The sequence below is a fragment of the Vipera ursinii genome (assembly GCF_947247035.1).
Source record: "Vipera ursinii genome assembly, chromosome: 17".
Lineage (NCBI taxonomy): Eukaryota > Metazoa > Chordata > Lepidosauria > Squamata > Viperidae > Vipera > Vipera ursinii.
This window is the reverse complement of record NC_139530.1, coordinates 6,964,399-7,036,487: the sequence shown is the minus strand read 5'-3', so window position 1 is coordinate 7,036,487 and position 72,089 is coordinate 6,964,399. Positions and strand designations below refer to the sequence as shown.

Below are 72,089 nucleotides of genomic sequence, written 5' to 3'. Positions count from 1 at the left end.
ACGGGGAGGTCCCACCCACGTCTGGAACAAGCTCGTCCGGCCGGGCTAGTGCTCCTTCCCCGCCCTGAACGCGAAGCTCCAATCGTTTAGTACAGGGGTGTCCCTTGCAACAGTTCCTTAGGTAAGGGTTGTAACAGGCAAAAGACCGACTTGCTGAGCCGGTTGGTGTCTGTGTAGAATATGATATAATGGGGGTGGGGTGGGGTGGGGTGGGGGAAGCCACCGAGTAAAAATAACAAAGCACGTGCCGGCACCGTAAAGGGTAACACATCCATTACTGTACTGCAGACGTTGGCACAGAAAGGAACTGTGATTCATGTGTGTGTATGCAGGGGGAAAAAAGGTGTTAAGTTTTAAGATATGACAGCATCCTTTGTTGCTTTTGTAGGAAAACAATAACGATAGCACAGCTACTCTTTTGGAAGCTGGGGAAGTAATTACAGCATGTCTGATGACTGATCAACAACTAGCAGTGAAATCTTGTCCTACTTAAAAGTTTCTTGATGTGCAATAGAAAAAAAGGCTGTATCTATACACCAATTAAAAATGAATCAGTATGAACACTGCTCCAGTGTTGTTATAATTGATAATGGAACAAAATAGATTCTCAAAAGAATTTGCCATTAAAGGCATATGTGGTAAAATATATTAAGCAGAGACAATCATAGTGGATGAACTTTTCTACGGTGGTTTAAAACTACGTTACCTTGATTTATTGTATTTATACCCTTCGACCTTGTGAAAGAGACTGGGTTGAGAATGATTAGCTGGGTAGAGAGTGCCCAGTAAGCTCCACTTGCTGAATGGAATTTGAACTTGGCTTTAACATGGTGGTTTAAGAATTGTTCTGCATGACAACACTAAGGTGTTGTTCTCTAGTGTAAGACAGCAGGAAATAATGCCAGTTTAAGGAAGTTCTCACACCATTTCCATTTTCAACTCCTACTTTGTCTTGGCAATGGAACAGACTAGGTGTTTTGTCCACACCAGAAGCAGGGAGGAGTAGGGAAAACTGGTTGTAGGCGAGTCATTCCTTGAAACTGGAGAACTGGAAAAAAGAAGCTTTTCTCCATTTTTCTCTCCTTCTTCTCTTGCTGCCTGGTGGGGAAAAGCAAATATTTTTAGTTTCCTCCTGGAGGGAAGCAAGTAGGAGGAAAGTGCTATGATAAAGTTACCCAAGGGTGCTGGCAGAAGAGCTCCAGGGACCGCTTTAATTTGGAAAATTTCACTCTGGGGCTTCTAATAGGTGTTCTGTGGGCTCCCTGCTGAAGCTGCCTTTGATATTTTCTATGAAAAAGTTATGACCACAATTCTATGAATAAACTGTGGGTCATTTCAATGTGGTTCCATAATGAAGCAGCCCATGTTTTCCTTGAAGATCTGCTAGAGGATCTGCCAGTCACGTGAGAAGGACTATTAGAACTGGCAGATCTGTGAAGAAGTCAGCATGGAACTTCCTTAGCCCTGTGGGGAAGCAAACTCAATTTCATTGAGGGCTGCATCAGCATTGCTGTTACCCTCAGGGGGGTGGGTGGGCGTGGCCAGCTCTACATCGTTGGCATCAAGGGTGCCTATGGGGGCCTGGGCAGGAGTGGGACAGATCTGAGGGTCTCTGGCAGACAGGGGGGGTCTCTGGGCCAGGGCCAAGGCAGTGGGGGCCGTTCCCTCACTGTTTCCAGGATGGCTTCGTGGGCCACATGAAACCACTTTGCGGGCCGGATCCGGCCCCCGGGCCTTGTGTTTGACATGTCTGGTTTAGTAGGAGGTATGGAGGAGGCTAAGTTGGAGAAGTTTATGCCTGAGGTGATGAAATCAGAATGGACGTGGTTATACAGCTCAGAGTGAAGAGGTGGATAAGCGGTGAAATCTAGGACCCAACTCTTGACTCAGCCAGGGCGGAGAGGAGTATGACTCTTCACCACTACATTCCTTTCATGAATTGTGTGGAGGAAGTTGAGGCACCAGCCCGTACCTTGGATTGTGAAGGAGCACCTTGACCTGTACTAAGTTGGGGAACTTAGATTAGTGGTGATTTATTGCATCTGTTTCTGCAATAGTACAAAGGCCCACACAATAATTTATTAGCAAGTTGCCAAAAGAGGCCATTTAGGGACTATCTGGGGGAGGGACAGTGAGTGCAGCTTCCGAGTCACGCAGGAGTCAGGACTGACTGGAGTAGTACTGGGCTTCTTTTTTTTCCTTTTTAGAATTTTAGCAGAATACTACACCTGTATCATGCCATACAAAAAAGAATCTGGTGCACAAGGCAGGAAAAGGAGAAAGATAGAGACAGAGCAACAAGCTAAGTTAGCTGGAAGCCTTCACCGGTTTTTGGTGAGTACTGCTGAAATTACAGCAGGACCATCAGCAGCACCACAGGAGACTCATAATCCTGATCCTGTGTCGAACATTCCTGATCCTGCATTAGAAGCAGAGACAGTTTCATCTAAGGATGTTTATACTCAGCCAAATCTGCCAGAAAATATTGACCAAAAAGTTTATACTGACATTGGCTATTGGCCTGAAACCATGGATGAAACCTTGAAAACTGAACTTGTCAGGCGAGGGACAGAGGAACTGCAGAATAAGGATGCATGGTTTCCAAGAGACAGTAATGGCAGGTCATTTTCCAAGGATTGGTTCTACATACATTTGGAGAATGGTGAGACTATGTTAAGGACATGGTTGGTGTTTTCTCCTGTAAACAATGCTGCATATTGCTTTCCTTGCATGCTTTTTCAGAAGGCTAAAGGGAAAAGTTCATTTCGAAAGTCAACTGGATTTAATGCATGGAGAAAGTTAAGCCCTAGATTACTAGAGCATGAGCGCAGTTCATATCACTTGAGTGCATTTACAATGTGGAAAGAATTAGAAATGCGGCTGCATAAACAGGAGACTATTGATGATGCTGCCCAGCTTGCACAACAGAGGTCATTTGAAAAATGGAAGGCAATCTTAATCAGAATACTTGATTGTGTTCTGTATCTAGCCAGGCAAACCTTACCCTTACGTGGTCACTCTGAAGATTTAAATACAGATGGTAACTGTGGAAATTTCTTAGAAACTTTCAAGTTACTCGCCAAATATGACCCAATTGCCAAACAACATCTTCACAGAGTACAACGCACAGATGGTCACATTGTGTCCTATCTCTCTCCACAGAGCCAGAATGAGTTTATTAGCCTGCTCGGCGATCACATTCGAACAGTCATTTTTCAAAATATCATAAAGGCCAAGTATTTTGCTATAATGTTTGATAGCACTCCAGTGGTGTAGCGTGGGGGGGGCAGGGGGGGCCGGCCACACCGGGCGCAACATCTGGGGGGGCGCATTAGATGCATTTTACTTTAATTACATCAGTATTTTCATAACAAACAATACATGTGCTTAGGGGGTAAGGGTTTCTTTAACTAATCTAGTGGAAGAGACTCGAGTGCTAAAATCCACAGGTTAGGGGGCGCAAATTACTTGCCTTGCCCCGGGTGCTGACAACCCACGCTACGCCACTGCAAGTGATGGAGGCTCTCCTGCTTGAAACGGGGGTTGGACCAGAAGACCTCCCAGGTCTCCTCTTATTCTCTCAATCAGTGGAATGACTTCTGGAGGGAGGGAGGGAGGGAGGGAGGGAGGAAGGAAGGAAGGAAGGAAGGAAGGAAGGAAGGAAGGAAGGAAGGAAGGAAGGAAGGAAGGAAGGAAGATGAGAAAGATGGAGGAAAGTAGGAAGGAAGGAAGATGGGAGGGAGGAAAAGAGGGAGGGAGGAAGGAAGGAAGGAAGGAAGGAAGGAAGGAAGGAGGGAAGGAAGGAAGATGAGAAAGATGGAGGAAAGTAGGAAGGAAGGAAGATGGGAGGGAGGAAAAGAGGGAGGGAGGAAGGAAGGAAGGAAGGAAGGAAGGAAGGAAGGAAGGAAGGAAGGAAGATGAGAAAGATGGAGGAAAGTAGGAAGGAAGGAAGATGGGAGGGAGGAAAAGAGGGAGGGAGGAAGGAAGGAAGGAAGGAGGGAAGGAAGGAAGCCTTGATGACCCCAAATTCTTTTTCCACTTTGCATTGTAGGCACTTTTGTACACTTCCAACTATCATTTATACTAACTTTTGCCATACAGTAGCCTCCACATCTGACCATAATGGACCCTCCAGCGGTCACTAAGTGAATGCAGCAGTCCTTAAGCCAATGCCGTGGTCATATATTTAGGATGAACCAGATCTTTTCGTGGTTTCCTTCTACAGGGAGTCCTCGAATTACAACCACAACTTAGCCCCAAATTTCTGTTGCTAAGTAAGATGGTTCTTCAGTGAGTTTTGCCCCATTTTACGACCTTCCTTGCCACAGTTGTTAAGTGAATTTGGCTCCCCCTCTGACTTTGCTCGCCAGAAGGTTGCGAAAGACGATCACCTGAGCCTGGGACACTGCGACCACCGCAAATATGAACTGCCAAGCGCCCAGATTTGGACCACACGACCGTGGGGATGCTTTAACGGTCATAAGTCTGAAAAATGGGCATGCATTCTTGGCGACAGGATGTTCTCTGCCCTGCGTGCCTTGGCGGCCCTTTGCACCCCTCCGGTGACCCTGAGGACACGGAGAAACCTCCAGGTGTCCTCCAGGACTCTCTGAAGGAAGGCAAGGAGTATAAATCCTCCCCTTCCCCACCCTCCGCTCAGAGCAGAAGAAGCTTCCTGGAGGGGAAGAGAAACGTCTTCAAAGGAAGACAGGAAAGTCCAGTTGCCTGGACTTTGGGACAACCATGACCTGGATGGCGGAGAACCTCCATGGGCATTTCTCTTAGTAGCAGCTCCCAGGAACGTTCTTTTCCTTTCTCTGCTGATGCTCGGCATCTCTGCTCTTGTTCCTCAGCTCATGTATCACGCCCGAGAGTGGAGAACCTCTGGAGGTTCTCCATGAAGGTCTGGCTTCCTTCTCCAGCACCCCTTCCAGGTAAGAGACGGGAGGGAGGAAGAGAGGGACTCTGGAGGTAGTAGTTGGGGTGACCTCCCTCTCTGGGAAGTCTGCAGTGCTGGGAAGGATAGAGGAAGGAGAAGGAGAAGACCACCATCACCAGTAAGAGGATGGGATGGGGTGGGATGGGGTGGAATAGAATAGAATAGAATAGAATAGAATAGAATAGAATAGAATAGAATAGAATAGAATAGAATAGAATAGAATAAACAGAAAATATGGAATGGAATGGAAGAGAAGAGAAGATAGAATAAAATAAAGAGAATAAAATCATTTATCTGAAATGGTATCAAAGAGCTCTCCTGTCAATCAGGGGGCTGAACTAGAAGACCTCCAAGGCCCTTTCCGAGCGGGCCGAGGTTCGTGCCAGGGAGGAAACTGCCCAAGAAGCGAAGGGGGAAGAGAGAGACACGGCCTTGCTTTCTGCCTCTTTCATTGATCCAGACTTTTTGGGGATGCTGGAGCAGGAGCTTGACGTCCCATGCCCAAAAGAGGGGGTGGGACGCTGCTCCCCCGTCCCCTGGGCAGAGAAAACGGGGCTCCCTTTGGCAAAGGAGAAAAAAGGACAAAAAAATAAATAAAATAAAACAGGGCTGGCCTTTTGAATTCTCTGCTCTTACAACGCAGGTGGCTACATTCTGCTCAGTGGCCCTGGGGATTCCTCGGAAACATAATTCAGATGATAAACATATTTGGAAATATTATTTTTAGATTTTGCGCGTTGCGATTTTATAGTTGGGTCTAAAGGCATCGTTTCGAATTCTATCAAAATTTTCATTTGGATCTGTTTGATTCTTTTCTGCTTTTGGCAGAAATTTGACAAAATGCTACAAAAGTTCTTGATCCCGGTGATCCCGGTGGAGACCTTCGTAGAGACCCAAGAGCCTGTTGATCTGAAGGAGCAGATCAGGGTGGTGCATCATCAGGACTAATTTCCCAGGCCAGAGAAGCGGAGTTAGACTTGGTCCAAAGCCTATCGGGCCCTTGGTCATGCTGAAAGGACTTGATAAGTTTTTGGAGAAGGATTTGTGTGCTGGAGGGGCCCTCCCAAAGCCTGATCTTGCGCCAGTCTCACGACAACCCTGCGGTAGGGCATTTTGGCATGTTCAAAACTTTGTACCTGGTGGGCCTGCGGATTTGCCACTATGTGGAGACCTATGTCCTATCATGCCTGGAGTGTTGGCAAGCAAAGAAGGTGTCAGGACCCATGCCGGGTCTTCTTCAGCCATTGCCCACACCGGAGAGGCCTTGGGGAAGCATATCCATGGACTTTATCACTGATCTCCCAAAATCGCAGGGAGCCACAACGGTGTTGTTGTTGTTGGACATGCTCACCAAGATGGCCCATTTTGGGTGGTGTGCCTATGGCACGGCTGTGCATCACATTTTCCAGCTGCATGGCTTACCTGAGCGCAGAGTGTTGGACCAAGGTACCCAGTTCACGGCCCAGTTTTGGGGGATGCTCTTGGAACTCCTCCAGATACAGGTGTCTCTCTCATCATCCGGAGACAGACGGAGGCAAGAATGACTGAATGCCATGCTGGAACAGCATTTACCTTGCTACGTGAATTTCAGCTGGACAACTGGATGAATCTGCTGATGCTGGTGGAGTTACGGACAACATGCATGTCTCCGTTCTTGGTGATATATGGTGGGTTTTATCCATGTTTGTTCCCACTGACCAGGGCTTTTTTTCTTATAGAACGCTCAGAACAGTGTTCCAGCTCATTGCTGTCCTTCTTTAGCAATGGCAACTTGTTCAGCCTGTGACTCATCCTGCCGTGAACAGTGACGGCTAGAACTGGAAGCAGATCCTACCAATAAAGAAGAAGAATTTGTAACTCTGGGTTGAAATGAGGGATCCTTGGTGCTTCCATCTCTCTCTCATTCCAGCTGATCGGTGCTTCTTCTGGGCTCAAAAGCGCCAGGATCAGTGCCTAACTCCAGCTGGAGCCTGGCGGTGATCCTGGCACTTCCGCTCAGCCCTGACAGCCCTGCAGCTCCAGCCATCTCTCGCTCAGGCTTGTGCGGTGCTGCCACCGGTTCAGCTCATTCCCCTCCCCCGCTACCACATTCCTAGGATGGGCGCGTTCCACCTGCAGGTGCCGATGTACCACAGGTGGTACCCGAAGCACTGGTTGGAAAGCCCTGCCATAGATAGCCCAGCCCTGGATATACCTGGATATAAAGGTGGGAGGGCCTTGGAAGGTCCTCTGCCCTGGGAGAGGCTGCTCCTCTGAGGCCTTTCCCTCTCCTCCACCCTTGGCAAGGCGGCGGGTTCCTCCTTGCCTTCCTTGTCTTCCGCCTCAGCAGTCCCTGGAGTGGTCCTCAGGGTTGTTCTTTGGCCCAATTGGGAAGCACCAGCGCTGGCAGCTGAACCGTCTTCCTGGCCTTCATTGTACCTGCTGAAGACTGCACAAGCAGGAACTGGGTGGCTCTCTGAGTGGCTGGTGATGCTAGGTGGTCAGGTGGGAGCCAGAAAAGTGGGCTTCCTGGGGGTCCCCCTGCTGCTGGCCAAGACTGACACATTCATCGCTGTCCTTTTTTTTAGCAAAGGCAACTTCTTCAGCCTGTGGCTCATTCTGCCGTAAAGAGTGACAGTTAGAAATGGAAGCAGATCCTACCAATAAAGGGGAAGAATTTGTAACTCTGGGTTGAAATGAGGGGTCCTTGGTGCTCCCATCTCTCTCCTCTTTTTCTGGCTGCTTCATCCCTGGAGGTTTTTAAGAAGAGACTGGACAGCCACTTGTCTGAAATGGTGGAGGATCTCCTGCTGCTTGAGCAGGGGGCTGGACTAGAAGACCTCCAAGGTCCCTTCTAGCTCTATTCTGATTCTGATTCTGATCTCTCTTTCTGTCTCACACACACAAAGACAAAGAGACAAAGAGACAAACACAAAGAGAAAGGAAAAACATCTCTCTTATCTATCTATCTATCTATCTATCTATCTATCTATCTATCTATCTATCTATCATCTATCTATCATCTATCTATCTGTCATTTCTCTCTGCCTGCCTACCTATATCTTACAATGTTAGGCAACACAGGATCAACAGTGGAGGCCTTCACCTTCCTGGCTTCTATAATCTCCCAGGACTGGAAATGGACACCTTGCATTAGAAGCATCGATAAAAAGGCACCGCAAAGAATGTTCTTCCTGTGCCAACTCAGGAAGCTCAGGCTGCCCAAGGAGCTGCTGATACGCAACTACAGAGGAATTATTGAGTCTGCCATTTGCGCCTCTGTAACGGTCGGGTTTAGTACTGCAACCAAACAAGACAGACACAGACTTCAACGGATAGTTAGGACTGCAGAAAAAAATAATCACAACCAACACTTAATTCCCACAGCACTGTCTCATTTCTCATCTTTTCTCTTCTTCTCATCTTTCCTACTATCTTCTCCTACTGGTTTGTTATGATTTATCAATTGTTGTTTGTAATTTGCTATTAATGATTGTAACTATGATTATGACCTGTGACCTTTATACAGTATGTACACTGTGAGCTTCTGCACCGGTGGCAAATTCCTTGTGTGTCCAATTGAACTTGGACAAATAAAGAATTCTCCTCTTCTCTTCTCTTCTCTTCTCTTCTCTTCTCTTCTCTTCTCTTCTCTTCTCTTCTATTCTATTCTATTATATTATATTATATTATATTATATTATATTATATTATATTATATTATATTCCACCCCATCCCCTATTTACTTTAATAAGAGGACAGATAATCTGCAGAATCAAGGGGCAGTCTTACCTGATCTTCTAATCTTCCAAACTTTGCAAACTACTTCTCTTTGCCTGCTGGATTTCCACACTCATAAAAAAGCTTGTCAGCCTCCTCTCCTCTCCTCTTGTCTCCTCAAATCTCCTTACCTCCACTCCGCTCTCCTCCGCTCTTGTCCACGCTACACCACTCTCATCTCCTCCGCTCTCCTTTGATCTTCTCCGCTCTCCTCTCCTCTGCTCTCCTCCGATTTTGTCCACGCTACACCACTTTCCTCTCCTCCACTCTCCTCCGATCTTCTCCGCTCTCACCCACACAGCTCTCCTCTCTTCGACTCAACTGAATGCAATGCAACGCAACGCAACACAACTCCTCTCCTTCCCTCACCTCAACACGCCTCAAATCTCCTCTCTTCAACTTTGCCTTTATATATCTGCCCTCAGGGGCGACATCACAGCTTTATTTATGACCTCGTGGGGGGGCAGCTGATACATGACCCAAGGGGCCTCTTCCTTCCCAAAATATTGGGGGTGCAATATGGAGGGTCCCCTTGCTAGAGAGATACATAAGTAGATACATAGTTACATAGATACATACAGAGACACGGTCCATTCCAGCTCCAGGCTTCCTTTTCATTGTAGCTTTAATCGATACTATTGATACCATCAACCATGGTATCCTGCTGCGGCGCCTCAGGAGGTTGGGAGTAGGAGGCACAGTTCTTCAGTGGTTCTCCTACCTTCTGGGGCGTTCGCAGTCGGTGTTGGCAGGAGGGCAGAGGTCGACCTTGAGGGCCCTTGTTTGTGGAGTTCCTCAGGGGTCGGTCCTCTTGCCTCTCCTGTTCAACATCTATATGAAGCCGCTGGGTGAGAACATTCGTGGTTTTGGAGTTGGTTATCATCAGTACGCTGATGATACCCAGCTTTTTATTTCCACCCCAAACCACCCCAGTGATGCCCTTGACGTGATGTCCCGATGCCTGGAGGCGGTTCGGGTCTGGATGGGGAGGAACAAACAGGCTTCGACTCAACCCTGACAAGACTGAGTGGCTGTACGAGCCGGCATCTCAGAATACTCAGAATATTCCATCTTTTTCTATGGGGGGTGAGCTATTACCCCCCGTAGATAGGGCTCGCAACTTGGGGGTCCTTCTAGATTCACGGCTCTCCTTAGAAGATCATATAGGAGCTGTGACTAGGGGGGCCTTCGCCCAGGTTCGCCTGGTGCACCAGTTGCGGCCCTATCTAGACCGGGATGCCTTGCGTACAGTCACTCGTGCTCGTGACGTCTCGTTTGGACTACTGCAATGCTCTCTACATGGGGCTGCCCTTGAGGACCACCCGGAGGCTTCAACTGGTGCAGAATGCAGCCGCACGAGTTGTGTTGGGAGTTTCCCGATACTCCCATGTTACACCTCTGCTCCGCGAGCTGCATTGGCTGCCGGTTGCCCTCTGGGTGAGATTCAAGGTGCTGGTTATGACCTACAAAGCCCTACATGGCATGGGTCCGGATTACCTACGGCAGCACCTGCTGCCGGCATCAACTTCCCTCCGTCCAGTGCGCTCCCACAGAGAGGGCCTCCTCAGGGTGCCTCCGATCAAAGAATGTTGATTGGTGGCCCCCAGAGGGAGGGCCTTCTCTGTGGGCGCGCCAGACCTGTGGAACCGCTTGCCGGTTGAGCTCCAGATGGCTCCCGACCTGCGCTCCTTCCAGCGTGATTTAAAAACTTATTGATTTGAACAATCTGGCCTGGTCTGATGGGTTTGGGGTTGGATTTAGTTTTAACACACTTTTAGTATTGTATTATATTGGGCATAATTATTTAATTCTTTTTAATCTCTTTTTTAACTTTTGTATTTACATTTTGATATTTATTGCCCTGTAACCGCCCTGAGTCCTTCGGGAGAAGGGCGGTATAAAAATTTAATAAATAATAATAATAAATCATAAATCTCCAGAGAGGGAACAAATTAGGGTTAAAATTAATAAGTGACAATAGCCTCACACATTCATTAAATTGTAACAACTTTGTGTAAAAATCACAATGTCAAAGCAAGAATATTGGATGTTAGCAGCGTTGACAAATTCGGCCCCTTTAAGTCATCTGTGGCCTTCAACCCCTAGAATCCAGCCGGCTTACTAGGGAATTCTGGGAGATGAAGTCCACCCAGGCCTTTAAAATGGCCAGTTTTGAGAACTACCCCCATAATCCATCAATACTGATCTCTTTTCAAACTACTTTGACTCCCATTTGATTCTGACTCCAGTTTGAGGCAGATCTTCTCTCGAAACCCTCCAAAGGAGCCAGAATCCCCCATCGGTCACTCTGGCCATCTCTGGCCTGGCTTTGCTGTTTCTGATGATGGAGAAGGGGGTGACCGTTCGAATTAAGATGGACACCCCCCCATTGCTTACAATTTCCATCTTCATAAGGAAAGCCAGGTGTGTGACTTTGAGACGGTCTGTCTCTCTCTCAGCCCTAGCCCACCTCACAAGGTGGTTGTGGAGGGAAGGATGGAGCCTACATTATGTTCATTGCCTTGACCTATTTGGAGAAATAATAAAGGTGGGATAAAAGTCATCTTTATTAAAACTGGAAATACTTAAGTACTTCAGTCCCCCGGCAGAGAGTGTTTGGGAAATAATTATCTCTGGCCAACGGTGTCCCTTTTTGGCTCATTTCCCCAAATCCTGGAACCGGCTCAGGTTCTACCCTGGGGGCCCAAGGCCCCTCCAACTGGGACCTCCTGGAGCCACGTTTTGGGCCCCTGAATCTTGCAGAGTTTTCCCAGCGCAAAGCGTGGCTGCCGGCCGGCTTCCCCAGTCCCTCTCCGAAGACCTCACCTTCCACGGGGCGGGTGGGGAGTTTGGTCCCAGGCAGGGAGGCTCCTGACATGGCAGGTAGGAGCCCTTCCGGGGTGCTGGGGCTGAACCCCCTTTTCTCACCCCCTCCCCCAGATGGGCCTCCACGGGAACCGTCGCTCCCTTCGGACAAGCCCAAACCAGCCAGACCCTGGCGGGGCCCGCAGAGCCCTCCGCCCTCCTCAACCGCCTGCCTGGCCTATGGAGGGATTGGCGGCTCTGGAGGGGCTTCTCCAGCTGCACTGGAAATTAATAATAATAATAATAATAATAATAATAATAATAATAATAATAATAATAGTAATAATAGTAATAATAATAATAATAATAATAATAATAATAATAATAATAATAATAATAATAATAATAATAATAATAATATAATTTCTATACCGCCCTTCTCCCGAAGGACTCAGGGCGGTGAAAGGGCAAATACAGTAAAAATACAATGTACAAAAGTTAAAAAAGAATTAAATAATGCAGCCCAATTACAATAAAAATTAATACAATTAATATTAAAATACCCCAAACCCATCAGACCAGGCCGGCTTGTTCAAATAAGTATGTTTTTAGGTCACGGCAGAAGGAGCGAAGGTCGGGAGCCATCCGGAGCTCAACCGGTAGACGGTTCCAAATGTCTGGCGCGCCCACAGAGAACGCCTTCCCCCTGGGGGTTGCCAGTCGACACTCTTTGACCGACGGCACCCTAAGGAGGCCCTTTCTGTGGGAGCGCACTGGACGAAGGGAAGTTGATGCCGGCAGCAGGTGCTGCCGTAAGTAATCCGGACCCATGCCATTTAGGGCTTTATAGGTCATTACCAGCACCTTGAATCTTACCCGGAGGGCAACCGGAAGCCAGTGCAGCTCGCAGAGTAGAGGTGTTACATGGGAGTATCGGGAAACTCCCACCACCACTCGTGCGGCTGCATTCTGCACCAGCTGAAGCCTTCGAGTAGTCCTCAAGGGCAGCCCCATGTAGAGAGCATTGCAGTAGTCCAAACGGGAGGTCACGAGCGCATGAGTGACCTTACACAAGGCATCTCGGTCCAGATAGGGCCGCAACTGGCGCACCAGGCGAACCTGGGCGAAGCCCCCCCTAGTCACAGCTCCTATATCATCTTCCAAGGAGAGCTGTGAGTCTAGGAGGACACCCAGGTTGCGGGCCCTATCTACGGGGGGGGTGTTAATATCTTACCCCCCATGGCCAGAGATGGAATAATCGGAATTTCCCGAGATGCCGGCACGTACAGCCACTCAGTCTTGTCGGGGTTGAGCCGAAGCCTGTTCCTCCCCATCCAGACCCGAACCGCCTCCAGGCAACGGGACATCATATCGAGAGCATCACTGGGGTGGTTTGGGGTAGAGATGAAAAGCTGGGTATCATCAGCATATTGATGATACCCAACCCCAAAACCATGAACGATCTCACCCAGCGGCTTCATATAGATGTTGAACAGGAGAGGCAAGAGGACCGACCCCTGAGGAACTCCACAAACGAGAGGCCTCGAGGCCGACCTCTGCCCTCCTGCCAACACCGACTGCGAACGTCCCAGTAGGTAGGAGGAGAACCATTGTAAAACGGTGCCTCCCACTCCCAACCCCCTGAGGCGCCGCAGTAGGATACCATGGTCGATGGTATCAAAAGCCCCTGAGGGGTCTAATAGGACTAGGCCAGAGGAACAACCCCTGTCCCGAGCCCGCCAGAGATCATTCACCAGCACGACCAATGCCGTCTCCGTGCTGTACCCGGGCCTGAAGCCCGATTGGTATGTGTCCAGATAATCAGCTTCCTCCAGGAACAAAGGAAGGTGATGCGCAAGAAAGCTGATGCGCAAGAAAGCGAAGGTTGGAGACCGGACGATAGTTGTTTAAAACAGCTAGGTCCAGGGCAGGCTTCTTGAGGAGGGGTCTCACCACCGCCTCCTTCAAGGCAGCGGGAAAACTGCCCTCACTCAAAGAAGCAGTTATCACTGCCTGAAGCCAGCCTCGTGTCCCCTCCCGAGCCGCATAAACCAGCCAGGAGGGGCACGGGTCCAATAAACACGTGGTGGAGCTCAGCTTCCCCATAATCCTGTCCACCTCTTCCAGAGTCACAGGATCCAACTCCTCCCAGATGACATCACCAAGACCGCCCATGTCCTCACCGTCAGACTCTGCCCAGTCGGAGTCCAAACCGGTTCGGATCCGAGCGATTTTGTCCGACAGATGTTGGCTAAACTCCTCAGCACGACCCTGCAAGGACTCCTCCCTCACCTCCTGATTAAGGAGGGAGCAAGTTACCCTAAACGGAAGAACTGGCAGAGCCTTGTGCTGTGCTTTTTGGCGCCGACCAGCTGACTGTGCTCCGCGGTGCCGATCAGCTGTTTGTCGGAGCACGGAACAACTTGACGGAGCCGGTGACCTTGAGGAGAACCTTCCAGTTGCTCAGGAGCCGGATGCTGGTTGAGTTACAACTGCTATTATGAACTACGGTTTGGAGCAGCGTCAGCGTTTTAAGCTGGAGTGGTGGAGACGGCCCTGGTTGGCGTCTGAGACGGTTGGCGGTGAGGGAGTTGGAGTGCCGCGACCATCTTGGCACGGTGACTATGGCTGGGTGGAGTATGGACTTTTATGCCTGGACATCTGGAGGCATGGACTATTATAGTTCACTGGACCATATCCTTGAGCCCCACTCCGTGACTTTACGGGTTTTTACCCTAATCCATCTCGCTGACTGGTTTCCCCTATTGTCCTCCCTTTTTCCTTTCCCCCTGGGCTGTGGAAGGCGCCGGGTGTATAACCACTGTGAGAGAGTGGTTAAGAGTTAAGAGTTCCATCTGTTCCGTCTTAGAGGTGAGAGCTCTAGGCGGTATCTCTCTCCCCGGCTGTATATCTCAGGCTGCTCCCCGGTTCTGACCGTTGTGAGAGAACGGGGATTGTCCTGGGGTTACCCAGCTCTAGTGGCAGAAGAGCTGGGTTTGCAGTCTGGATACTCTCCTTCCATTTTTAAGATCCTCCCTTTTTATTTATTCGATCTGGGTCTGTTTTTGCTGTATTAGCCAATTTTACCATGGTTTTGAGGTACTCCAGCACGGTTTTACTCGCTCTCAGGGGTGCCCCCCCATCCTGGGAGTGACCCGCCTTACCTTTTAATTTGCCTCTTGATGACGGGTCCGACTGTTGGGACCCTGAGAGATGGCCGGGCAGAAACAGGGGCCTAAGATATAAATTTAATAAGAGGCCCCTGATTACTTTTTTAGCCAAATTTTTTGTAGGGTTAGGGAGGGGGGAGGGTTGTGGTTGGTTGGAGAGGGGGGGCAATCCGCCAACTGCTGTTCAGACCAGGCCTAGGATAGATCGCGTTGAGGGGGAGCCGGGGTCGGTCATCTCTGGAGCTCCGGAGCGGGTCGTGGGATTGCCAATTCCCACGACGATAGGGAATGGCAGCAGGTGTAAGATCAGAGGGCCGTATCGGTCTCCGGGAGGGCCTCTCCGCTACCTACAAGCGGTGAGGCGCTCCGACCCTCTGCCTTCGACCCAAGGTTCTGGGAGCGGGGATGTGCAGCCACCTGAGCTCCGACTGGTGTACTTGAATGCCAGGTCCGTTGCTAATAAGGCTCCCCTCGTCCGGGATCTAGTCGAGGGTGAGCAAGCGGACCTGGCTTGCATCACGGAAACCTGGTTGGGCCCAGAGGGTGGTATCCCCCTGGTTGATCTTTGCCCACCAGGCTTCCGGGTGCTACACCGGTCTCGGACTCAGGATAGGGGTGGGGGAGTGGCTGTGGTTATGAGGGAGACCTTATGTCCGCAGGAGGCCACCGTTCCTCAGATAGTCGGGTGTGAATCTCTCTTATTGAGGTTTGGTCCTAGGGCGCAGTTGGGCTTGCTGCTCGCGTACCTTTCGCCTAGTCGCGTAGCAGCAGCCCTGCCTGAGCTTCTCGATATCCTCTCAGGGCTGGTGATTGAGTTTCTGAGTTAGCTCGGGAGTTCATGGCTTCCATGACGGCCATGGACCTGACGCAGGTAATTCATGGACCGACCCATGAGGGAGGCCACACCCTTGACTTGGTTTTCTTATCTGGTCGGTGGTTAGATGATCTTGGTGGGGGCTCCCCAATTGTTATGCCCCTGTCATGGACCGATCATCATCTCCTGCGGCTGGTCTTCTGTTTTGCCACTCCCCACCGTGGGGTTGCTGAGCCAACTAGATGGTTCCGCCCCAGGCGCTTAATGGACCCTGAGAGGTTTCAGGCAGCGCTGGGGTCCCCACCTGCCTCCTCAGCTCACAGCTCGGCAGATGCCTTAGTGGAAGCCTGGGAAAGGACGGCCACGGAGGCACTTGACCGAGTTGTACCCTTGCGGCCCCTGACCCGGCGCAGATCCTAATGGGCTCCATGGTTCTCCGCGGAGCTCCGGGAGATGAAGCGTCGGAGACGGGGCCTAGAGAGTGTTTGGAGGTCCAGCCGATCTGAATCCGACCGATTGCGACTAAGAACCCATATTAGGTCTTATCTCGCAGCGATGAGGGTAGCGAGATCTAACTACTACGCTGCCCTCATCGCGTCCGCAGATAATCGCCCGGCCGCCCTGTTTAGGGTGACCCACTCCCTCCTTAACCAGGAGGTTAGTGGGGAACCCTTGCAGGGGCGTGCTGAGGAATTTAGTCAACATCTGTCGGACAAAATCGCTCGGATTCGGACTGGTTTGGACTCCGACTGGGCAGTATCGGACGATCAGGACACGAGCGATCTTGTCAATGTCACCTGGGAGGAGTTCGATCCTGTGACTCCGGAGGAAGTGGACAGGATCATGGGGAGGCTGAGCTCCACCACATGTTTATTGGACCCGTGCCCTTCCTGGCTGGTTTATGCAGCCCGGGAGGGGACACGAGGCTGGTTCCAGGCGGTTATATCTGCTTCTTTGAGTGAGGGTAGTTTTCCTGCCGCCTTGAAAGAGGCGGTGGTGAGACCTCTCCTCAAGAAGCCTGCCTTGGACCCGGCTGTTTTGAATAACTTTCATCCGGTCTCCAACCTTCGCTTTCTTGCGAAGGTTGTTGAGAGTGTGGTGGCGCATCAGCTCCCTCTGGTCCTGGATGAAGCGGATTATCTAGACCCGTACCAATCGGGCTTCAGACCCGGGTACAGCACGGAAACGGCATTGGTCGCACTGGTGAATGATCTCTGGAGGGCTCGGGACAGAGGATACTCCTCTGTTCTAGTCCTATTAGACCTCTCAGCGGCTTTCGATACCATCGACCATGGTATCTTGCTGCAGCGTCTCAGGGGATTGGGAGTGGGAGGCATGGTTTTTCAGTGGTTCTCCTCCTATCTCCTGGGACGCTCGCAGTCGGTGTTGGCAGGGGGGCAGAGGTCGACCGCGAGGCCTCTCGCTTGTGGAGTCCCTCAGGGGTCGGTCCTCTCGCCCCTTCTGTTCAACATCTACATGAAACCGCTGGGTGAGATCATTCGTGGTTTTGGAGTTGGGTATCATCAGTATGCTGATGATACCCAACTATTCATTTCGACCCCAAACCACCCCAGTGATGCCCTCGACGTGATGTCCCGGTGCCTGGAGGCGGTCCGGGTCTGGATGGGGAGGAACAGGCTTCGTCTCAACCCTGACAAGACGGAGTGGCTGTGCGTACCGGCATCTCGGGATATTCAGGATATCCCGCCCCTCATTATGGGGGGTGAGTCATTACCTCCTGTAGATAGGGCTCGCAACTTGGGAGTCCTCCTAGACTCACAACTCTCCTTAGAAGATCATATTGTAGCTGTGACTAGGGGGGCGTTCACCCAGGTTCACCTGGTGCGCCAGTTGCGGCCCTATCTAGACCGGGATGCCTTGCGCACGGTCACTCATGCGCTCGTGACTTCTCGATTACTGCAACGCTGTCTACATGGGGCTACCCTTGAAGACCACTCGGAGGCTCCAACTGGTACAGAATGCAGCCGTGAGAGTTGTATTGGGAGTTTCCCGATACTCCCGTGTCACACCTTTGCTCCGCGAGCTGCATTGGTTGCCAGTTGTCTTCCGGGTGAGGTTCAAGGTGTTGGTAATGACCTACAAAGCCCTTCATGGCATGGGTCCAGAATACCTTGGGGAGCACCTGCAGCCGGCGTCAACTTCCCTCCGCCCAGTATGCTCCCACAGAGAGGGCCTCCTCAGGGTGCCGCCGGTCAAAGAATGCCGACTGGTGGTCCCCAGGGGGAGAGCGTTCTCTGTGGGTGCACCGGATTTATGGAACCATCTTCCGGTTGAGCTCCGGATGGCGCCCGATCTCCGCTCCTTCCGGCGCGACCTTAAAACCCATCTCTTTAAACAAGCGGGCCTGGCCTGATGGGACGGGGTGGGATTTTTATTAATAACTTCAATTTTAAATTTGTATTATTTATGGGCATTGTTTAATCATGTTTTAATAATTTTAATTTTAATTTTTGTATCTAACTTTTATGTATTGCCCTGTTCACCGCCCTGAGTCTCTTGAGAGAAGGGCGGTATATAAATTAAATTAATAAATAAATAAATAATAATAAACAGGGCGGCCGGGCGATTATCTGCGGATGCGATGACGGTAGCAAAGTAGTTAGACCTTGCCGTCCTCATCGCCGCAAGATAAGACCTCATAGAGGACCTTAGTCGCAATCGGTCAGATTCAGACCAGCTGGACCTCCAACAGCTCTCTAGGCCCCGTCTCTGACGCTTCATCTCCCGGAGCTCCGCAGAAAACCACAGAGCCCACTGGGATCTGCACCGGGTCAGGGGCCGCATGGGTACAACTTGGTTGAGTGCCTCCGTGGCTGCCTTTTCCCAGGCTTCCACTAAGGCATCGGCTGAGCTGTGAGCAAAGGTGTCAGGTGGGGACCCAAGCGTCGCCTGGAACCGCTCAGGGTCCATTAAGCGCCTAGGGCGGAACCATCTAGTTGGTTCAACAACCCCACGACGGGGAGTGGCAAAACGGAAGACCAGCCGCAGGAGATGTTGATCGGTCCATGACAGGGGCGTAACAATTGGGGAACCCCCACCCAGATCATCTAACCACCGACCAGATAGAAAAATCAAATCGAGCGTGTGACCCCCCCCATGAGTCGGGCCCTGAATTACTTGCATCAGGTCCATGGCCATCATGGAAGCCATGAACTCCCAAGCTAACTCAGATGATCCCCCCAGGGATGGCAGATTGAAGTCACCCAAAATCATAAATCTGGGGAACTCAATCACCAACCCCGAGAGGATGTCGAGAAGCTCAGGCAGGGCTGCCGCTATGCGACTAGGTGAAAAGTACACCAGCAGCAAGCCCAACTGAGCTCTAGGGCCACATCTTAGGAGGAGGGACTCACACCCGGCTATTTGGACAACGGTGGCCTCCCGCGGACATAAGGTCTCCCTCACAACTACCGCCACACCTCCACCCCTACCCTGAGCCCGAGGCCGGTGAAGCACCCGGAAACCTGGTGGGCAGATATCAACCAGAGGGACACCTCCTTCTGGGCCCAACCAGGTCTCCGTAATGCAAGCCTAGTCCGCATGCTAAGGCACAAATAATGGCTGTTTTTCAGGCTGACAACCATTGCAGGCTCCCCGTGATCTCCTTGTGGGGCAAAGAGCTGCTTGCTTTTTCAGAACTGAGAGAGGACATGCTAGCCTGTGGAGCAAAGACATTGCATGCCTTTCCCTCTCCCGAGCCTGGCTTGAAGCGTGAGAATTGCCTCCGGGAAGGTCTCTGCTGGGCTGGAAACCCGTCCTCACCAGACTCTCCCGACACGAGAGCCACTCTGGAGACAACCCCCAGGAACCCAGAGCCGCCAAGGGAAACTCCTCCATGAGGGCCGGGGCCGATACAGTTAGAGGAGCGGGAGATGCAATTGTGCCCTTTAGGGGCTCTGGAGAGGCTGGGAGGACAGGAGGAGAGCAGGATCACTAAGCCAGGGACGAAGAGGTGGGAGGGAAGCGTGGAACGGCCACGGAGGACACAAAGAAGGAACATGGAAGGTTTCAGGTGTGTCCACTGTGTGCTTGCAAAGGAGCACAAACAAATTGCCCTGCTTTTCCCTTGGAGGTTTTGGCTTGTGATCTTTCTTTCAGCCAGACAACGAGTCTAGGGGTCCCGGAAGTCACCTAGTCTGACCCCGGCCCAAGCAAGGGCCCCACTGGAGAAGCAAGAGAAAAGGACCAAGTCCTCGACTTATGCCCTGACATCCAGCGTCGTGACGACTCTGGCCCTGAACGCCAGACGGAGGAGGAGGAGGAGGAGGAAGAGTTTGGAGAGAGTTTGGGGACTGGAAGGCTGCAGCCGGGGCAGGAATGGGCTCCCGAACTAGATCCCTTAATCCTCCTTCCTTTGGGGAAGGGATCCAGAGGAGAAGGAGGGGAACCATCTCCCCAGATTCGGTCAATCTAATTACTCGGGGAAGAATGGTTGCAAAGAGCGGATACTGCGGCATTTTGATATCAAACAAATTCCTGCATGTGGGGGTTTGTGATTGGCCTCCTGGATTTTTACCTTTATAAATTTGAGACCATCAAACCATCGTTTGCTTTCCAAGGCAGAGGTTTGCGCAGTTAGATTTGGCACAGGTTGATCAGCAGCTACCTGCGGATGAGGCCACAACCGCTGCACAAACTATTGTAACACACAGGGGAGCTTTTAAAGTAAAGCGTAGTCCCTGGCATTTTTCAAGGAGTTATAGAGTATGCTCAAGGGCATTCCGGGGGTCTGCCCCTACTTTGAGAGTATGCTCAAGGGCCTGCTAGGGCGGGTTGCCCACCCTGGGTAGCTGGACTTCAACTCCCAGAATTCCCTAGGCTCCACTCAGGGTCCTCAACCCTCTTTGCACGCTTTAGCTGTTCCTCGCACTGCCTGCAAGGCAGGTCTGCAGTCCGGCCTTTCAGTCCCAGCTGACCCGCCAGGCAGCGAGGAGGGCAGCTAAAGCCACAAAGGCCCCACAGCATCCTCCATTTTGCGGCCTCTTTCCTGAGGGAATCTCCCTCCCTCCATTTCGGAGTCAGGGAGTCAGGAAGGTCCCCCAGAGGGGGGAGGTTGGGAGGTGGAGGGGGGAGGCAGGCCAGCAGCCTTCCCGGTCCTTTTGGGGGAGTCCCGGAGGCTCCCCCGGAGGTCACCTAGTCTGACCCCTCTGCCCTCGCGAGGGTTTCCCTCTGGGCCCCCGAGCTGCTTGTGTGCGCTTGGAGGGTCCCGTCAGAGGGAGAAGCGGGGAATGCGCTCCCCGGGTCGGCCTCCTCTCCCCCTCCTGCCAGGGATGCTTTCCCCAATCCCCCCCCGAGTCTGAACTGCCCCAAAGCGCCTCCCCATCCGCCCTTCCAGAGGCGGAGACCACAGCTCCCATCCTCCCCAGCCACCGCTAGGCAGCCCGCAGAGGCCGGGTAATTCTGCCGAGGCCAAAGACGGCGCTTTGGAGGAGGTTCCTCTGTCCCCCAAGGGGTCGGTGGGCTCAGTGGTTGCAGCCGAGGGGGAGGAGGAGGCCCTTCTGGAACAGCCCCCGCCAGCCATTCCTGCCCCAGGCAGGGCCAGTCCCCGCTCAAGCAGGGGAACCTTTGAGAGACCCAGGGCCCAAACTGCGATAAAAAAGCCCATTTAAGATACGCCAGGTGTTGGGGGGGCAGGTCTGACATCAAGCGTGTCTCTTCTATAGATGCTGAAATCCTTTTGTGTGTAGTTCTCAGGAGTGTTTGGGGCAAAGAGCCTTTGTGAATGGGGAAAATGAGAATACAGGCCTTGGAATCCTTTGAGGAAAAAGTGTGATTGTCTGTCTCGTTCTCTCTGCTTAAGCAGGTCCATTCTCTGTGCTTGGTGCTGAATAAGGCAACCAACAAACGCACCGAAGCAAATATATCCAAACTTGTCACTCATGTGGAAACTCAGGTATTTGAGTTTGTATCATGATAATCTTTGAAGATAGTATCTACCCTACCTAGCCCACAAAAATTGCTCTCCTTCACCATATACGAAGAGGGTTCTCTGCACCCCATCCAAAATTGGGGGAATGATGTTAGATGTGTAGACATGCCAATGGAAGGAAATAAGAAACAGATTTCTGGATTTACTCTGCTTCTGACTTTGGAAAGGAATATTGGCCTGATAATGATATACTGGCCCCACAGGGACTCTAAGGCACAAATAGTGAACTATGATGTCCGTTTAGGCATTCAATTGGAGGAATTAAAATTTACCCTCTTGATGAACAGAACCTGTTTTTTTTTCCAAAAAGCACAGTTAAGCAAGCCATGGCTTAGTGTGATCTATTTAACAGTGGGTCAGGGTGACTCAGGCAGGGTCCAACCTTTTGTTCCTCTGGAAGGGAAGTTGATCTTTCAGGAAAGCCCCAGAAGTTTATCCTTAAGCAATCTCCTTGTCTCCGTTAGCTCTCCAGCAATGCACGTGGTGTGGTACCCAAAAGCCCAGTACATAACAGGCACCAACCTCCACAGCCCTGGGTGACCTTCCCCAGCAGTCTCTGGAGACAAGGAGACCACGCTGAAGGACAGAAGACATCAGTTCCCTTGTTATTGAGCTACCTTCCTCCAGCATCCCTTTCTGGACATGTCCTGACAGGAAGGACCACAACCACAACAGAGCAGAACCCCCAGGAGTGTGTCTGTGATTTTTTTCATAACATGCTTTTCTCCAGTGTCTCCTCTGCACATGGAGCCTAGAAGAAGTTCAGGATCCCAAGAGGAGAAGTTGCTTCTCACTGTAATTGTGACCACCTGGGTCTCTGAGATCTCTGTGCCTTTGATGGAGACATCAGACTGAAGCCATAAGCAAAGGATCTTGTATCCGAAAAGGATAAATTACTCAGGTCAATCTCTGAGGGAACACGTTTTGGGACAGGCCGGGGCTCTGCTCTCGATCGTACCTCTCTCTCCTGTCAGGTGAAGCTGAGTGTTCCTCTGTTTCTGTCAGGAAAGTCTCTGGCATCTCCTCCTCCTGAGAGGGCTTTGACTTCCTCCAGTTGTTCTCTGCTGTTGGTGTTAGAAACAGGAGGAGGATTAATAAAGCCCTGTGGATTATGGACCTGCTGCTTCTGCTTCTGATGCTGCTGGTGTCCCAGCCGGTCTCTGGGAAGCTTAGAAGGAAATGCCCGCTGAGTTTGGAGCACCAGGATGAAGATAAACCATGGAGCTTTTACAGGCCAGGAGACCATCTCATTGGTGTAGTCATCACTGTAAATGAACTATCGAATATAATATTGCCTTTCAACATGGCTCCTTTTGTTCCATCTCCATCGTAAGTCGTTCAAGGTGATGGATTTGCATTCCCCCATTTTCTAATTCTAAGACTCTCCTTCTTTTCTTCATCTTTTCACTTGCTTCTATATTACAGGACTTCTCTAATTTCCTGGATGATTTTGATTTCCTCTTTTTTCTTATTTTGTAGAAGAGACTCAAATCCAGAGATAGGGTTATAAAAACCCAAAGGCAATCCAGATTATTTTCCTCTCCCTGTTCACTCTTATTTGTATAACTGATCTTTGGTTTTGGATCAATGTTGGCTTAAGACTCAGTAGGCTTGTGGAGACAAAAGGAAATAAATTCTTTTGAAAAATGTTTTGGCTATTGATGATAATAACATGAATATTTTTTACAGTAAGGCTTATGGTTTTTTATACACCCTACAAGTAATTTTCGCCATTCAACTTGTCAACAAGAATTCCCAGCTCCTGCACAATCTCACACTTGGCTACAACATCCACGACAACTATCTGAGCACTTTCTACACTTCAGATGCCTTGCTGGACATTCTCTCTACTGGAGAAGCCAATGTCCCCAACTACGGCTGTGGAAGTAAGGACAACCTCCTGGCTCTTCTTGATGCAGCTAACAGGGAGATCTCCATCCAGGCGTCAACATTAGGATGCACCTACAAAGTCCCCCAGGTTTGTGTGTGTTATTCTGTCTGGTAATGTGTGCGGGACGGTGGTGGGTGAGCAACAGATCCAAGCATATCTTCTACATAGAATTCAAAAGTTGCTTTTCTCCATATTAGCAACATATCAATTATGTTTTTTCTATTATGTTTATGTTTAAATTCCTCATAAAAGGCCTGAAAAGCAGTAAGGTTCCTGTAGAGGACTTTCTCCCGGCTATTCAAAAAATATCCCCAGTTGTAGGTGAACTATTGGCATGTTCTTTTTCACATAGAGATAATACCTGACATACCCAGTTGTACTCACATTGGCAATAGTAGTGTTTCTTTATACAGACAAAATGGAACAAATAGGACTCTAGCAATTACAGTTTAGTTAGACTAATAGATATTGTGGCTAAAATATATACCATGTTCCTCTTAAGTAAACTTGAGGTTGGGTAGAACAAAAGTGCATTCCTTGAAGGAGGAAGGAGGTTTTAAGTAGAGGAAAAAGTTTCACACAGTTGTATAATAATTAGTCAATAAATTAATAATCTAATATCAACAACAGATTTCTTTTGAAATAGTTAATTACACAATATCTCAGCCAGGTAAACAATGGTTTTCTAGCTTTATAGATGCTACTTAAATGTTTGATACAGTAAATGGAGAAATATGATGGAGGAAATTTATTGTACTCAAAATGGAGCTCAGACTGTTGGCCCCGATCCAAGCCCTTTCCATAAGCCCTTGTGTGAGAAGGAGGTTTGGACTTCTCAGTGGAGCCACGAAAAGAAGGATTGATACTTACCAAGGGGTATCATAAAAGTACATATCTGAACTCTTCTTATTCAGTCTAGATATTAATGACTTACCAGGACTAAGGAAGGATTCTCATGTACATGCCTAAAGTACTAAATTGTTTATTTATTTAGCATATGGCAAAGGTATTGCAATGTCGCGTGGTTGAACGGAGAGACGGACACTTGAGCTGGGTATTGATTCTTTATTGAGGCAGAAAATGAAGCTGGGGCAAAGGGGTTACCTGGCGTCTCTTTATACCTGCCCAGGTGAATGGTGACCAATAGATTTAAACCTGGGCTTCCCGCCAGTGCAGGTGGCCAATGGATTTAAACCCTGGCTTCCCACCAGAGCTGACCATGCCCTGGGGCTGTCAACGGCGATGGGGGCCTGAGTTCCATCCTCCCTTAAATGGCTGAGAACTGCCCCGATCCCATAAGGCAGACATGTCAAACACAAGGCCCGGGGGCCGGATCCGGCCCGCAAAGTGGTTTCATGTGGCCCGTGAAGCGATCCTGGAAACAGTGTGGGAACGGCCCCCACTGCCTTGGCCCAGAGACCCTCCTTCTGCCAGAGACCCTCAGATCTGTCCCACTCCTGCCCAGGCCCCCATAGGCACCCTTGATGCAAATGATGTAGAGCTGGCCACGCCCACCCAGTAGGCCATATGCACTCTAGCCACGCCCACCCAGTAGGCCACGCCCACCCTGGCCACACCCACCCGGCCCCTTGAGGGCAACCGCAATGCTGATGCGGCCCTCAATGAAATTGAGTTTGACACCCCTGCCATAAGGGGATACATCGCAAGCAAGGCAGATTGGCTGGTCCTCCCTGAAGTGGGTGACTGTGGCATTGCCTGCTAACAGGTTCTTCAATGTTTTGAATGCATTAGCATGTGTATCAGTCCAGTTCCAGGATGCTTGCTTGTCAAGCAACCTGTGGAGGGGTTCTGCAATTGTGGCCTTGTGTGGCAGGAATGCATGGTAAAAGTTGAGGAGGCCCAGGAATGCCTGCAACTCAGACTTGTTTTGGGGAGTGGGGGCTTCCTTGATGGCCCTGACTTTAGATGCAGATGGGTGGATGCCTTGAGCATCAATCCTGAACCCCAGGAACTCTGTCTCAGTTACCCCAATTTTGCATTTCTCCCTTTTGAGTTTTAACCCTGCACCCCTGAACCTCTCAAGTACTGCCTTCAATTGGGCTGCCAGTACGTCCTCGGAGCTGGCTGCGATCAGGACATCATCGAAATAGGGGCAAACCCCTGGTATTCCCTTGAGGGTCCTCTCCATCACCTCCTGGAATATTCCAGGAGCCACGCTGACCCCGAACTGCAACTGGTCTACCCGGAACGCCCCTTTGTGAGTAATGATTGTTTGTGCTCTAGCAGCCCCTGGGTCTACTGGCAGCTGCTGATAAGCTTGGGTGAGATCCAGTTTAGCAAACACCGACCCGCCTTGCAGGGAAGCCATAATGCTGTTTACCGCAGGAACCGGGTAAGAGTGAGCGCTCAGAGCCTGGTTGATCGTCCCCTTATAGTCAGTGCAAATTCTAATTTCGCTGTTTGCCTTGAGCGGCGTTATGATGGGGGTTTCCCATTCCGCTCCATCGACTGGCGTTAGCACCCCCTGGCCTACCAGCTTATCCAATTCCTGCTCTATCTTGTGTTTTAGCGCGAACAGAACCCTCCTGGCTTTCATTCTAATGGGTTGCACCTGGGGGTCTAACTTAAATGAAATTGGGGACCCGTGTACCTTCCCAGCTGCCCGTTGAACACATCCGCAAAATCCTTGCAGACTGCTTCAAGGGAAAGGCAGCTCCGCGTCTGGTGAATCCCCGTGATTCCGATGCCCAGCGTGTTGAACCACCCTAACCCCACGAGGCTGGCCCGCTGGCCTTCGATGACCAGCACACTCAATTTGCCCTTGAGGAGGCATTAGCCCACTGCTCCACCAAGGCTCAATAGATTTAAACCCTGGCTTCCCGCCAGAGCTGACCATGCCCTGGGGCTGTCAACGACTCCCTCTATTCAGGCTTTCCCACCAAAAGCCGTTATAGCCTGGAGCTGTCCAGCCCCCTGCTGTGCTGACATTTCCGTGTGTGCTTTAAAGGCATACACTACAGGTATAAATAGCCAGGAGACTGCATAGTGTTTGTTTCGCAGCCCAGGAATGCTAGTCAGTTCAGTTTGTGCTTGTGAGATCATCCAGGGTGCCCCACAGGGGATGAACTGGCTCCACACCAGGAAGACGAGAGGTCTCCTGTGGCATCAGCCGGGCCTTCTCTCACCACTGATATCACCAGGCGGTTGGGTGTCACATCCCAGCAAGTCCAGCACTGGCAAGGGCCTAACCGTCTGCATGTCTACTAGCATATCTACTATCTACTACTACTATCTATCTATACTGTGTACTATCTATCTACTACTACAAATCTACTAGTGTTGTCATAGGCTTTCAGACTCTAGGTGGGCAGAAGCTGACGGGAGCTCACACCACCTTGCAGTGACAGAACTCGAACTGCCGGAACAGATTCAGTGTCTTTAAGCCACTGAGCCTCTTACTTGCTAAATACACCTTGGTTTAAACTGATAATGCAGTACTGTTATCCTATGGGTTAATTGTGTAGACTTTTGAGAAAACATGGCTCCTACTTACATAATAATTCTCTGATTATTGCTAAATGAAAGTCAAAAGTTGTAGCCAACACAGCAAGTAACACCTTTCCTTACCCAGCATTATTTTTCTCTGAGACTGAATCTTGGACCTGCCATCATCAAAGGAGCCAACTTAGAGCAGAGGTAGGGTTGAATTTACTGCTTAAATTTAAAAAACCCTCATAGCTGTCCAGCTTTCTTCCCAATTATCAGAGAATCAATGCCAAAGTTACCCCCCAAACCTTATATTAAACTGAAATTTGAGGCTTAAAATATACCTCTACTGGAATAAACCCAATCACTGGACCTGAGGCGTATTTTGGGGATGGATAAAAGGACTTCAGTTGCTGACTCAGAGCTGGATTGGGAATTCATGCAATTTCATCTTCGTCTAAATTCAGGAGAAATACAGCCACGTGAAAAGGAAAATCCAGAATTGTTCAGCTCTATGATTTTACATATCAGGATATCTGATAAAAATCACCTGGTCTTTAACAGTTGTTAAAAATAGGTAACTACAATCTCAGATGAAGAACAACACACAACATATTACACCATCTCCTCATTTATTTTACAACAAGAAAGCCAAATTGGAGAAGCCATGTTTGAAAAACTAGATGCACCTTATGATAAAATAGCTTAAAGAATCACCTTTAGCAGCAATAACTTGAAGTAATCGTTTTCTGTATGACTTCATTAGTCCCCCACATCCTTGTGAGAGGAATTTTGGGCCCCTCTTCTCTGCAAAGTGGCTTCAGTTCATGGAGGTTTGGGGGCGTTTGTTTCTGCACAGCTCTCTCGAGGTCCCACCACAGCATTTCAATTGGGTTGGGGTCTGGACTTTGGGCCATTCCAATGCCTGGATTTTTTTCATCTTCAGCCGTTTGCTGGTGTGCTTGGGATCGTCGTCCTCTCGCGTGACCCAAAGTCCACCAAGCTTCAGCTGTCAGTCAGAGGGCCTCACATTTGGCGCTGGAATACTTTGGTACCCAGAGGAGTTCATAGCGGAGTGAATGACTGCAAGGTGCCCAGGTCCTCTGGCTGCGAAACAAGCCCAAATCCTCACCCCTCCATCACCCTGCTTGGCGGTTGGTGTGGCATGTTGGTGCTGATAGGCTGTGTGTGGTTTTAGCCAGACGTGGCTCTGTATGTTATGGCCAAACTTCTCCACTTTGGTCTCTTCCGTCCAAAGGAGAATGTTCCAGAAGTCTTGTGATTTGTTCAGGTGCAACTTGGCAAACCTCAGCTGGGCTGCCATGTCCTTTTTCCAGAGAAGAGGCTTTCTCCTGGCAGCCCTTCCAAAGAAACCCTGCTTGTTCAGTCCTTTTCTAATTCTGCTCTCGTGAACATTTAAGATGCTCACTGAGGCCTGTAGCGTCTGAGGTGGAACTCTTGATTTTTTGCAATATCTTTGAGCATTGGGTGGAGTTCCTGGGATGTTCACTCCTGGGCAGATTGGGAACTGCCTTGAATGTTTTCCACTTGTGAATAATCTTCTTCACTACAGAGTGATGGACTTTAAATTGTTTTGAAATGGCCTTGTAACCCTGTCCAGATTGATAGGCAGCAACAATTGCTTCTCTAAGATAATTGCTGATGGCTTTACCTTTTGGCCATGGAAACCGCTCGCTAGGTTTGTATCCACATTGTGTTAACGCACAACTCAATGCTGGAGACCAACAAACTCCTGAAACTTTGGCTTTTATAGAGGCAGTCACACTTGCTGATGATCAATTAATCAAGGTCATTTGATCAGCAGCACCAGGCTACCTCTTAGCCTCTTCACACCTATGGAAACAGTCAGGGTTTGTTTAGTCTTTCACACATGGCTTCTACGTTTTGCCTTTCTTTTTGTAAAATAAATGATGAAATGGTGTAATATGTCATGTGTTGTTCATCTGAGGCTGTATTTACCTACTTTTAAGAACTGCTTAAGACCAGATGCTTCTTGCTATGTCCTGATACATAAAACCATAGAATTCAAATAGGGTGTCCTTTCTTTTCCACATGGCTGTAATTCTTAGTGTACAGTTAAACCTTTATCCCCTTTATTACTGCCTTGTCGTGGCGAAGGGGCTTGCATAATTCAATGAAGCTATGAGCTATGCCGTGCAGGGCCACCCAAGACAGACAGGTCATAGCAGAGAGTTCTGACAAAATGTGATCCTCTGGAGAAGAAAATGGCAACCTACTCCAGTATCTTTGCAATGAAAACCCCATGGACAGTACCAAAAGGCAAAATGATATGACGCTGGAAGATGAGCCCCTCAGGTCAGAAGGTGTCCAATATGCTACTGGGGAAGAGCAGAGGGCTAGTACTAGTAGCGCCAGAAAGAATGAAGCGACTGGGCCAAAGCCGAAAAGATTCTCAGCTGTGGATGTGTCTGGTGGTGAAAGAAAAGTCCGATGCTGTAAAGATTTATTCTCCATAGGAACCTGGAATGTAAGATCCATGAATCAAGGAAAGCTGGACATGGTCAAACAAGAGATGACAAGACTGAACATCGACATCTTAGGTATCAGCGAACTAAAATGGACAGGAATGGGTGAATTTAATTCAGATGACCATCAGGTATACTACTGCGGGCAAGAATCCCTCAGAAGAAATGGAGTAGCCTTCATAGTCAATAAAAGAGTAGGAAAAGCAATACTGGGATACAATCCCCAAAATGACAGAATGATTTCAGTGTGAATCCAAGACAAAGCATTCAATATCACAGTAGTCCAAGTCTATGCCCCAACCACTGGTGCTGAAGAGGATGAAATTGACTGCAGCACCTTATTTAATTAATACCAAAAAATGACGTCCTTATCATCATGGGGGACTGGAATGCTAAAGTAGGAAACCAAAAGATAATCAGAATAACAGGCAAGTTTGGCCTTGGAGTACAAAATGAAGCAGAGCACAGGCTGTTAGAATTTTGTCAAGTGAATACGATGGTCATAGCAAACACTCTTTTCCAACAACCCAAGAGATGGTTCTACACATGGACATCACCAGACAGCCAATACAGAAATCAGATTGACTATGTGCTTTGCAGCCAAAGATGGAGAAGGTCTATACAGTCAGTAAAAACAAGACCAGGAGTTGACTGTGGCTCAGACCATGAGCTTCTCATTGCAAAGTTTAGGCTTAAACTGAAGAAAGTAGGGAAAAACACTAGGCCACTCATATAATTTATGAACTGAATCATATCCCTGAAGAATATACAGTAGAGTTGACAAATTGATTTAAGGAATTAGATCTTATAGACAGAGTGCCTAAAGAATTATGGACGGAGGTTCGCAACTTTGTACAAGAGGTAGCAACTAAAACCATCCCAAAGAAAAAGAAATGCAAGAAACCAAAGTAGCTTTCTCAGGAAGCTTTGCAAATAGCTGAGGAAAGGAGGGAAGCGAAAGGCAAGGGAGAAAAAGAAAGATACACCCAATTGAATGCAGAATACCAGAGAACAGCTAGAAGAGATAAGAATGCCTTCTTAAATGAACAGTGCAAAGAAATAGAAGAAAACAATAGAATAGGGAGGACCAGAGATCTTTTCAAGAAAATTGGAGAGATGAAGGGAACGTTTAATGCAAAGATGGGCATGATAAAGGACCAAAATGGCCGGGACCTAACAGAGGCAGAAGAGATTAAGAGGAGGTGGCAAAACTACACAGAAGAACTATACAAGAACGAGTTTAACGTCGCAGATAGCCGTGATGGGGCTAGAATGTGAAGTGAAGTGGGCCTTAGGAAATCTGAGCAAAAACAAAGCTAGTGGAGGTGACAGTATTCCAGCTGAGCTATTCAAAATCTTAAAAGACAATGCAGTAAAAGTGCTACACTCAATTTGCCAGCAAATTTGGAAAACTCAACAGTGGCTATAGGACTGGAAAAGGTCAGTTTACATTCCAATTCCAAAGAAAGGCAATGCCAAAGAATGTTCAAACTATCACACCATTGCACTCATTTCTCATGCTAGTAAAGTTATGCTTAAAATCCTACAAGCTAGACTTCAGCAGTATGTGGATTGAGAACTACCAGAAGTACAGGCAGGATTTCGAAGAGGCAGAGGAAATAGAGATCAAATTGCCAACATAAGCTGGATCATGGAGAAAGCTAGGGAGTTCCAGAAAAACATCTACTTCTGCTAAAGCCTTTGATTGTGTGGATCACAACAAACTGTGGCAAATTCTTAAAGAGATGGGCGTACCAGACCATCTTATTTGTCTCTTGAGAAACCTATATGCGGGTCAAGAAGCAACAATGAGAATTTTTTATTTTTTACTTTATTTTAATCCCATTTATGTCCCGCCCTTCTCCGAAGACTCAGGGCGGCTTACAATTTAAGCACAAACCAATGTGCTTAGAACTGGACATGGAACCACTGATTGGTTCAAAATTGGGAAAGGAGTCTGGCAAGGCTGTATACTGTCACCCTACCTATTTAACTTATATGCAGAGCACATCATGAGAAAGGCAGGGCTATATGAATCAAAAGCTGGAATTAAGATTGCCGGGAGAAATATCAACAACCTAAGATATGCAGATGATACCACTCTAATGGCAGAAAGTGAAGAGGAACTAAAGAGCCTCTTGATGCAGGTGAAGAAGGAGAGTGCAAAACTTGGGTTGAAACTCAACATTAAGAAAACCAAGATCATGGCATCCGGCCCTCTCAATTCCTGGCAAATAGATGGGGAAGAAATGAAGGTAGTGATAGATTTTATTTTTGTGGGATCCAAGATCACCATAGATGGGGACTGCAGCCAAGAAATTAAAAGATGCTTGGTCTTGGGGAGGTAAGCTATGGCAAATCTAGACAGCATACTAAAAAGCAGACACATCATCCTGCCAAAAAAAGTGCATATGGTCTTCCCAGTTGCAATGTATGGCTGTGAAAGTTGGACCATAAGAAAGGCTGAGCGCCAAAGAATTGAGGCCTTTGAAGTATGGTGCTGGAGAAGACTCCTGCGAGTCCCTTGGACTACAAGGCAATCAAACTGGTCAGTCCTAGAGGAGGTCAACCCTGACTGCTCTTTAGAAGGCCAGATCCTGAAGTTGAAACTCAAATACTTTGGCCACCTAATGAGAAGGAAGGACTCACTGGAGAAGAGCCTCATGCTGGGAAAGATTGAGGGCAAGAGATGACAGAATGAGGTGGCTGGATGGAGTCACTGAAGCAGTAGGTGTGATCTTAAATGGACTCCAGAAGATGGTAGAGGACAGGAAGGCCTGGAGGAACGTTGTCCATGGGGTTGCGATGGGTCAGACACGACTTCACAACTAACAACAACAAACCTGTGGAACCTGACACAGTCTGAAAGTTCTCTGTGTTAGAATATGCAATATTGCAAATAAAGCCCTCTTGGATTCTGCAACTGACAAATTATATTAGGAGCTGTGACCTCCCCATCTCTTATATAACTAGAGAACGAATGAAAAAATAATAAGATTGGATAGAGATAAAGAAAAAGAAAAAAAGAAAAAAAATCAAAAGATTGCTTCATCAAGAATCTGGAATATTGAATGTCAACTGCATAAGAAAGAGAGAGATCAGAATCCTGCACTGCACATTAGACAAACTACCTGTTGCGTTACTTGTGTTAAAGCAATATATTGACTCTGCAGTTAGAATTAAACATTTACATATAATACAGCCCTTTATTGGAACAAAACAATTCGTTTCACATCGGCATATGTGGGTCTGATTGCAATAAATTGTAGGGGTGGTGCAGAAATATGTTTCATGTTTTTAATTCTTATTCTTTTTTATTTCATTTGTTTCATGTATTCAATTTTTATATACAATGTTGTTAATGCTTTGTATTTAATATTCTGTTTCTTGATATGGCATAATGGCTAATCAACAATTATCTATTTAATTGTTCATCAAAACCAAGTTGAATTTATTAAGAGCTAATATTTGGGACTTTATCTGACCCTCAATATAGCACAGCTTTCTTCATTGCTTTTTCAGATCAGTTATCGTAGTGCTTCGGAGGCTCTGAGTGATAAAAGGAAATTCCCCTTTTTCCACGGGATGTTCCCGAAAAAAGGATTCCACTACCCAGCAGTTGTCCAACTGCTCCTCCATTTCAGATGGACCTTGATTGGCCTCTTTGCTTCGGACACAGATAATGGACAGAATTTCATGAGGACTTTCCCTCCTATGCTTGTCAGAAATGGAATTTGTGTGGTTATATCACAACTGTTTTCAAAAACTGGATATACATCAGCCCTCAGGGAAGCCCTCACTAAGTGGAGAGAAGTCAATGTCTTTGTTCACTTCATGGAATATACTCCCATTACGGACAGAATTCTTCCTTTCCATTTGGCACTTATGCGTTTGACAGGACCCATTGAAGGGAAAGTCTGGATCAATACAGGTTTGGGAACATATTTATTGAAAAAGAACAGACTTTTCAAGTACATCCATAGTATTTGGATCTTTGATTTTCTGTCAAATGAAAGGCCAAAGGATGACGCCTTTGAACCCCATTTCTTTGTGGAAGATCCGTTTCAAGATCATTATTTCCGTTGTTCTCTTTCCAAGCACGTCTTTTCTGTCAAAGGCCGGAGAAGATGCACCCAGAAAGCCCCACTGGAGACCCAGGAGAAAAGGAACAGGAAAAGGATCCCAAATTTTTACCATTATTACAGTATCATGAAGACTCTGGCCCAGGCCTTGAATGCCGCTTATTCCTCCAGATCGAGCAGGAGAAGCAAGAAGGGCGAAGAGAGGCTGGGGGCTCCAAAGCTGCAGCCATGGCAGGTATGGGATCCCAATATAGATCCATTAATTTCAGATCCTTTGGAGAGAGAATCCAGAGGGGAAGGAGGGGAACCGTCTCAACCTACTTATTTTTTATTTATTTTTTATTTTTTAATTCCATTTATATCCCGCCCTTCTCCAAAGACTCAGGGTGGCTTACAAGCTTAGCAGTAGCCTTCATTCTATGTATATGCCTGCTTATTAGGGCTTTCACACACACACCCAAGCGGCATTATTACAAAGTCAGCTTAATTGCCACCAACAATCTGGGTCCTCATTTTACCTACCTCGGAAGGATGGAAGGCTGAGTCAACCTTGAGCCTGGTGGGATGCGAACCTGCACTAATTGCAGGCAGCTGGTGTTACTTAAGGAGGCATTAGCCCACTGCTCCACCAAGGCAAAAGATCAACAGGTTTGGCCAATCTAATTGCTAGAGATACAATATTGCCAACCGCGGTCACCATAACAGATACATTTTGGTTTTAAACACTGCTAATTTTAAAAGGATGTATGCATTTTTAAACACACTCATGTCTTTCTGGGTTTGTGATTAGCATAGTAGAATTTTACATCTGTAACTCTGAAGGACACCCTGAGGCCATCTAGCCCAACCCTCCTCTCTGCAGGAATCCCAGTTAAAGCTTCTCCGGCTGATGGCGGCTCAGTCTTTGCGTCTTCAGAGAAGGGGGGGGCTGAACTGCTCTGCTTTAAGGGCTCAGCTATGGAACGGCTCCTCCTTTCAGCAGGTTCTTCCCCTCCTTCAGCTGGAATCTCCTCCCTTGTGTCTGGGCTCCTCTCCCCCCTTCCCTCCCTCTGGAGCACCATTACAGAGACCTTGAGCTTCTCTGCAGCTTCCCACAGGCGTTGGAAGAGGCTGCGCAAGGCAGTGTTGGGGTTACGGCCGCAACGGAGAGCCCTGGCAGGAACTGCATTACCCATCTGTCTGCCAGCAAGCCACGCTGGAGGCAACCATATCCTAAGGACCCATCCCTAGGACCAACACGGAAGCCCTTAGCAGCACGAGGCGTTGAGAGGTTGGTGACTCACCATGGCCAAGGTTGGCAAGTTGGAGGAGTTCGACATGGCACATCCTGAGAAGAGGAGTTCATACATTTCCACGTCAAGAACTATCTGAGAGCTAACCAAGTTACTAAAGATGGCTTGAAGGCCGCAACAGTCCTGTGCATGTGTGGCCAGGCAACGTTCGACATAGCCAAATACCTAGTCACTCCAGCTACACTAGAGTCAGTTGCCTACTCCGACCTGAAGAAGAAGCTCAAGGAACACTTTGAGCCAAAGCTCTCTGACATTGTGTGGAAGCATGCATTGAACAACAGGAGAAGCAACCAGGGGACTCTGTCTGTTGCTGAGTTCATAGCCACATTCCGACAGGCATCCTGACTTTGCAACTCCACAGACCTCAAAGAGAGACTGAGAGACCATTTGGTATGTGGGTTGAGGAACAGAGACCTACAGCAGAAACTGTTTGCGAAGGAGACCTTGACATTCCAAGACGCCCTGAGGGAGGTAATGGCCAAAGAAGCCTCCCGGGGGGTGTCAAAGCCTTACGGCCCTCCAAGAACACTTCCAATCCGAAAGCTGTCCACCACGAGGACGCATAACAAGCTGAAGACTCCAACAAAGACCATGAGATCGATCAGCTGCAGAAGCAACGAGAAAGAGCCCAGCGGCCATTTGAGAAGGCAGTTCCCTTCACTCAATGTACAGGCTGTGGAGGCCTACATAGACGTTCGGAGTGCAGGTTCCACATGGCAACTTGCCCGGCATGTGGCAAACAAGGCCACATTGCCGCCATCTGTAAAGGTTGCTAGAGGGACGCTCCACTCAAAGAATTTCCCAGGAAAGGTACCAGGGCCCTGGGGTAACACAGAGTTGGCTATACAAGTAGTCATGAAATTTCCTGACACCGGCCACTATGGGCAATGCCTCCTTGTCTATTTGTGTGTAGTTGCGTTCTGCCGAAGACAGAGTCCTAGAATAATAAACGATGGGAGCCTGCCTTCCATCAGCCGTTACATGGCTCAACACGGCCCCTACCCCATACCGGGATGCATCACAAGCGATGCTGATAGGCAGCTTTTCATTAAAGTGTGTCAGTACCGAGTTAGAAGACAGCAGTGATTTGACTGCCAAGAAACTTTTCTCATGGACACTCGTCCACTGCCACTGTGCCTTATTGTCCAAGAGCCTGGGTAATGGCTCTACCACTTTGGCCTTGTGTGGAAGAAAGGCACGATAAAAATTGAGAAGCCCTAAGAACGCCTGAAGCTCTCCGGAATTGTTAGATTGTGTTTTAGGCAGGAACTACTGCTTTATCTCATTGGCTGCCGACTAGAGGTGGTCCGTATAAATAGAAGTTAAGCAGCAGTTAGCGCTCCTTCTGTGTTAACCTAATAAATGTGTTGCTGTTCGCCGTACTGCCTTGTCAACGTCTCACCGATCCCAAAACATAACAGCATGACCCTGGGATGCTGCAATGAGCATCTGAAAAACTGTCATGTCACTTTTTCCGGTGCCCTTGTAACTTTGCACGGTCACTAAACGAACAGTTTCTCATAATCAACCTGTTTTCTAGGTTTTATGAATAATCTTTTTTCTATGATTCATTTTTTTGTCACCTGCTCTAAAATGTTCCCTATAACTCACCAATTGCAACAATTATATTTTGTGTATATATATATATATATATATATATATATATATATATATATATATATATATATATATATATACACACAAAATATAATTGTTGCAATTGGTAAGTTATAGCCAATTTTTTTTACACACACACACACACACACACACTGACACACACACACACACTGACACACACACACACACACATATATATACATATACATATATATATATATATATACATATACATATACATATACATATACATATACATATACATATACATATACATATACATATACATATACATATACATATACATATATATATATATATATATATATATATATATATATATATAGGGACGCGGTGGCTCAGTGTGTTAGGATGCTGAACTTGTCGATCGGAAGGTCGGCAGTTCGGCGGGTCGAATCCCGAGTGCCGCGTAGCAGAGTTGAGCGCCTGTTACTCGTCCCAGCTTCTGCCAACCTAGCAGTTCAAAAGCACGTAAAAATGCAAGTAGAAAAATAGGGACCACTCCGGTGGGAAGGTAACAGCGTTCCGTGTGCCTTTGGCATCTAGTCATGCTGGCCACATGACCACGGAGACGTCCTCGGACAATGATGAGCACCGCCCCCTAGAGTCGGACCGACTAGCACGCATGTGCGTGCGGGGGAACATTTACCTTTACCATATATATATATATATATATATATATATATATATATATATATATATATATATATATATATATATATATATATATATATATATATATATATATATATAGAGAGAGAGAGAGAGAGAGAGAGAGAGAGAGAGAGAGAAATTTTGCTGAAACTTTTTTTTATTTATCAAGGTAGCAGTAACACCTACTTTTCCTAATAAGCATATTTTGATGTTAGAGAATTGTAGAAGAAAAATTCAAATGTGTAAAGGCTAAATGGGATTTTAGAAAAAAGTTTCAATTTTAAAATTCCTGGATGTTCCCCTTGTAGTTCCATCCTTTCCTGCAGAAGAATGAGTTTTGCAATATTTCTGATAAAGAACTGTACTTGGATCAAAATGGAGATGTAGCAGGAGATCTGAAAATCAGGAGCTGGTTGATTCTCTCCAAGGAGGATCCCATCACACAGCAAATGGGGACTTTGGACAGACAGAGACTTACTATCCACCAAGATGCTCTTTCACGGTTAAAATTGCTCAACAAGGTCGGAGAAATTTTGGTGTCTTTCCTCTTTTTCTTCAAAAGATTGAGGACCCATTTCATGTGTGCTGAGCCTAGTTACCAGGGTCAATGACCTTCCCTGAGAATTGAACATGGGGAGTAGAAACCTGACAGTTGTTCTTTCTATAGATCACTTGGGAGGCTTCAGTACTATTGACCAAGCTGTTCTTTAGATGCTGTAATACTGAAGACTTTTTCTAGCTGATTCAGCCATGTCCAACCTGGGATGAGAACTCCTCAAGTTCTTGGAGGTTGTATTGTTAATAGGCTCAGGATTGCTTGTTCCTCGTCCTCAAATAGTAAAGCAGGAGGGAATTCAGTTGAACAGTTCCAGAATTGAGGTTTGGACTGAATGTGATGAAATTGAATCATGACTGGATGGAGCTCCTGGTGGTCCCATTGGGAGAGAAGCTTCATCTTGTCCCGCTTAGGGAGAGGCCATTGGGAAATGGCTCCCTGAACGGGCAGGTCCATGGTCTGTGATATTTTTAAGGAATCCAGACCAAGTCAGCCATATCTGTCTTTCTCCCAACTGGGGGGAGCAATTGGATCATCATAACCATGGATATATGAAAAGTAGAGGAATGCCTTTTAATACAACCATCAGGAGGAACCGATTGTTTGTCACTTGATGCTTAATTCTTTTATCAATTCCCTCCCTCCAGACTTTAAGTAGAAAAGGACTTTATTGCAATGTGTTATGCCAGAAGCAAAAGGGAGGAACTAAGGAAAGAATAAGGGACGCGGTGGCTCAGTGGGTTAGGACGCTGAGCTTGTCGATCAGATGGTCGGCAGTTTGGCAGGTCAAATCCCGAGTGCCGCGTAGCAGAGTGAGCGCCTGTTACTCGTCCCAGCTTCTGCCAACCTAGCAGTTCGAAAGCATGTAAAAATGTAAGTAGAAAAATAGGGACCACCACGGTGGGAAGGTAACAGCGTTCCGTGCGCCTTTGGCGTCTAGTCATGCCGGCCACATGACCATGGAGACGTCCTCGGACAAGCGCTGGCTCTTTGGCTTTGAAACGGAGATGAGCACCGGCCCCTAGAGTCGGAAACGACTAGCACGCATGTGCGGGGGAACCTTTACCTTTACCTAAGGAAAGAATCTGACAGGGTCCCATCTCTTACATCTGTTTGGAAGGAGTCAGAGATTTCATAGTCACCTAAGTGAAGCCCAGAATCTACTTGTCTAATGTCCATTTCTTCTCTCATTTTCCTTGGATGGTGAGTCCTGATGTATTTTCTTTCGCATTCCTTGTTCTTCTGCTTAGTCTCTGCCTCAGTCCAAATGTGCGGAAAATTGTCATCCTGGATTTGTCAAAAGGGCTCGAGAAGGAGAGCCAGTTTGCTGCTATGACTGCGTTCCTTGTCTAGAGGGGACCATCTCCAATCGGGAAGGTGGGTGACACCAGAGGAAATGAAATTTTTAAAAGAGTTAGAGGGGGTAGTTTCTAGATTCGTATGGCAGGGGAAACGGCCCAGGATTAGGAAAAAATGATGCAAGAAATTAAGGAAAGAGGGGGCCTTGGCTTACCGAATTGAGAACTTTACTATCAGGCTGCCCTCTTAGTTTGGGGCAAGGAATGGATAAGTTTAAGGAATAATCGATTGTTGAGTTTGGAAGGATTTGATTTGCTGCAGGGATGGCATGCAGCTCTTTGGCGGGAACGTACTCCTCCAAGCAAACAGTTTACTTGCCACTACATAAGGGATATACTGATTCGGAATTGGGATAAGATAAGGCCAAGTACTATGCGCAAATTCCGTGTTGGTTATCAACCTTGGAAGCCTTGACCCATCCGACCCTACTCAAGAAGGGAAGAAGACCAACTTATAAAGAACTTTTAGATAGCGGGGGAGAACTCAAAACGCGACAAGATCTGGCTCAGCAAGGGTTTCAGCTGGAGTGGTGGGCCTACCTGCAGATCCAGTCAAGGTATAAGAAGAATGAGGAAGGAAGGGGTATTTATCTGAATCTGCAGGAATTAGATAATATTCTGCTGAGTCCGGAGAAAGGGATGACATCTAAGTGCTATAAATTGTTGCTAACTAGTGTAGTAGGGGAGGAGGTGGTAAAAGAGGCGATGATTGCCTGGGGGAAGAATTTTGGTTATGCACTTCCACTTGAGAAATGGGAAGAGATTTGTTGGACTAATATGAGTCTGGTGGTTTCCACGTCATATAAGGAGAACATATACAAAATGCTTTATAGATGGCATCTCCCTCTGGCTAGACTTTCTAAAATGTTCCCCGGATTGTCGGCTGATTGTTGGAAGTGTGGTAAAGGGATTGGCACATACTATCACTTATGGTGGACATGTCTGGAAGTGGTTAGATATTGGATGAGGATCAAAAAATGGATAGAGGAAATCACAGGGTGTTTAGTTGATCTTAAACCAGAGACGTATCTGCTTGGCTCCAGGCCTGGAAATATTAAGAAGGAAATATGGTATTTGGTTTTACATATCTTAATGGCGGCAAGGATGGGGTATGCTCAATTTTGGAAGGCAAATCATACCCCGCCGGATGAAGTTATAATTAGGAGAATACTTGATTGTGCAGAAGCAGACACATTGACCAAGAAGTTGAAGGGTAAAGAAGAGACACCAGCATTTCTATCATGGAATAAATGGTGTATTTGGGTGGATAAAAGATTAAAGAAATGAGGGTGGCTTGGAGGTTGGTCAAAAATGAAGTGATATAGTTTTTGTTAATGAATAAGCTTTGGAGTTGGATGGTTATAAGAGATTTAATGAGTGGAATATAATTGTTAGTTTAGAAGTAAATATAATTTGAAATTTTTGAAATGGTTTTCAATTTTTTTATTTCTTCATTTTCTGTATATTGTAAATGTTTTTTTTGTTTTTGTTGGTGTATGGTGTGTTTTTAACACGAAATGTAAATAAAGATTTTATTAAAAAAAAAAGGAAAGCTCAGGTTTTGTGGAACTGGATTTATCCACAGCATTTTGATGAAAGTGCAAATTAAATCATGCATTGAAGCTCAACTTTTTTTAAAATTCAAAATACACTAGAAATCCTACAATTTCAGATACCGTAGCTACATAGGTATTAGAAAATTATATTATCAGTTTTTTCTTGTGGAATGGTTAAGCAATACATCTTGGAAAATGTTCCTGGAACATTTTTCCAAAAAAGGTATTTCTTGAAATGTAACAAAACAGAATATTAAAGAAATACTGGTTTTTGACTTTCCCAGATACAGAAAAATGCACCAAGTGTCCAGATGATAAATATCCAAATATGGATAGAGTACTATGTATCTCCAAAGCTATAACCTTTCTCTCTTATGAAGAACATCTTAGCATCATCCTGGTCTCTTTTGCTTTACTCTTGTTCCTAACCACAGCCCTTGTCTTAATCATCTTCATTCAATACTTAGAAACTCCCCTTGTCAAAGCCAACAACCGGGACCTCTCCTACATCCTCCTGGTATCCCTCCTGCTTTGCTTCTTGTCTCCTTTTCTCTTCATTGGTCAACCAAGGAAAGCCACCTGCCTTCTACGACAAACAGTCTTCAGCCTCATCTTCTCAGTTGCCGTTTCTTCTCTCTTGGCCAAAACCATCATGGTGGTGCTGGCCTTCCTGGCCACAAAACCAGGAATCCGAGTGAAGAGATGGTTGGGGAAGAGCTTGGCCAACTCCATCATCCTTTCTTCTTCTGCTGTCCAAATTATCATCTGCTCCATCTGGCTGGGAGTTTCTCCGCCATTCCCTGACTCTGACCTCCACTCCCAGCCTGCAGAGATCATCCTGCAATGCAACGAAGGGGCTGTTGTCATGTTCTACATCACCCTCAGCTACATGGGCTTCCTGGCTGCAATCTGCTTGACAGTGGCTTTCCTGGCCAGGAATCTGCCTGGGGCCTTCAATGAAGCCAAGCTGATCACTTTCAGCATGCTGATCTTCAGCAGTGTCTGGGTGACTTTTGTGCCCACCTACCTGAGCACCAAAGGGAAATTCATGGTGGCTGTGCAGATCTTCTCCATCCTGGCCTCCAGTGCTGGTCTGCTGGGCTGCATCTTTATCCCCAAGTGCTACATTATCCTTCTGAGGCCAGACCTGAACACAAAGGAGCAGCTTACAAAAAGAAGAAATGTTGAAATGTGAGACAGAGGAATTTCAACTCTCAACATGTTCCAAGAGGCCAAACTTAGAAAATACTCCAAGTTGCTCTCTATTCATGAATGGGCCAATAATTTTTCTAGAAGTAGTTAAAGAGCTGGAGGATTGTGAGGAAAACTAATTTGTTGGAGGAATTGGAATGTGTTAATAAAATTAAAATATAGAAGGAATGCATGGGGAAACAATGGGACCCTTATTTCTCAATACATTTCATCAAAACTCTGTTGGAAATGAAAGTGATTTTTTTATTTACCCAGTAACACTTTCTTGGAAGGAATCTGAGGCTTGCTAATTATGAATATTCATGCTCACATTATCTATTAAATATTCATATGTATGTTTATCAGGTTGTTTCTTCTTGAAATATATAAATATGAGTGCATCCTTTTGTTTGTGGGATTTCCTCCCACTATTTTATAGAGGGAAATTCCTCCTGTGGACAAGGAATAAATAATAACTTCTGTGAACCTTGGTTATTTGTTTTTTGGTCCTGCATTTGACTCCACAAAAACTGATGTTAGGAGTGGGATTCCCAATCTTTGATCTGTAATTAGGGGCAATAGCTGGGTAACCACTTAGTACAAGTGTTGTGAGACTGATCCCATGTCCCTTTCTGATAAAGGCACTGTTGAGGAGTGTGAGGGAGGCCACAATCTGTGTCTAAGAGTCTAATTGTGGCTGGGGAAGTTTATGGAGTGTGTCAGAACCCACTCCAATCCACATCTTAGGAAAGAAAAACTCTTGGAGATAAGTTTGTCCAAGCAGGAACTTTTACTAAAACATAGATGACAGTGGATAGGATAGACAGGATCTGGAAACTGTCTCACAGATCAATACTATTAAAGTGTCCCCGAGTAAAAAAAACCCCCACCCCTCAGTCCATTTGGTCAGTCCCAGATCAGTCAGGTTCCAGTTGTCAAAACCCTCATGGGAAAAGAGAACCACCAGTACATTTGCAACATTATTACTTCCTCCCCTTCACATTCCATTTGTAGATACAGACCAGAATCCCCCCTTTCCTTTGTTCTTTGCAGTTCAGAGGGTCTTTTGGCATGGCCTCCAGGCAGGCTGAATAAACAAACATTGCATCTAAGGGATAAAAGGTAAAGGTAAAGTTTCCCTTGCACATGCGTTCTAGTCGTTTCCAACTCTAGGGGCCAGTGCTCATTTCCGTTTCAAAGCCGAAGAGCCAGAGCTTGTCCGAGCACGTCTCCGTGGTCATGTGGCCGGCATGACTAAATGCCAGAGGCGCACGGAACGCTGTTACCTTCCCACCATAGTGGTCCCTATTTTTCTACTTACATTTTTACATGCTTTCGAACTGCTAGGTTGGCAGAAGCTGGGACAAGTAACAGGCGCGCTCACTCTGTTACGCGGCACTCGGGATTCGACCCGCCAAACTGCTGACCTTCTGATCAACAAGCTCAGTGTCCTAACCCACTGAGCCACTGTGTCCCTCTGCTATCCATTACAATGTAACAAATTGCTTTTTATGCTATGCATTCTCTGTGAACTTCCCTCCCTTATTGGGCAACTAGAAAAAGGGGTGGGGGAAAAGATACAAAGTGCATGAAATTGATCCTCTGGGTGGCAGGTATGTATAGCTTCTCACCCACCCAGGGTAGCCCATCTTTGATTGTGCACACATGTCTATTTTTCTGGAACCATTCATCACTTTCCAAAGTCTTCCGGAATTCTGTTCCAGTTTGGTTATCCACTTTTGGCTTTATTTTAGCTTGGGTCCTGGTGGTTACTGGTGCTGCTAGTTGTTGTTTGGGCATAAGTGGTTTAGAGTCAGTGGCCCGTGTGCCGTTATATTGGGGCATGGGAGATAACGCATCAGCCAAGAAATTCTCCCCCCCCACCCCGGTAAGTGTTTGAGAGTGAAATGGAATCGGAGAAAATGTTGGGACTAGTGGGCTTTCTTAGGAGTGAGTCTCCTGGGTGTTTTTAGTGTTTCCAAATTTTTGTGGTCTGTCCAGACCTGGAAGGGGATTTTATTTCCTTCAAGGAAATGGCACCATGTAAGTAATGACCACCTTACAGCGTACACCTCCTTTTCCCACATGGCCCAACATTGTTCTCTCTCCGTGAGTTTCCTGGATGTATATACACATGGTTGCAATGCCCCCTCATCATTTTCCTGTAATAATACAGCTCCCACCGCCACATCGGTGGAATCTGCCTGTATTATGAAAGGTTTATCGCGATCTGGGTGTCTCAGTACAGGTTTGGCAGAAAAAAGCCTCTTTAACCTCTCAAATGCTGCTTGACATTCCATTGTCCACTTCAGGGCTAGCTGGGTTTCACTGGGGATCCCCCTTCATTTTCAACAAGTTTGTGAGGGGCAGGGCTATTTGGGCAAACGAAGGAATGAATTGGTGAGTTTGCAAACCCCAGGAAACTTTGCAATTGCTTCCTTGTGCAGGGGGGGGGGTGCCCATTCTAATACTGCCCTGACTTTCTCAGGGTCCATTTCGATGTCCACTGGGGATATGCATTTTGATCATTTTGCATATAAGTGGGCAGCCCGCAATTTTTCCAGAACTTCTCTGACTAGATTAATATGCTCCTCTTTGGTCTCAGTGAAGATAAGGATGTTATCTAAGTAAACCAGGACCCCCTTATATAGGTGCTCTCTTAACACTTCATGAATTCATTGCATAAAAACTGTGGGGGGCCCTTGCAGTCCAAACGGCAGAACTTTGAACTGGTAGCAACCCATTGGACAATTGAATGTGGTCTTCCATTCCTCCCCTTCCTCATGTGGTAGTATGCTTCTCTTAGGTCTAGTTTGGTAAAAATCCTTCCTTTCGATAGGTGGGATAGCATATCCTTCATTAGGGGAAGGGAATACAGATTACTCTCACTAATTGTGGTTTTGCTGGCTCGCATGTTTACTCGGGTGGTGGGTGGGCCCATGGTTTCCCTCGGTGGTACCTCTTTAGTAGGTCTATCTCCGCCTCCTCTGCCAGGATGTACCAGTCATGGACAGTGGCGTAGCGTGGGGGGTGCAGGGGGGGCCGGCCACACCGGGCGCAACATCTGGGGGCGGGCGCGCTTGCACTGAGCTGCTCAGGGAGCCCCAAGGGCTGCACAGAGTTGGCTTGGCTCCGCTCTTGAGCTGCTCTTTCTTGCAAAGCGAAATGAGTCCGGCAGGTGAGATGGGCGGCCACATAAACTGAATAAAATAAATAGAAGCGGCCAACTCTCTGCCCAGGCTCAGGCCAACTGCAAGCGCCCCGCAGGCGCCCCGGCAGGCTTGGCCGAGTGAAGACGGACCCGCCGGCCGGCCGGCCTAGCTTCGTGCGCATGCGTGGCTTTATTTAGCGGGGCTCACATGCGAGCTTGAATGCAGCGGCTCTTGCAGGTCGGAGCCCCGCCCAGCCGCCCTCGAGAGGGACCCGGAAGCATCCCGCATGCGCGCGACTCTTCTTGGAAAGTCTACGCCGCTGCGGGGCGCGTCTTTTCGGCGGTGCCGTGACGTCACCGCCCGCCCGCCCCTCTATTTCCGCTTCCGGTTGCCTTGCCCCGGGTGCTGACAACCCACGCTACGCCACTGGTCATGGAGTTTGTGTGGGTCTCCTTGAGGCAGGCAAACATTGTACATGTTGTAGTTTAGCCTGTCTTTGAAATAGCTAAGGAGGATGTCTTCTGGCCAGTTCAGCTTATTGGCAATGGCCCAGAATTCTTGGGTATATTCAGCCACGGGCCATCTGCCCTGCCTCACTGTTTTGATTCTCTCCCAGGCCTTACGATCAGCCAAAGGGTCCTCAAATCGCCTCCTCAAGGATGACATGAATCGGTTGAAGTCATTGAGTTTTGGGGCATTGGAGTCATGCAGGTTCACCACCCAGTCTGCAGGGCATATTGCACAATGCAGATGTGGGCTTTGTCACTGGGGATGTCCTGTCTGTATTCTTCCATATAACTGAGGCCTTGAGTTAGGAAAAACCCCAAGTGTGGCAGCTCCCCCTTGAATTTCACTTCCAGGGGTGGGAGTCTCTGAATGGATCAGTGCCTACGCCACGGGCGGTACTGCCCCTTATCCTGATCCCCGTCTGCGGGTCCGTGCGGGGTGGGTGCTGCTGAGGTGGTAGCTCCAGGTTCAGTGGACGCCCCCAGTGTACAGGTTCAGGATGCCCCCCCCACTGTCTCTCCAGCTGCAGCTCCAGGTGCCATTGCGGCCGCGGGGCTCAGGTTTCTCCTCCCTTAGTGAGCCAAGGGTTTTTTTCATCAGGTCAATAGCTTTCTCTAGGATCCAGTCTGCATATGGTGCATAACTCCCGTCCTCTTCGCTGATATGCTGTCCATCTCTTGCCTCCATTCGGGTTGGTGGCCACTCTGCCTCAGGGTTACATTCCTTGATGCCTTTTCCCACTTGCTTTTCCTTCCAATGCCCATCGACCACCATGATTTGTGGTTGTGCGTCTCCATCACCTCTTCCCTGGAGGAATATGATGCTTCACCTTCCGATCGTTGATGGGGTTTCAGTCGGTGCGGGGTGGATATGATATAGTTTTAAAAAAACAACACCCAAACCCCATAACATTTTACTTCATTTTGTCAATATTCTGAGAACTATAATGGCAGTAGAATCCAAGTTTTCTTAACAGCCTATACAATCCAGCTTATGACAATGATAGTAGTATCATTTTATCAGCATAAATATAATGCCGCTTGGGTGTGTGTGTGAAAACCCTAACAAGCAGGCATATACATAGAATGAAGGCTACTGCTAAGCTTGTAAGCCACCCTGAGTCTTCGGAGAAGGGCGGGATATAAATGGAATTAAAATTAAAAAAATAAAAAATAAAATAAAAATAAAAAAATAAATCAATGTGTTCAGATAAATATGTGTACTTCAGGATCCTTCATTAGTGCAGGCAAGACATTAATCTCTAGAGGCATAGAATCAAAATCACCCGTACCACTTTACAAATCCTTAGTAAGGCCACACCTGGAATATTGCATCCAGTTCTGCTCACACATTACAAAAAAGATGTTGAGACTTTGGGAAAAGTGCAAAACAGAGCAACTAAGGTGATTAAGGGCCTGGAGACTAAAACATATGAACATATTACTTTCCAAAGCACCAGAGGGCAAGACAAGAAAGAATGGATGGGAACTAATCAAGGAGAGAAGCAACCTGGAATTAAGGAGAAACTTCCTAACAGTGACAACAATTAACCAATGGAAGAACTTGCAATCAGAAACTGTGGGTGCTTCTTCACTGGAGGTTTTTAAGAAGAGATTGGACAGCCACTTGTCTCAAATTGTATAGGAAATCCTGCTTGAGCAAGGAGTAGGACTAGACGATCTCCAAGGCCCCTTCCAGCTCTATTTTGACTTACACACAAACCTGTGGGACTTTGTAGGTGCCTAGTAATGTTGACAACTGGATGGAGATGTCCCTCTGAGCGCAATCGAGAAGAGCCAAAATGTTCTCCTTCCTCCCACAGCCATAGTTGGGAACATTGAATTCTCCAGTGGAGAGCATGTCCAGCAAGGCATCTGAAGTGCGTAAAGTGCTCAAAGAGTTGTCGTGGATGTTGTAGCCAAGTGTGAGATTGTGCAAGAGATGGAAATTCTTGTTGACCAATTGAAAGGTGAAAATGAATTGTAAGATGTTTGAAAAAACAGCAGAAACTCTCCTGTAAAAAAAAGTTATTATTATCATCAACAGCAACAAGAACATTCAATCCTCTTTGTTTTAACAAGCCTACTGAGTTTTAGGTAAAATCTATTAATCCAAAACTGAGGATCACTTATACAAATAATGAAATGGACGGCTGAGGAACAACAAGTGTTTCAGTTACTGCTTTAAACAGAGTTCAATATACAAGGGATGTACTCAGGATTGAACTGGGAGAGGGAACACCTGCTGCCGGCGTCAACTTCCCTCCGCCCTGTGCGTTCCCACAGAGAGGGCCTCCTCAGGGTGCCACCGGTCAGAGAATGTAGATTGGTGGCCCCCAGGGGGAGGTCTTTCTCTGTGGGCGCCCCGGAGCTATGGAACCAGTTACCGGTTGAGCTCTGGACGGCGCCCGATCTTCGCTCCTTTCGCCGCGATCTGAAAACATACCTGTTTGAACAAGCCGGCCTGGCCTGAGGGGGGATTGGTGGGGTTTTTACTATCATTTTATTGGGGTTTTATTAATGTATTTATTGTTTTTTATGGGCATGTATTTAATTATTTTTTAATTTTTGTAGCTTTGTGTTTTATTCTTGCCCTGTACACCGCCCTGAGTCCTTCGGGAGAAGGGCGGTATAGAAATATTAATAAATTAAATTAAATTAAATTAAATTAAATTAAATTAAATTAAATTAAAATAATCTGGATTTCATTCAGTTTTTAATCTTTTACACTAAACCAAACAAAAGAAGGAAGCCATGGAAATCAAAATCATTCAGGAAAATAGCCAGGTCCTGCAATATGGAAGTAAGTGAAATAAGGAGAAAAGAAGGAGAATGTTAGAACTGCAAATGGAGGGAAAGCAATTCCAAATGAGTTACAAATGAGACTGACTTGGAGGAGCGTTGTTGAAAAGCAAAGATATAGGTGATACTATTCTTTCAGTAGTGAATATATTAATGACATAGTCTCCTGGCCTGTAATAGCTCCACGGTCTCTTTCCATCCTGGTGCTCCAAATTGATCAGGTATTTCATCCTAAGCTTCCCAGAGACCGGCTGGGACACCAGCAGCATCAGAAGCAGAAGCAGGAGGCCCATAATTCGCGGGGTGAATCAATCCCCTTCCTGTTTCTAAAGAACAATTAGAAGAATCCAAAGCACTCTCTCAAGATGGACGTGCCTGACTCAGACAGAGACAAACTGAGCTTCAGCTAGAAAGAAAGGTACATTCAAGAGCGCAGCCTCTGCCTGTCCCAAACTAGTTTCCACAAGAGCCTGACCGAAGGCATTCATGCTTCTGTGTTGCTTCAGTCTGATGTTTACAACAAAGGGAGTCACTGGAGAAGTAGCAGAAAAGATCTCGAATGCTGGTTTTGTGATGACTATAGTGAGAGGCATCCCAGGGCTCCATGTGAGGAGGGGTAGCTGGAGAAACACCCGTGGGACTATTGTTCTGTTGTGGTTGTGGGTCCTTCCTGTCGGGACATGTCCAGAAAGTGATGCTGGAGGCAGATGTCTCAATAACAAGGGAATTGGCTCCAGCTGTCCTTCAACATGGCCTCTTGTCTCCAGAGACTGCTGGGAAGGTCACCCAGAGCGGTGCAGTTTGGTGCCACTTTAAGTTAATGCCATTTAACTCTGGTGGTGCCTGTCCTCTAATGACAAGGAGGCCACCAGGCAACCCTTGAACCCTGTCTGATGTTAAGTATTAGGTCTCTTTGGGATTTTCTCTTGTATTAGATTTCCATACACGAATCCTAAGTTGGAGCTGGTTTTAACATTGCTTGTGCCTGAAGTGAAATTTCATTTCCCATCTTTTCTAGCAGTATCAATTTTTGGATGAGAGCTAAGACTAAGAGGCAGGAAAGTGGCAGCCTGTGGACTGTTTTGTTGGGTAAAGAGGGAGAAAGTCAGAAGTGGATGGAAGTTTTATTCCTTTTTCCTTTCTGTGTTGTTGTCAGAATCCATTTATATTTCATTCCTAACTCTCTTTCTGTGCAAACCCAAATCTCACCCCCCCTTGGATTCTGCCATTCCCAAGGAGGAGAGGGAATAAACATGGGGGTTTATTGCTGCCACTTCCTTTCCTTAGATGTAACTTTTTGTTCATTTCGCCTGCCTGCTACCCATCACCATAAGATGGATGAGAGGCATTCTCCCTCTCATCTCACAGGCAACTGAGAAAGGGGGTGGGGGAATCTGGTTTGTTTCTCTGGATGGAATGTGAAGGGGTGGGATTGATTCTGCTACGAATGGACTGATCTTTCTCCTTTTCCCACGAGGGGCTTGCCACCTGGAACTTGGCTGATCCGGAACTGACCAAATGAACTGAGGGGTGGAATTTGCTTGGAGACACTTTAAAAATATGCATCTGTGAGGGGATTCTCTAGATCCTGTCTATTATACCCTTTATCATCTATGTCTTAGTAAAAGTTCCTGCATGGATAATCTTGTCTGCAAGAGTCTTTCTTTCTTAAGATGTGGATTGAAGTGGGTTCTGACACTGCCACCCCCAAAGCAAACATTTGCAAGCCTCTGGACCCATACAGAAAGGGTGAATAACAGAATAATAGAGTTGGAAGGGACCCTGGAGGTCTTCTAGTCCAACCCCCTGCTCAAGCAGGAGACCCTATACCATGTCAGACAATCGGCTATCCACTCTCTTCTTGAAAACCTCCAGTGATGGAGCACCCACTGGAGGCAAGCCATTCCACTCATTAATGGATGAGGTTGCAGCTTCTGGTCTGTTTTTCAGAAGATGGTTTAAGCAGAAAAGGGATACCTTAAGCTTATCCCTTAATCCAACTCCACCCTAATAAAAATATGGAGATGCCAAGAAAAAGCCAACATTCTCAGTTTGGGTCCTTTGGAGAGCATTGCCAGGACCCCAGGCCTCTCTCGCAGCCCCCGAGCAGCACCCCAAAGGAGGAGATGCAACATGCCCAACCTGAAAATTCTGCCCCCTCCCCAGCCACTCCTCCCTTCCTTCCAAGAGAAACCCCCAGCATCCTTTCCCAATGTCCTCAGAACCATCGGGGATCGGATCGGAGGGGGCAAAGCCAGCCGCAATCTTGGCAACAAGCTGAAAATCCTGGATTGGTTCAAAGAAGCTTCGGTTTGTTGCCAGAGGCACCTGGACCCTTCACCAGCCCCTGACCAGGAAAACAGCAGAATTGGGGGGGGGGGGAAGAGCAGAGAGGAGACCCCCTCAGCCTCACACAGTTACAGGGTTAGAGGAATTAACCTCCTTGAACATTGGCAAGAATGGAAGCCATCCAGGACCAACTGCACACACTGGATGTTCTGGCAACGGAGGAGATTCCCACATTGCTTCAGTTGCAACCCAGTATGTTCATTTAGGCTTGTTTCAGTGGGAACTCTGAGCGGACGAGGGGAAGGTCCAGGGCAGAAAGAAAGATGGAAAAGCCTGCAAGGAGAACCTCAGAAGCGTCCTAAGAATCGAGCTTCCACTGCTTGTGTCACTCATTAACTGCAGGATCTTCGTGGATCCATGTGTTGATATCAGGAAAGGGATTTTTTTAATGCACATGCTGCAACTTCCCGATAACCAATTTTGGGAATTTGTTTTCAAGTCTGATCTGGCTGCTGCTTTGGGACCGGCCACTCTGCTGCCTCCCCCATTTCAGGGTGGGCCTTTGACCTCCCCCCAAGGGCCAAAAGTGCCCTAGAGCCAGAAAAGCACAGAGGAGACCCAGGGTTGGGTTGTCTCTCAGGGAAGAGCCCTTGACCCTGTTTAGGGTCTCAATCTGCAGGGATTTTTTTTTAGGACTGCAGCAAACCTGGGCATTAACCAGCCAATGTTGCTTGTGCTTTCATCACCACATCTCAGCCATGTTTCCTTTCAGCAAGAAAAGCCTATTTGCCCCCCTCCCCCCAATAAATTCCCAAAGCTGGAGCCGAGTTCTTGTTTGCAGGTTCATGTCTGGCTCTGCAGAGGAGCCCTGGCAGGTGTCCTCCCCCTATAATTAGAGAAGGGCTGGGGATTGCTCCCTCTTGTCCCCTCAGGGAGTTTTCCAGCTGCTTCCTTTGAAACTAGTCTTGTGAATGGAAAAATACAAGGAATAATGCAGAATTATGGCCTGTCCTGAGCCAGAAAGCCCTGAATATGGAGAATTCCTGCCTTGGCCTAAGATTTAGGCCTTGATTGACCCTGTCGAATTTCAGACTCCGGCCTTCCTGCCCTCGTGGCCCCCGTCCCACTTGAGAGGTTTATTTCAGAATGGGACAAATCAGTCCTGCAAGATTCATTTCAGTCCATTTCCAGATGGACAGTTTAAAAAATCCTTATTTTAACCCACCTCGACTCAGGCAGCCTCAAGGACACCCCCAGAATCCAAGGCCACGACGGACCCTTCTGTCTTCTCTGGTGTTAGAAGATTCATTCCCTCCTTTCACCAAAGTCCTTCATGGAAACGTTGGTGAATCCAACACCCAGAGTAGAACAGCCTGATCGAATTCCTCCTGGGGCCATTTTCTCAGCCAGCTGGATAACCACTAGTGCATCTTGCCCTTCCTCTCACACTTGCTAATAAAGATATTTGGCTTCCTCCATTAAACCTTTGTTACCTATAGAGCCTCCACCCATCCTAAGAAAGTGACCTGACTGAAATATCTATGGTGACACTGTTGTGGGTGGCTGATTTCGCACTCAGCTCTGCCCTTCTCGGATAACCTGGCATGGCTCCAGTTCTCCAGGTTCCTCCGAGAGAAAAGATCAGTCGGTCCCTTTCCTTCGGGATCTGAAGAGCTGAGCAAGCAGGAGATGGTCTCCCCGTGAAGGTTGTGGGTTCTTCACAGCTGCAGATGTCCAGGAAGGGGCTGGACAGCCATGGGGTTGCCGGCCTTCCCAGGCACCGAGCCGGGAGACCATCCGAGGAGGAGGCTGGGAAAAAGCCCAGCCAATTCTGCCATCCTTTCTTGCTCAGGAGTTCAGGTTCCCATCTGGGTCACTCCCGGGTGGGAGTTTCTCCTCCCTTCCCCGAATCCGACATGAACTCCCAACCTGGAGAGATCCTCCTTCCACGCAGCGAAGGCTCTCCTGCTCTGGCCTATGGAGCCCTGGGCTGCTCGGGCTTCCCGTCCCCACCTGCTTCACGGTGGCCTTCCTGGCCGTCTCCATCCGGATGGTCCCACCGGTCTCTCAGCTCCCCCCCTTCTCCAATCCCCAATTCCCACTCCTGGGCCAAGGGGGGCTGTTTTGGGGGGGCCCTCCAGATTAGAAATGAAACCCCCCAACGACCGACCCAGATAGACCTGGAACTTGGTGAATTTTTACCCATTTTACAAACTTTCTTGCCATATTTGTTAAGCGAATGACTACAGTTGTTAACTTGATCACACAGTTGTTAAGTGAATCTGGCTTCCCCATTGACTTTGCTTGTCAGAAGGTCACAAAAGGGCATCACGTGACCCCACGACCCTGCGACCGTCATAAATATGAGTCAGTTGCCCAGCATCCAAATATAAATCACATGACTTTAGGGACGCTGCAATGGTGGTAAGTGTGAAAAATGGTCATAAGTCACCTTTTTCAGCGCCATTGTAGCTTTTGAAGGGATTTTATTGTGCTTATGATTTTAGTATAAGTTTGGCATTAGCAACTATTTTATATGTAGTAACCATTTTATATTGTTACTTGTACTGTTATCATGTAATCATCATTTTGTAGTCAGATGCTTTATGTATATTGGAAAAGTAAAAGCCTCGTGTTAAAGGGGAGGGCAGAAAGGAGCTGTGGTGGAGCCTGGATTGCCGTGTACGAGTCATCATCTAGGAATTATTTTTCCGTGCCTTTTGGTTCCTGGTACCAAGACCCGATCTCTTTGTTCTGGAAAGGTATAAAAGGTGGAAGACATCTTGCCTTCATTCCTCTAAGAGCCAGGAGGAGGAATCAGGCAGCCCTTCTCTGTTTTGATCAAAATAAAGTTGCAATTCTCTGTTGAAACCTCAGCTCAGGAGCTTCTTTTGGCTCTTTTAAATTCCTGAGTACCGCTGGGGCAATTTATTTATTTATTTATTTTATTACATTTATATACCGCCCTTTCCCGAAGGACTCAGGGCGGTTTACAGGGTGATTAAAAACCAAAATACAAAAGTTAAAAACAAATTTAAAAAAAATATATATGTGTCCCTGCCTAAATAAAACCCCAGTTAAAATAAGATTAATCCTCAGCCTGGGCCAGAGAGCTCGAATTGTGAGGCTAAGTGGGAAACCTTACAGTGTCAAGGGAAAAAATAAAAACTTCCATCGACTCTATACGTTTCTCCCTCTTTACCCAACAAAACAGTCCACAAGCTGTCACTTTCCTGCCTCTTAGTCAGCTCTCATCCAAAAATTGATATTGCTAGGAAAGATGGGAAATGAAATTTCACTTCAGGCACAAGCAATTTTAAAATCAGCTGCAATTTAGTAGTAACTGTGAGAGGGATCTCGGAGTCCTAGTGGACAACCACTTCAATAGGAGCCAGCAGTGTGCTGCAGCTGCCAAAAAAGCCAACACAGCGCTAGGCTGCATTAACAGAGGGATAGAATCAAGATCAAGTGAAGTACTAATACCACTTTACAATGCTTTGGTAAGGCCACACCTGGAATACGGCATCCAGTTTTGGTCACCACGATGTAAAAAAGATGTCGAGACTCTAGAAAGAGTACAGAGAAGAGCAACAAAGATGATTAGGGGGCTGGAGGCTAAAACATATAGGGAACGGTTGCTGGAATTGGGTACGTGTAGTTTAACGAAGAGAAGGGTGAGGGGTGACATGATAGCAGTCTTCCAATATCTCAGGGGCTGCCACAAAGAAGAGGAAGTCAAGCTATACTCCAAACCGCCTGAAAGCAGGATGAGAAGCAACGGATGGAAACTAGTCAAGGAGAGAAGCAAGGAGAAACTTCCTGACAGTTAGAACAATTAACCAGTGGAACAACCTGCCTCCAGAGGTGGTGAATGCTCCAACACTGGGGGTTTTTAAGAAGAGACTGGACAGCCATTTGCCTGAAATGGTATAAGGTTTCCTGCCTGAGCAGGGGGTTGGACTAGATGACCTCCAAGGTCCCTTCCATCATTATCATCATCATCATTATTATTATTATAAAATCATCATCAGGTCCAACATTAGGCGGGGTTCAAAGTTCGTTGCTTCTTTGGCATTACAAGACAGGCAGCACTAGAGTTTGGTGTCACCAACCCAAAGTGACACCAAACTCCATCACTCTGGCTGACCTTCCCCAGCAGTCTCTGGAAACAAGAGACCATGTTGAAGGAGAGAAGAATTTAATTCTCTTATTATTGAACTATCTTCCTCCAGCATCACTTTCTGGACATGTCCTGACAAGAAGGACAACAACCACAACAGAGCAGAACCCCCAGGAGTGTGTCTGTGATTTTTCACTCACATGTTTCTCCAACTCTCTTCTGCACATGGAGCCCAGAAGAAGTTCAGGATCCCAAGAGGAGAAGTTGCTTCTCACTGTAATTATGACCATCTGTGTCTTTGAGATTGATAGAGACATCAGATTGAAGCCATAAGCAAAGGATCTTGTATCAGAAAAGGATAAATTCCTTAGGACAAGCTCTGTGGGAACACGTTTTGGGACAGTTGGGGGTTCTGCTCTTGATTTTACCTCTCTCTCAGTTAGCGTTTTTCTGTTTATACCAGGAAAATCACTGGCATTTCCACCTTGTGAGAGCTTTGAATTCTTCCAACTATTCCTGCTGTTTGTGTTAGAAACAGGAAGAGGATTAATAAAGCCCTGTGAATTATGGACTTGCTGCTTCTGCTTCTGATGCTGCTGGTGTCCCAGCCGGTCTCTGGGAAGCTTGGAATGAAATGCCCAGTGAGTTTGGAGCACCAGAATGAAAAAGGCCCATGGAGCTTTTACAGGCCAGGAGACCATCTCATTAGTACAGTAACAACTGTAAAAGAAATATTTCAAATAAAGTTCCCTTTCAACATGGCTCCTCCTATTCCGTCTCCTGCGTAAGTCATTCAGAGTGATGGACTTGCATTCCCTCCATTTGCAATTCTAACACTCTCCTTCTTTTCTTCTTATTCCACTTACTTTTGCACCGCAGGACCTGTCTAATGTCCTGAATGGTTCTGATTTCCAGGGCTTCCCTCTCTGACTTATTTTGTGGAAGAGACAGAAATCCAAAGATGGGGTTGAAAAAAAACTGAAAGAAATCCAGATTATTTTCTTTTCTCAGTTCAATCCTGAGTACATCAATTGAACATTGAACCTTCACCCAGCCTATTTCCATATCTGTGTAACTGATTATTAGTTTTCGATCAATGTTGGCTTAAGGCTCAGTAGGCTTGTGAAGAGAAAGAAGATTATTTTTTTAAAAAAAAATATTTGTTGTTGCTGTTGATTATAACATGAACATTTTTTTACAATAGGAGATTTTACGATTTCTCATATGGTTTACGATTAATTTTTGCCATTCAAGTGGTCAACAAGAATTCCAAGCTCCTGCACAATCTCACACTTGGCTACAGCATCCATGACAACTCTATGAACACTTTCCGCACTTCAGATGCCTTGCTGGACATTCTCTCCACTGGAGAAGCCAACGTCCCCAATTACAGCTGTGGAAGGAAGGAGAACCTCCTGGCTCTTATTGATGGAGCTGACAGGGACATCTCCATCCAGATGTCAATGTTAGTAGGCATCTACAAAGTCCCACAGGTTTGTGTGTGTATTCCTCTACCTGAGTGGGATGGTGATGGGTGAGCAATAGATCCAACCACATCTATTCTATGGAAGTCAAGAGCTCCATATTAGAGAGTATGTCAACTATGTTCTAGCTTATTGTTTTCATGTTCAAATTCATCATAAAAGGCCTGAAGAGCACTAAGGTCCCTGGAGAGGACTTTCTACCAGCTATTCAGCAATTCAATAAATATCCTTAGTTCTGGGGACCTCTATTGGCATGTTCATTTTCACATCTAATAAAAATGTCTATAACAACTACAAGCCAGTAGTCTAATAGATATTGTGGCTAAAGTTTATGGCATGTTTCTCTTAAGTAAAGTTGAGATTGGATAGAAGAAAAATGCATTCCTTGCAGAAGAACAAGAAAATTTGAGGTAGTTAAAAGTTATATAAATATGTGTACTAAATAATGCATAAAGTAATCTAATACTGACAACAGAATTGGCTTGGCATATCTAATTATACAGGGACAGTGGTGGCTCAGTGGGTTAGGATGCTGAGCTTGTCGATTAGAAGGTCGGCAGTTTGATGGGTCGAATCCTGAGTGCCGCGTAACAGAGTGAGCACCTGTTACTCGTTCCAGCTTCTGCCAACCTAGCAGTTCGAAAGCACACAAAAATGCAAGTAGAAAAATAGGGACCACTACGGTGGGAAGACAACAGCGTTCTGTGTGCCTTTGGCATCTAGTCATGCCGGCCACATGACCACGGAGACGTCCTCGGACAAGCGCTGGCTCTTCGGCTTTAAAACAGAGATGAGCACCGGCCCCTAGAGTCGGAAACGACTAGCACGCATGTGCGGGGGAACCTTTACCTTTACCTTTATCTAATTATACAATATATCAGTGGGGTAAATCACAGTGTGCTGGCTTTATAGATGTTAGGGCAGCATTTGACACAGTAAATGGAGAAATTTTATGGAGGGAATTGCTTGCCCTTAAAATAGAGCTCAGTCTGTTGGCCCTGATCAAAGCCTTTATTGTGTAGTGGGTCCAACACAAGGAAGAGACGCCAGCCGGAGTACATGTTCGGCTCTTTATTGGAGGGGGGTAGCGTACTGAGGGTTACCTGACCTCCTTAAATACCTAGCCAGGTAAGCGGACAGCCAATGGGGTTGGCACTAGGTTTCCCGCCGAAACTGGGTTTTCTGCCAAAACCGTTCAGGCCAACGCCCCCTGGTGGCTGTTGCTATGCAGGTGCCTGCATACATAACACCCTTCCCCCCTTAGAGAAGAACCACATAACAACGATAACAATTTGCAAGTAGCTGCAACTATATACACTGTATGTCAACAACAAAAAAAACAATTCAACTGTGTGGGGGTCACTTGCACACATAGTCCGCCAGGTAGGCAGGTGTCCTGTGGGGCCGGGTGGACCGTCTGGATGTGGCTTGGCCCTGGGCTTGGACAGCTGGTTCTTGGGGCCTTTGTGCTGGGTTGAACAGAGCTGGGTTCAGGAGGCCCTCCTCCTCTGGTTCCTGCTCTGTGTTGTTTCTGGTTGGGCTGACCTCTCCTGGGGTATGGCTCTCCTGTTGGGACCCTACCTCTGAGCTGGTCGATGTGTCGCCTTATGTGTCTGTCCCCCTCCACCCCCACGATGTAAGAGAGGGGTCCAGTTTTCTCAACCACTGTCCCTGGAACCCATGGATGCCCTGCCCCATAGTTCCTCACCCAGACCAGGTCCCCCACATTGAGAACTCTGTGTGCTGGTGATGATTGCAATGGTGGTGGTGGTGGCCTAACCATCTCGGCTGCTACTCGGTCTGGGTGTAAACGGTCCAGCTTGGTGATGAGATGCCGTCCCCACCGCAGTTCTGCTGGGCTCTTCCCGGTAGCAACGCATGGTGTAGTGTGTTGGGTGAGTAGGAATTTTGCCAGTCTGTGGTGCCAGTCCCCGCTAATGATGCGCCGGAGTGCGTCTTTGGTCGTCCTTACCATCCGTTCAGCTTGCCCGTTGGTCGATGGATGGAAGGGTGTGGAGGTGGCGTGCCTAATCCAGTTTGCCTTCAAGAACGCCTGGAAATCATTAGCGGTAAACTGAGGCCCGTTATCAGACACAATAATGTTGGGGAGGCCGTGTGTGGCAAAGAGAGCTCTGAGCACCTGGATGTTGGGAACCGGGACTACCTCCAACCACTTGGAGTGGCTGTCCACTACTACTAAGAATAGTTCACCCTGGAATGGCCCTGCATAGTCAATGTGGATGCGGGACCAGGGTGTGTGTGTGGCCTCCCACCAGTGCACGGGTGCGTGTGGCATCTCTGGCCTGGATCTCTGGCACGTGTAACAGGCCTTGACCCGTTCCTCAATGTCCTTGTCCAACCCTGGCCACCAGAGGTAGCTTCTGGCCAGAGCCTTCATCCTAACCACCCCCAGGTGTCCCTCATGTAAGGAGTCCAAGACCCTGCCCCTTACTGCGGTGGGAATGATGACCCTGCTTCCCCAGAGGAGGCAACCCCTGTGCGTGGAGATTTCATTGCGCCTGGTGAAATTGGCCTGGAACTCAGGCCCCGAGGACTTGTCCTGCCACCCTGTGCAAACCCATGAGTGTACCCTGCTCATGATGTTGTCGGTGGCTGTGTTACTGGCAATGTCCTTGGCATGGAGAGGGCATTCTGGTAACTCCTGCAGGGCTAGGATCTGTGTTGCTGGTGCTGGGTCTGGTTCGGGGGTGTCAATGGGTAACCTACTTAGGCTGTCTGCATGGCCCATCTCCTTCCCCGGCTTGTGCACCAGCTTGCAATTGTAGGCTGCAAGGAAGATGGACCACCGGAGCATTCTGGGGGACAGGATTTGGGGCGTCTTGCCTGTCCGTTGTGAACAGGCCTAGGAGTGGTTTGTGGTCCCTGTAGACAGTGAATTCCCTGCCATACAGATAATCGTGGAATTTTTTGATTCCTGCCACAATTGCCAGGGCTTCTCTGTCGATTTGGGTGTAGTTTCTTTCTGCTCCAGACAGCGTCCTAGAATAGTATGCTATGGGAATTTGCGCCCCATTGGGCTCGAGGTGACTGAGTACTGCACCCACACCATAAGGGGATGCATCGCATGCGATGCATATGGGCTTTGTCTCAATGAAATGGGTTACTGTGGACTTATCCGACAGTATTGCCTTTAAAGCAGCGTTTTCCAACCTTAGGAACTTGAAGATGCGTGGACTTCAACTCCCAGAATTCCCCAGCTATGCTGGCTGGGGAATTCTGGGAGTTGAAGTCCACGCATCTTCAAGTTCCTAAGGTTGGGAAACGCTGCTTTAAAGCCCTGAAGCTTTGGTCATGAGTGGGAGTCCAGACCCATGCTGCCTGTTTGTCCAGTAGCCTGTGGAGTGGCTCTGCAATAGCTGCCTTGTGTGGGAGGAACGTGTGGTAGAAGTTCAGCAGGCCCAGGAATGCCTGTAGCTCTGTCTTGTTTTTGGGTGTGGGTGCTAGTTTGATGGCCCTCACCTTGGACTTTGTGGGGTGGATTCCCCTGGCATATACCCTGAATCCCAAGAATTCTGTGGAGGGAACACCTATGCTGCATTTCTCCCTCTTGAGTTTGAGGCCAGCTGTACGCAGCCTGGACAGTACCTCCCTGAGCCTACCTGCCAGCTCTTCTGCTGATGCTCCTGCAATCAGGATGTCATCAAAATAGGGGCAGACTCCTGGGATGCCCCTGAGTGTCTTCTCCATAACTTCCTGGAAAATGCCAGGAGCAACGCTGACCCCAAACTGCAGCCTGTTCACTCGGAACGCTCCCCTGTGTGTCACTATGGTTTGAATGTCAGCTGTTGCCCTGGTGACCGTGAGTTGCTGGTACACCTGCACAAGATTGAGCCTTGCAAAGATGGCGCCGCCTTAGAGCGAAGCGAGAACGTGGCTGACCGTGGGGACCGGGTAAGTGTGCGGATTTAGGGCGCGGTTCACCGAACACTTGTAGTCGGCGCAGATCCTTATTTCCCCATTGGATTTGAGGGGGGTGACGATTGGGGTTTCCCACTCCCCCCCATCTATGGGCTCTAAGATTCCCTGGGCCACCAGCTTATCCAGTTCGCACTCGATTTTGTGTTTGAGCGCGAAGGGGACTCGCCGCGGCCACACCCTAATGGGGGGAACGTTTGAGTTAAGCTTGAATGAAATGGGGGGCCCTGTGTACCTGCCCAGCATCCCATCGAAGACGTCTGTGAACTCCTTGCAGACGGCCTTGACGGAGTTCCCCTGGTATCCGGTGGATCCCGGAGACTGATTCCCAGGGCCTCGAACCAGTCTAGGCTGACCAGGCTGGCTCTCCGGCCCTCTACCACTACAACCTCCAGGTGCTCTTCGCGACCCTTAAACCCCACCGAGATGGTAGCCTCCCCCTTTACCTTGACCGGCGAATTCTGAAAATTGGTCAGGATTAAATTTGTAGGCTGTAATGTAATCCGCTGCTTGCTCCGGCTATTTATGTAGTTAAGGGTCTCGTCCGAAATGATCAAGACTGCTGATCCGGAGTCAAGCTCCATGCTGCAAGGGACGCCTTGCAAGCGGATTGTTAGTCTAATTTTGGGTTTGAGCAGCCGGCGGCTACCTGTGTGGTTAATGGCCTGCCGGTTCTCAACAAAGCCAATTTGCGTTTTGGTCGGTGCCCCAGTACCTTCAAACAGCGGTTCCTCCGGTTGCAGCTTGTGGATCTCCTCTCGGGGGCGGCAGCTACGACAGACCACAGCTATGTGGCCTGTTTTCTTGCAGGCCCAACACATGGCCGCCCGGAACTTACAGAGGCTGCACATGTGGTTCCCACCACACCCTGCGCACTTCTGAGGGTTGGTGGCATTGCTGGGAGACCTGGGCTTGTCTGGGCATCTGGCTCACTGGTAGGGGGTCGACTTCCACTGGAGGAGGTCGATGTTCAGCTTGTCCTCGGCTGTGGTGACCTGTCGGTGGACGCTGGACGCCTGGCTGCCGGTCCGGGTCTCCTGGACTGCCTGGACGGCCCCGCAGGCCGCTTCGTGGGCCAGGATGGCGTCTTCGGCTTCCTGGAGCGAAACCTCCTCTCTCTCGAACAGGTGTTCTTGTAGCCACCTGTCTTGTAGGCCGCAAATCAGCCAGTCCCGTAGCCGCTCCTCCAAGTTCGAAAACTTGCAAGTGACGGTGGCTTCTCGTAGGACAGTGAGGAACGCGGCCCCGGACTCGTCGGGGCGCTGGTCCCTTTTTTCGAATTGCGACCTTGTGGCTACTTTGGAACGCCGGGGCCTGAAATAGGCGTTGAGCTTGGCCACAAGGTCCCGGTACGCGATGGTGTTGATGGCCTCTGGGGCGAACAGGTTCGCCGCGATCTCCAGGAGTGCTGGTCCCCCGATGCAGAGCAGGGCAAGATCTGATTGAAGCGCATGTATAGTTTGGCATGAGCCAGGTACCAGGCCCATGTCTCGGGGTGGTGGATGTCAAATTTGCGGGGTTGTCCTGCTCTTGCCATCGCGGTGTTGGTTCAGGTCTTGAGTCGTGGATGTGAGGACCGGCGAGGTCCGGTCGGCTGGTGGTGGGGGGAAGAAGGAAGGAAAATGCCTTTTCCTTCAGCTCGCGGAGCGTTCCCCCAGTGACTTCAGCTCCTTGTCGGCAGCAATCCCACCTTCATTGCCACTATTGTGTAGTGGGTCCAACGCAAGGAAGAGACGCCAGCAGGAGTAAGTGTTCAGCTCTTTATTGGAGGGGGGGTAGCGTACTGAGGAATGAGGGTTACCTGGCCTCCTTAAATACCTAGCCAGGTAAGCAGACAGCCAATGGGGTTGGCCCTAGGTTTCCCGCCGAAACTGGGTTTCCCGCCAAAACCGTTCAGGCCAACGCCCCCTGGTGGCTGTTGCTATGCAGGTGCCTGCATACATAACACCCTTGTTTGAGAGGGAGATTTGGGCTCAATGGAGCCATGAGGAGGATCAATACTTATCAAGGGGGAAGGCAAGGGGGCATATTTCAAGCCCTGTTATTCAGTCTAGATATAAATGAATTGTCAGGAGTAATGAAGGATCCTGGAGTGCACATGTCCTAAGATGCTAAATGCATACTGCTACACCCTGATTTACATTCACAAAATGATATTATCATAATCATATTTTGGATTGTGTAGGCTGTTATGAAGACCTGGATCCTAGCATCATAATAATTGTTTGATTATTAACAAATGGAATTCAAAAATTATGGTCTTCAGAAAAACACATCATAACTATAGATGCATATTCTGTAGTGAGCCGTAAAGGAAGTACATACAAGTAGTTTTCTCTGAGACTGAATCTTGGATCCCTCATCATCAAAGGAGGTCATTTAGAGAAAGGGCATGAGTGGATCTAAATTAAATTAAATTAAAACCTCACAGCTCCCCAAATTTTAAAGTGTATAAAGCCAAGGTTACCACCCTATGCTTATTTGGAGCTTAAAACACGCAATATGTCACTACCGGAACAAACCCAGTCACAGCATTTGAGGAATATATTTTGGGTGGATAAAGAGTTCAGCTGCTGCCCCGAGAGCTGAATTAGGAATTTTCACAATTTCTTCTTTGCCTAAAATCAGAAAATATATTAAAGCAATGGAAACTGACATACTCCAAAAATCGTGGCTGTTAGAACAGTCAAAATTCCAATTAAAGACTTATTGGATTGTACAACCGACATGTTATATTGGGAGCTGGGTTTCCTTGTCCCTTGTAGAACTGGAGAAAAAGTTAAAAAGATTGTTCCACAAAGAATCTGGGAGACAGAAGCAGAAAAAGATGTAGCAGTCCTCAAAAGTAACACATTATGGAATACTTTGGTTGATATTTGTACGTGTGAGTCTAAGTGTGTTGAATTATAGGGGTGATATAGAAGTATGCCTTTATTTTTTATTTTCTATTTTTATATACAGTCTTGTAGATATTCTGTCTTTAATATTTTAAACAATGTCTAATCAACAAACTATTCTAATATGTTCAACAGAACAAAATTGGGTTTATTAAAATCTAAAATTTTGGAGTTGATCTGACTTCAGTTATAACACAGGATTCTTCACTGCTTTTTCAGATCAGTTATAAAATTGTTCCAGTGGCTCTGACTGATAAAAGCCAATTCCCCTTTTTCCACCAGATGCTCCCCAAAGAAGGGTTCCAGTACCCAGCTATTGTCCAGCTGCTGCTCCATTTCAGATGGACCCTGATTGGCCTCTTTGCTTCAGACACAGAGGAGGGAGAGACTTTCATGAGGACTTTCACTCCTGTACTTGTCAGGAATGGAATTTGTGTTGTTATATCACGACAGTTGGCAGCATTAGGATATACAGAGGCCTTCAAGGATGCCCTCTCTAAGTGGAGGCATGTCAATGTCTTTGTTCACTTTATGGAATTTGATTCCGTTTGGCACAGAGTCATTCCTTTCTATTTAACTTTTGAAGATTTGCCAGGACCCATTGAAGGGAAAGTCTGGATCCTCACAAATTTTGGAGGGTATACAATAACAAAGCCCCGTCTTTTCAAATACATCCATAGTATTTGGAACTTTTCTTATGTGACCAGAAAAAGGCCAAAGGATGATGCCTTTGAACCCCATTTCTTTGTGGAACCCCAGTTTCAAGATCATTATTTCCGTTGTTCCCTTTCCAAGCGCGTCTTTTCTGTCAAAGGCCGGAGAAGATGCACCCAGAAAGCCCCCCTGGAGACCCAGGAGAAAAGGGAAAGGATCCCAAATGACCCCCATTTGTACAGTATCGTTCAGACTCTGGCCCAGGCCTTGAATGCCGCCTATTCCTCCAGATCCAGGAGGAGAAGGAAGGAGGGCGAAAAGATCTTGGGGGCTCCAAGGCTGCAGCCGTGGCAGGTATGGATCCCTTAATCTCAGTTCCTTTGGAGAAGGAATCCAGAGGAGAAGGAGGGGAACCATCTCAACCTACTTATGCTGCAAAAGGCCAACAGATTTGGCCAATCTAATTGCTCAGGGGATAATGTTCCAAAGAATAGATACCAATACAGATAAATTTTAATATTAAACATTGCTCATTTGAAAAGGCTGTTATGCATTTTTAAATAACTTCCTGTATATCTGGGTTTAAATCAGTATATTTCAGCCAGAAACAGTAAAATATTCAATTGTAGGCTACTTACATACATAGCTATATAAAAATGCACTGAGCATGATCTAATAATACAGTAAATAAGAACACATAAAATAAAATTAATTTTAAAATAAAAATTATTAAAAAGGTCTAAAAACAGTATCTATCATTTATGTTTCCAACAATTTTTTTTAATCCAATTTATATCCCACCCTTCTCCGAAGACTCAGGGCAGCTTACAATCTAAGAAGCACAAATCAATGTGCTTACCAATAGCCTTCATTCTATGTATATGCCTGCTTGTTAGGGCTTTCACACACACCCCAAGCGGCATTATTACAAAGTCAGCTTAATTGCCCCCAACAATCTGGGTCCTCATTTTACCTACCTCGGAAGGATGGAAGGCTGAGTCAACCTTGAGCCTGGTGGGACTCGAACCTGCACTAATTGCAGGCAGCTGGTGTTACTTAAGGAGGCATTAGCTCACTACTCCACCAAGGATATGTCTGGGTTTGTGATTAGAATTCTGGAATTTTATCTTTATAAGTTTGAAGGAGACTCTGAGACCATCCAGCCCAACCCCTCCTCTCTGCAGGAATCTCATTTAAAGCTTCTCTGACTGATGGCTGCTCATATTTTGCCTTAAAAGAATCAGTGAAGAGGAGACTAAGTTTCTCAGTTTTACTGGCTTAGCTCTAAAACTGCTCCTTCTTTTAGGATGTTTTCCCTCTCACTCAGCCAGTATCTCCTCTCTTGTGACTGAACTCATTTTTCCACATCTGACACTCTGGAATAATAGTGAGCACATCTTAAGCTTTTGTGTAACATATTGGAAGAGGGCTGAATCCTCCCTTCTCCCACTGACAAATTTTGTTAGTTGCTCCCAGACTCCTTCTGATTTTCAGCTCTTGTCTTTCCTCAAGGCTAAGAACAGCTCCTCTGACCTCTTCCTTGGCTTCACTGCCTTTCCCTAAAGCTGAGGTTGATTTTGTGCAAATTCTTCTCCAAGTGGGGTGCCTCGTGGTACTTGGGTTGGAATCTCCCCAAACCAGGATGTGACTTCCTGAGATTCCTATGCATCTGTTTGCCTTCTTTCCATGAGCATGTTAGTGCAGAGTCTCATTCAATTTCGAAACTATTTTTTTATTAAAAAGTTTTACAATTTTTAAACACAATAAACTCCCTCCTCCCCCTCCCCTCTCCCCAACCCTCCCTTCCCCTCCCCTCCCCCCTCCCCGACTTCCCAGAGCTGAATACAGGGTATAATAATACAAACATAAACTAAAATATGCTAACAACAAAAATAAAACATTAAGTTCTATCAGACTTTAACTCTCCATAGTCATAATATTAATAAAGTAACAAATAACTAATCATACATCATGAAAATCCGCTACTTATTCAAATGCTAAATGAAACTTTTTAGTCCCATATTTATTCTGAATATATTCAATCCATCTTCTCCATTCCACAATATATCTCTGTTGAGATTGGTCTTTCAAATATGCTGAAATCTTTGCCATTTCCGCCAAGTTGGAAACTTTCAAAGTCCACTCTTCTATAGTCGGCAATTCCTCCTTCTTCCAATATTGCGCAACTAAAAGTCTTACCGCCGTAATTAGATGCAACATCAACTTAGTATCTTTAACAGTAGTATCTGTAATAATACCCAATAAAAACAATTGCGGAGAAAACTTTATCCTTTTCTTAAATATCTTTTGCATATTCCACCAAATTTTAATCCAAAAGGCTTTAACCTTTTTACAAGTCCACCATATATGAAAATATGTTGCATCCTCACAACCACACCTCCAACATTTGGGCTGGCAGTTCGGATACATTCTTGCTAATTTTTTAGGATCTAAGTGCCACCTATAAAACATTTTATAAAAATTCTCTCTTAAATTTTGGGCCTGTGTAAATTTTACATTTCTAACCCAAATCTTTTCCCAAGTATCCATTATTATAACTTCTTGAAAATTCTGGGCCCACTCTATCATACAATCTTTAACAAGTTCCGTTTCTGAGTCAATTTCTATCAATGCATTATATATCCTTTTTATATGTCCTTGACCTTGATCTCTAATTTGTTTTACCAAATTTTCATCAATCATTGAAAAAGCCAGCTTTCTGGTCCTCTTTCCATCTTGCCTGTAATTGCCCATACTGGAACCAAGTTTGTACAATCTTTTCTTCTTTTAAAATATTATATGGCTTTAATTGCCATACATTCCTTTCTAGACTTAAAATTTCCTTATATGTAGTCTCATCCTGTTTAAATCCCACATTTATATTTTCTATTGCATGTTTAGGTATTGCCCAAATTGGTATCTTATAATTTAACTTATGTCTATACTTTTTCCAAACTCGCAACAGAGCATACCATAATATATGTATCTTAAACACATTATCCACCTTCTTATCATACAATAAATATGCATGCCAACCAAATAACAAATCATGTCCCTCAAGATTTAATAATCTCCCTTGTGTTAAATTAAACCAGTCACTTATCGATGACAAAGCAGCAGCCTCATAATATAATTTAAAATTAGGCATTTTAAGACCAACTCTTTCACGCGTATCTTGCATTATCTTAAATTTAACTCGTGGCTTTTTCCCTGCCCAGACAAATTTATTAATTCCTTTTTGCCATTCCTCCAAATTTAAATCCTTTTTAAGTATAGGTATCATTTGAAACAAAAACAAAAATTTTGGCAAAACATTCATCTTCACTGCTGCAATTCTTCCCAATAAAGACAATTGTAATTTTTTCCAACTATCTAGTTCTTTTTGTATTTTTCCCCATAACATTTCATAATTATTTTTATATAACTTCACATTTGAGGCTGACAAATATATCCCCAAATATTTAATCTTTTTAACTATTTCAAATCCTGTTAGCTCTTCTAGAGCAGAATTGTGCTATGGTCATGTTCTTAGACAGTATTTTAGTTTTTTGTGTATTTATCTTAAATCCAGAAACTTTCCCATATAACATTATTATCTCCATCAATTCTACAACTGAATAATCCGGCTGAGTTACTGTAATAACCTGGTCATCCGCAAATGCCCTCAATCTGTAATCCTGATCTCTTATTTGAATTCCCCTAATTTTATTTGAATCTCGTATTTTAATCAGTAATATTTCCAATGTTAAAACAAACAATAAAGGTGACAGCAGACAGCCCTGTCTTGTACCCTTTTCAATATTACATAATTCTGTCAGACTGTTATTTACTATTATACGAGCTGTTTGCTTCTGATATATTGCCCTAATAGGTTGTAAAAATTTTCCCCAAATTCCATTTTCTCTAATACTTTCATCAAAAATTGCCAGTCCAATTGATCAAAAGCTTTTTCAGCATCCAAAAAGATCAGCGCTGCGGGGATCTGATTATTTCTTTCCAAGAATTCCAATAAATCTACAATATGTCTCACATTATTCTTCATTTGTCTACCACTTATAAATCCAGTTTGATCACTATGAATCACTTGCTGCATTACCTTCATTAATCTGTTGGCTAAAATTTTTGCAAATATCTTATAGTCAGTATTTAAAAGCGATATTGGTCTGTAGTTTTTGGCTTGGGTAGCATCCTGATCTTCCTTCGAGATCAACGAAATAAAGGCAGTTTTCCACGATGGAGGCACTCCTCCTCCCAATTGAATTGTCTTAAAGAATTCTCTTAAGGATTCCACCATTTCTAACTGTAAATTTTTATAGTAAACGGCAGTCAAACCGTCAGTTCCCGGTGCTTTACCCACTTTTCATTGTTTAATTGCTAAAAAAAATTTTTCGTCAGTTATCAATTGGTTCATCCCTTCCTTTTGTTCTTGTGTAAGAACAGGAATATTAGCTTTCAGCAACTATCCATCTATATCTACATCTCTAATCTTATCTCTAGCATACAACTTAGAATAAAAATCAACAAAAGTCTTTTTAATAAGATTCTGCTGATACACTACTTTACCCTTATGTTCTATTCTATCTATATTGCAAGCTCTTTGCTTCTTCCTTAACAAGTAAGCTAACCATCTACCCGGTTTATTAGCATTACAAAAAGTGTTATGTCTAGCATACCGTAGGTTAGTTGCCACTTGATCTGCCATTAACATATCAAACTGACCCCTTAATAAAGTAATTACCTCTTTGATCTTCCCATCAGATGGATTCAGAATTAAAGCCTTTTCTTTTTCCTTAATTTCATCCTCTAATTCTTTCCTCTTAAATTCCAGTTTATGTCTATGTTTATTATTCAAATATATTAATACACCTCTCATATAAGCTTTACTTGCATCCCAAACCATCTCAATAGAAGTACCTTTATGCATATTAATTTTAAAAAATTCTTTCATCTGTTTCTTACACTCTTCCACATTTTCCTGGTATCTAAACAAATTTTCATTTAAACGCCAAGACCATCTATCTCCATTATCTTTTTCTATCTCCAACCATACTGGACTATGATCAGATATAGTTCTTGGACAAATCTTGATCTTAATCCTAGGAAAAAAAATCATTAGTAATTAATACAAAATCAATCCTGGAAAAAGATTGATGCCTGTCGGAGAAAAAAGTAAAGTCTTTTTCTTGCAAGTTCCTTTCTCTCCAAACATCTCTCAATTCCAAGTCATCCTTCATCTCAAAAAAAAGATTTAGGCAGTTTAGCATGACTTGGCATACTTTTAAAAAGACCTCCCTTGTCCATTTGTACATCCAAGATGCCATTCCAATCTCCCATAAAAATACAAGATTTATAATCCCATCTTGCTGTGTAATAAATTGTAAAAATCTCCTTGCTGTTGATTAGGAGCATATAATCTAACCAAAAGCGTTGTCTTGCCTTCTATTAATAATTCAATTATAACATATCTTCCTTGTTTATCTGCTTCAATTAAACTCGCTGTTAAAGTATTCTTGACATAAATAACAACTCCATTTTTCTTATCAGGCGCAGAAGCAATAAACTGTGTGCCCAACCTAAAGTTTACCAAGTACTTTTGATCAACCGATCGAATATGTGTTTCCTGTAAGCAAATAACATCATTTTTAAATTGCTTTAGATATTGAAATACTTTCTTTCTCTTATGTGGTGAATTTAGACCATTAACATTCCAGGTTAGAAGCTTTGTCGCCATCTTTTGCAACCTGAAGCTTTTGGAGCGCCTCTTCCAACTCTCTTTGGCTTCACTCTCTTTGGCTTCACTCCTCCCACTGCTTCACTGTAAGTAAGTTTTTGAGATGCAATCATAGCTCTTTGCTGTTCTTGCTCTTGTCTCATTCGTCTAGCTGCAGCGCATGTCATTCTTTGGTCTCTGACCTCCTCCGTTGGTACTGAAATCTGATCCACTCCTGTAGCTTTCTGGAATTCTCCATCTTTCAACTGCATAACTCCTTCAGCACCTTGTATACTCTCGCTTTGTGGTTGACACTCTCCTTCGCCATTCTTCCTTTTAGATTCCAGAAGTGGTATGGGGCCTGCCTTCAAAATATTGGCATAAAAATCATGTACCTGTAAAACTGTGAGAAGACGGTATCTCGTGCCTGCATGCATCACCACCATACCTACTGGGATCTCCCATCTAAACTGGATATCCCGTCTTCTTAATTCTTCTGCCAGAAAAGCAAATTCTTTCCTTCTTTTTAAAATTCTTGGAGGGATCTCTTTCAAAATTAAAACTTCTTGCTCTGCAACTGTAAATTTATTATTGTAAAAGGCTTGAATAACCTCATTTCTAATTGCTCTGTTTGTAAAATTAACCACCACATCTCTAGGTAGCTTCCTTTGTCTTGCAATCCAGAAATTAACACGAAATATTTTATCTATATCCACCATAATATCTTCTGAGGAGCGTCCCAGAACCTGTTCAAAAGCTTCTGAAAATACCTTTTTCAAATTTTCCTTAGGGTCTTCTTTCAACCTAATTCTCTAATTCTCACAGCAAATTCCATCTCTCTATGCTGGACCAATAATAAATCGTCATCAATCTTTTCCATCACTGTTTCAGCATCCGTCATTTTGGCATCTAATCTCATATTATTTTGGCTAAGTTCTTCCACTTTCTCATCCAAACGTTCAATACAAACAGCCATGCCTTGAAATGCAAGTAAGATGTCTGCCCTTATTTCTGTATTCTTCTCCTCAATAAGCTCAGCTAATTGCTGAGATTGTTTTTTCAAAGCCTCTTGCAAAACATCCTGCAGATCTTTTATTGTCAAGGCTGGTGCGGTTGCGGTTGCCGGAGGGGGGGCATTAAAGCCTGTAATGAGGATTGCTGAACTGGCGAAGCCCCCGCGCTTCTAGGAACTTTAGTTGACTTGGCAGCCATTTTCACCCACTTAATTCTATTGCGCACTTTCACTTTCTGCACCACTTAAAAGTCTCCACAAAGTTTACTGAGTTAAAGTTCAAATACTTGCTCTGACAGCATTCTCCTGCACAGCTCTGCCTGCATTCAAGTAATCCAAAATTCACTCTTGCTGGCAGGGATGGTTGCAGCGTCCTGCTCTGCTCCAAAGCCTTGGAGCAAATGCGTCCCGGAGTCCGGAGCAAACTCAGGCTTCGGGGGGGCTCAACCCTTCAACCACCAGAGTTTCAACTCTGGCGGTCTGGGGGAGCTCTACCCCTGCCTGGGCGCTCACCCCCTCCTCTTCTCCCGAGGAGCGGGCTTCCGAGCCGCCAAACAGCTGATCGTCACTGTTTTTGGAGACAGCGGGGCTGACAGCCAAAATGGTTGCCATCAACGGAGCCTTGCCACCCGGAAGCCCCAATTTCGAAACTATTTTAAATCATTTTTACAAATATGCTTATTTTGTATCCCTCACCCTTTTTCCAGTGCATCATTAACGTAAAGTATATGAGAAACTCTAGTTTTTCAAGTCCTAAAACTCAAATATTTTTCTACTGCTTTTTTTCCCCATCAATTACTCTCTATGAAGGAATCATAATTTTTTCTCTGGAATCTTGGTATTGTTTAGCTCAGATTTGCCTGAGAATTTATAAACATTGCATCAAATCTTGCATCACAGGGATTTATCGACTCTTCTGAATTAATGACAACATAGAAAAGGACAAATTATTATTCAAGCTACCAGTTTTGTGAGAAATATTAAATTATTAAAAATTATTTTACTTTTTTTTGTCAACAAGAGTAAAATATAAAACAGAAAAAAGAGAAAAACATGCATCCAACTCTAATAACAACAAAATTGTGCATGTGTTTACAAAAAAGGGGAAAAAATGACTCAAATGTCAAATACGTAAATCTAACATTGGAAGAAATAATTGATCTTCAAAATTTTTATAGAATCCACTCAATAAACCATCAGATCCTGGTACTTTCCCCATCTTCGCTCTGCTAATGTTGTTTTAAAGGTTGTTATTGGTCTATTCACAATTTCTTATAATTTTCCAATAATTTAGGAAGATTTTTAGTCAATATGTAATCATTGATATTTTCCAAGGAGATTTCCTGTTTCTTATATAAATTGGTATAATAGTTCCAAAAAAGCCTTTGAATATTTTTTACTATATATGTACATTTTATTTCCTTCCTGAAGTTTAGTTATTGTCTTCTTTTGTGTTTCATTTTCTTAATTTATATGGCAACCATTTCCCTGGTTTATTTGCATATTCAAAAAATATGAAATACTGTATTTCAAGTTCTTTTCAATATCTGTAACAGTCAACAAAGAAATTTGTTGGTTAAATATATTTAAATTTTACTATTAGCTAGTAAACTATTAGTTTACTAGTAGTTAAATTTATTTGGTTAAGTATATTAAGATCTTCTAATGATTTCTGAAGCTCTCTTTCCTTCAATTTGATTTCTTGTAACACATTTAGATTTTTCCATCCATCTTCTTCTCAACCGCTGTATTGTACTATAAGATATCCTCAAATGACAGCTTTACAAGTGTCCCAAACTCTTCTCAAGTTGGTTCCCTTATCCAGATTATTATTAAAATAATGTTGAAGTACTTGTTTACATTCTTTAACAATCTGTGGCTTCTGCAAAACAGACTCATTTAATCTAATAATAATAAT

The 72,089-nt window shown here is 46.2% G+C and overlaps 1 protein-coding gene across 1 annotated transcript; it reads left to right on the top strand.

Moving 5' to 3' along the window:
- Positions 1–22,548: 22,548 nt before the first annotated feature.
- LOC310648035 (vomeronasal type-2 receptor 26-like) lies at positions 22,549–41,613 on the top strand (the record flags this gene model as incomplete). The annotated part of the gene is made up of 6 exons (XM_083375665.1): positions 22,549–22,766; positions 23,127–23,415; positions 32,805–33,599; positions 37,257–37,469; positions 38,755–38,881; positions 40,703–41,613. 6 exons carry the CDS (start codon positions 22,549–22,551, stop codon positions 41,611–41,613), a joined length of 2,553 nt encoding a protein of 850 aa, XP_083231791.1.
- Positions 41,614–72,089: the final 30,476 nt, after the last annotated feature.